The sequence below is a fragment of the Phascolarctos cinereus genome, unplaced genomic scaffold (genome assembly GCF_003287225.1).
Source record: "Phascolarctos cinereus isolate Bilbo 61053 unplaced genomic scaffold, phaCin_HiC Scaffold_2;HRSCAF=192, whole genome shotgun sequence".
Classification (NCBI taxonomy): domain Eukaryota; kingdom Metazoa; phylum Chordata; class Mammalia; order Diprotodontia; family Phascolarctidae; genus Phascolarctos; species Phascolarctos cinereus.
In genome coordinates, this window is record NW_027555625.1 from 129,946,783 (window position 1) to 130,014,272 (window position 67,490).

At 42.3% G+C, this 67,490-nt stretch overlaps 1 protein-coding gene across 1 annotated transcript; it reads left to right on the forward strand.

The window, feature by feature from the left end:
- Positions 1-17,101: 17,101 nt before the first annotated feature.
- Positions 17,102-22,728, forward strand: ZNF703 (zinc finger protein 703). The gene is given in 4 exon segments (XM_020985289.2): positions 17,102-18,517; positions 19,717-19,785; positions 19,787-20,071; positions 20,073-22,728. Coding segments are annotated over 4 exon segments (1,806 nt in total). The 5' UTR covers positions 17,102-18,241; the 3' UTR covers positions 21,249-22,728.
- The last annotated feature ends 44,762 nt before the right edge of the window (positions 22,729-67,490 follow it).

The following is a 67,490-nucleotide window of genomic DNA, read 5'->3' on the forward strand; positions in this document are numbered from 1 at the left end:
GCACAGCCCAGCTCAGCCCAACCCAACCCAACCCAGGTCTGCTATAGGAGTGAGTAACTCTTCAGTGCCAAGCACCAAGGCAGTCTGGGCAGGGCAGAGGGTGCCATGATTGCTTTCTACATCATGGTGACTCCACCCCGGGTGAACCTTCTGCCTTATCTTTCTAGGAAACAGGGTTCCCTGACACTTCCTGAAATCTCCTGCCGATGTCCCCTCCCTCTATCTACTTCCCCCTCTTTTATGCAACCCTTTATGTGTTGTATTCTGCATCAGAATATAAGCTCTTGGAGGGCTGACACTATCTGGTTTGCTTGTATTTGTATTCCCAGCACTTAGTAAGCAATTTCTAAATGTTCATTCTATCTATCTATCTATCTATCTATCTATCTATCTATCTATCTATCTACCTATCTATCTTCCCTTCTTGCATTGCCAGTTAGAACCATTCAGTGTGGTTTTGTGGGAGCCTACACAAGACAGCCTGCCACTCACATAATCTTCCCCCTCTGTACCCACTGGAAACAAGGGGATGGCAAAGTTGCAGAAGACCTTGGTCTGGCAGGAACCAGGGAAAGAATGGCAGTCAAATGCTCATGGGACTTCCCCTGAACTCAGTTACATTGAGGTTCCCAAACCAAGAGAAATTTTCTGTGAGCGTGGAATTAGGGTTCAAATGCTACTAACAGAAAGTCTGAATCAACTCACCATCGGAGAAAGCATACAATATTCTTTTTCTTGTCCCAAGTGTAATTTTTTCTTTTGCCTCCTTGGTCCTCTTTCCTTTTGTTTTTACCTGTTATTTCTCCTCTTTTTTTTCCTCTGTCATCAAAGTAAGCAACCTGGAGAGGTCTCCTTTTCCACCCCCATGATCATTATGGGGTCAAGGGAGAGAAGAAATAGAGATGGTCAGATGCCATTTCAGAACACTGGTATCAGGGGAGGCCTTTCCTTTTGGTCACATTGAAAGAAAATGAGGTTTTTTTTGAGAGTCCACTTAAAGGTAATTCAATGGAAAAACAAACTCCAAGTGCTCTCATTTTAGGGTATAGTCTGTAGCAAAGTCCCCACCCATGTTTTCCAGCTAAACTTATTTATTATTATTTGTTTACTTGAGAGAGAAAGATGAATTCTAACTTTGGGGGGGGGGGAAACTGCTTTCCTTTGCCAGAACTCCACCAATAAAATAAAATAAAATAATCGCACTTCCTTGTCTTTTCCCATCTTATAGCTCGTCAGTTGTTTTAAAACATGTCTCCTGTCATAAATCAGATCATCTTTATGAATTCATCCTGCAATGGTGAGAAAATTACCCAGGATGGAGGGAGGACAGGGACCCAGAAGATGAAAAAGAATTCTTACATGGGAGGGGATTGGGACTCAAGAAAGAAAACCAAATTCAATGGGGGAAATGTATTTTTTAAGGCATTCTGGGGGGAAAGGAGGGGGAGTAGGAGGGAAGACTGACAAAAAGCAACCTGTAAGAAAATTAGAATCCTAGAATCTCCAAGCTAGAAGAGGCCTCAGAGGTGATGCATTCATAGAACAGGAAAAACCCTGGGATGGGATTGGGAGAGTGGATTCAAGTCCTATAGAAATATGAGCAGGAATCTCATCTACAACACCCTGACAAGTGATTATATAGCCACTGCTAGAAGAACTTCAGTGATGAGCAACTCACTAAGTTCCCCATTCCCAAGGTAGAATATTCCATTTCTGGTCAGTTCTAATTTTTAGGAAGTTTTTCCTTAAATGGAGCCAAAAATTGCTTCTCTAGTTCTACCCTCTGGAGACCAAGAAAAAGGAATCTAATGCCTCCCGTGCAGGAGGGTGCTTTCAAAACTTGAAGACAGCTATCATACATTTCCTTATCCTGCTCCCAAGCTTTCTCCAGCATCATTTCTAGTTCCTATACAATCTTACATGCCCTGCTCTCTTCCTTGCTGATTTCATCAATTCACATGGGTTTGATTATCATCTAGATGCAAACATGTCCCAAATCTCTATCTAATTGCTTTCCTAAATTCAGACCCTTAAGTCATCTACCAGCTGGAAATGTCTACCTAAATATCCTATAGGTTCTTCAAACTCAGTCTTCTGCCTTCCAAATCTGTCACTCCTCCAAATTTTCCTCTTTTTGTAGATTATATCATTATTCTTTTAGTTCTCATTACACAAGCCTTCATGGAGCTACCAAAATCTTTCTAAGGTATAGGTTTTTATCATGTCACTCACTCAAAACTCTAATTAAAAACTTTTGTTGACTCTCTACTACCTCTAGGATGAAATAAAAACTCTTTCGGTTAGAATATAGGGGCCTTTTCAACCTATTTTTCCAGGCTTATTACAAAACCTTCCCCCTTAGGAAAATATGTTCCTGCTAAACTGTTCCCTGAACTCAACATGCTATCTCTTACATATATATGTGTGTGTGTGTGTGTGTGTGTGTGTGTGTGTGTGTGTATGTGTATATATATATGTATATAGCCCCACTCAGATCCCCCGTGCCTATGTAATACCACCCCCAGACTCACCCAACTCACACTGGTACTGGCAGGCTGGGCCCCCAGAGTGGTGGATGATATTATTTTCAGAGTTCTAGGAGTAACCTCTGGTTGTGAGCTAACTCACAAGCCCCCACTAGTATGTTTCCTTTTAACAGCCAAAAGACTCAGTTAATTAGCAAAGATACAACTCAAATGACATAGTAAGAACAATTATAAAACACTACTTTGCAAACCAAGGACTCATTCTCACACAGATACCTTCAGAGTAGACTGAAGTAAGAGTGAACACCAACTTAAGCAGGACATTAGGCTGTTCCTATAGACATTCACAGGGCTGCTACTGACCCAGACTGGACAAACCTCACAAGGTAATGTTTACTGAATGAAGATAATGGGCTTCTCTTCTGGACAGTGCTAGACAGATCGATTTGCTAATACCCGGCTTGGCCAGGCATGTCACTTCATTGTTGATCTTTTCTTAGAACATAGTATCTTTGATGAACAGATTAATCTGCTAGACTTCAATGGACAGCTAGATGATACTGTATTCTCTTCAGCTATAGTATTATAGGTCTCTTTTTAGTTAGAACCTTACAGTGCTCTTTAGGATGAACAGAAACATCCTTCTCCTTAACTCCTTCAAAACCTCGGTTTTAAGGTTTGTCACATCCAGATAGGAGGTAAAGAGGTCTAGTCTCTCCAATCCAGAGAATCCTTCTTTGTTCAAAACCCCCCTTCCTTTAGTAAGGCATTCTACCTTGGCTTAAGGTGATCAATCACAATTCAGTCAATTATACTCCTATGCTTTTTTAGGAATCTTACTCAGATAAAGTGAGTTGAGACAAAAGTACTAGCATGCCCTAGAAATTAGTTCTTTGACTCACTGGACTTCATATGCAATTTGAGCTATTCAAGCTTCATCTTACCCTTTCTAAGGTGGGGAATGTCTGTTTTGCATCTGAAGATTTTCCCCTTTAGATTCCTGTGTTTCTTTTAGGTCCTCCAAGCCTTCAGCTTTTGCTGAAGACTCATATGGCTCTCTCATACTTAGGATGCACTCCTTCCTCATCTCTCTCCTTCAGTCTCCCTATTTTCCTTCAAGAGTCAATTAAGGTTCCACCTCCTCAATGAAACCTTCCATGATCTCCCTAGTTTCAGACTTTACATTATTATCTTTATTTTTAGTATATATTATCTTTATTATTATATTATCTAAATTGTTATTCTCTAGATGATGATGATTATCTAGTCAGTGCTTTTTAAATTGTGGGTCACAACCCCATATGGGGTCATGAGGTTTCTGAACGTACAATGACCAAAAAGTAATTAAAAATCAATCACATAATGAATCCGAGGTATTTCTGGCAGCATTTGCCCATGCTGCATCGCATAGCTTCACTGAAGCCTTGGTTCTGAACACAAAGCACACACACTTTGCACTGTGCACGCCATCATGCCATGCAATGCCAATGAACGCTGCTGAAATGCAAAAAGGGGTTGAGAGTGGGAAAAGTTTAAGAAGCCCTGACCTAGATTATCATGTTATCTATATGCTGTATCCTCCCCCATCTGAAGTAGAATGTAAGCTTCTTGTTAATAAGGACTAGGGTTTGGTTTTGTTCTGTTCTGTTTTGGTGTTGTGTTGGGGGTTTTTTGTTTTTTATATTCCTAGCACCTAGCCTAGTGCCTTATATATGGTAGATTTTTAATAAATGTTTGTTGAATTGAGTGGAATTAAATTCCTTATCATGGTATGGAAGTGATCCTGGGTGCCTGAAGGCCATCCATGTAGAGGAAGACATGAATTCAGTCATTTTTTTCAGTCGTGTTTGACTCTTCATGACTCTATTTGGGATTTTCTTGGCAAAGATACTGGAGTGATCTGCCATTTCCTTCTCCAGCTCATTTGACAGGTGAAGAAACTAAGGCAAACAGGCTTAAGTGACTTGCCCAGGGTCACACAGCTAGTAGCTATTTGAGGCCTCATCTGAACTCAGGTCTTCCTGACTTCAGGCCTGGCACTTTAGCCACTGTGACTCCTTGCTGCTCAGAGTGCAACAGGTCCTAACAAGACAGAAAGGATTCAGGTATGAGCCCAACAAGAGATTATACTTCTGTCTCAGGAGCAGCCTAGCTAGATAAGGACAACAGATTTATCACCACAAATGTGACCATGAGGTAATGATTTCTTTTGTCCACAGGAACTCACAAAGACCCTTTACTAAGGATACAGTGAATAATTAAAGGATGACAGATTTAGAGCTGGACGATACCCTAGAGGTCATCTAGACCAACTCCCTCATTTTACTACTGCAACTACTACGACTAATTGTTACTGTTATTTAATCACTAACATTTACATAGCATTTTAAGATTTGCAAAGTGCTTTATATATAGATCACATACTACATATAAGGTATGATACATAATAACTGTTAACATGCATGTTGCACTTTAAGATTTGCAAAGTACTTTATATATAAATATAGGTATCTTTATATCTCTCTAATATGCTTCTTTTATTTATATATAAAGTACTCTAAATCTTAACGTATATGTATTAGCCTTATTATTATTACCATCTATAACATACCTTATCTCATTTAATCCTCACTACAACCTTGAAAGGCAGGTGCTATTATTATCTCTGTTGTTACAGATAAGGAAATGAAGCAGGCCCAGAGAATTTAAAAGACCTGCCCAAGGTCACTCTGATAGTAAAGGAGCAGAGCCAAGATTGAAACCATGATCCTATGAATCCAGATTTAATAATATTTCCATTATGCCTCACAGTGCAATCTGCATTAGTGGTGGGAATACCCACAACAAAGAAATCCCTTGAAATTAGTAAGTTTAACACTGCCCTTGTGGGCTACCATGTCACACTGTCTACACATAGTTATCTTGTAGTTCATTAAGAATCTCCAATATTTTTCTCATTAACTTTTGGTTATTCAATTTCTTCCCAATCCTGTACCTGTACAGTTGAGTTTTTGGACCCACATAGAGGAATTTACATTTATATCTACTAAGTGCCATCTTATTAGATCTGGACCATCATTCTACCTGTCAATTTGAATTCTACCTTTCCAATTTGAATTCTATCAAACAATAAGATAGTCATTTCCCCAAGTTTCAAGTCATCTTAAATTTGATAGGCAATGCCTTCTTTTAAGCAAGAAGTTCTATAAACTTGGAGTCTATAAATTTGGGCTTTTTCAAAACTATTTCAATAACTGTACTTCAACATGATTTGTTTCTTTGTAATACTATGTATTTTATTTTACACATTTAAAAACATGATTCTGAGAAAGCGTTCAAAGGTTTCACTAGACTGCCAAAGGGGTCCATGATACAGAAAAGGTTAAGGACCCCTGATCTAAGCCACTGATATCACCAACAGTATTTTAAACCTACCAATCACAGGCTTTGAGAAAAATCAGGTGGGATTTACTGGGACTTACGGTAAGGTTGTTTCTGAACAGCAATGGTCTTACACAGGCATCCTTTGCAAAGGATGCTTTTTAAAAAATTTTATTTGTCACTACTTTGGCCAACCCAACCAGAGCTTTCAGCTGCACTAATCGCATTTATTGGGAAAGGAAGGGAATAAGTGCTTATTAAGCTCCTACTATATGTCAGGCACTGTGCTAAGAGCTTTACATATATTATCTCATTTTATCCCAGTATCCCCAGGAATGAGGCAACTCTTGACATTTAACAGGATTACTGGACTGGTAGACCAGGGGAATGTTACAACTGTAGTTTATCTAGATTTTAGCAAAGCTTTTGACAAAGTATCTCATCCACTTCTTCTGGAAAAGATGAAGGGATATGAGCTAGAAAATAGTACAATTAGGTAGATTCAGAACTGGTTGAATGGGCTGTACCTCAAGCATAGTCATTAACAATCCTACAACTCAGTCTCTAGAGGAATGTCCCAGGTAATTGTCTATGGGCCTGAGCAGTTTAACATACTTATCAAAGACTAAAATAATGACATAAGTGATAGAGACACCACTTATGACACCAAGAGACACACTGAAAATTTGAGCCCAATTTAATAAAAAGAAAATGAATGGGGATAAATGTAAAGTTTTATGTCTGGGCTCAAAAAATCAATTTCACAAGTCCAGAATATAAAAAGCTTGGTTCACAGCGGAGTAGATGATATCTGGGATACCCTGGCAGCTCTGATATTCTGTTTCCTTCCCTTACAAGACCCTAGTGAGGTAACTGCCTTGTAAATCTTCAGGTGCCACTGAATTGTCCATGGTCATTGTCACTTTTCTTGTGTCCTGTGATACTGTAGATAGTAGCTGAAACCCGCAGGATGGGGGCACCCAGGTGGACTGCATTCAAGCCTGCGAGTGGTGTGTGCTGAATCAGGGAACCTCGCCAAGGTCATAATTGCCAGTTACTGAAAGATATTAAGCAACAGAGAGAATAAAACCAAAGTTCTCTGTGAAGTTGACTTTTCAGAGTTCTTGCAGCTTATATAAAAAAATGTAAATAGTTACCTAGCGAGATATTATTTCACATTGTTGCCATTAGGGTCTGAGTGTTATGCAGAGAGAAGTAATCATTCAGGCAATTCTGTCTCAGCAAGGGCTTGAAACTACACATTAACCCTACACAACAAATCTACCACCTCTACCTCACAACCTGACTCAAGCATTTTTTTCCCCAGGGTGGCAAATTTTATGTAAATAGGAATGGTGAAGAGAAAAAAAATTCATAAATATTCAGAATCTCCTGAAGGTCTTTCCAAATCAGTTTTGTTTTGAGGGGAGGGGACCCAGGCATATTTAAAAACAAACAAACAAAACAAAACAAAGAAAATAACTCATGTTGGCTGGTTGTTATTGTTGCTTTAATTTTCATACTACTTTTGAAGCTCATGCCCTTGCAATACAATGTCTTCTTCAGTAGTAAATGGTTGGCCAGAATGGTTTCAAAAAAGACAATTTCCCACTAGTCTAATTTCATACCAAGTCCAGATGCGTATTTCTCACCTCTTCCTCCCTGATATGATAATACCTGACTGACCTGCTTACTGTTCCCTCTACATGAGATTGTTTCCCATCTGTGTGCCTTTGTACAGACTCTCTCCTATGTCTGCCATGCCCTCTCCTCTCACCTCCACTTCATAGAATCCCTAGTGTCCTCCAGAGCGCAGTTCAGGTATCCCCTCCTATAAGAGGCCTTTCCTCATCCCCCTTCCCAAATTGTGAGTCCTTTCTTCCTCTCACTAAAATCATTTCATGTTTCCTTTCAATATACTTTATGTACCCATGTCTGTATATGCTGTTTCCCCATAGAAGAAGATGAACTCCTTGAGTACAAAGACTACCTTTTACCTTTCCTTGTATCTCTAGTACTTACAACAGTGCCTGGCACATACCAGGCACTTAATAAATGCTTATTAACTGACTGACTACTCAATAAATGCTCTGTGAATTGAATGAATTTCCAAAGACAAGGCAAGCAAGAGTTACCTAGACAGGAGCAGCATGACACCATGATACCAGTGCAAAGTTTGCTAGACTCAGGTGTAAGGGAGCCTGGTTACACATTCCCATTTGGCAGGCAGCTAGTTAGGTGCCCATTGGCAAGTTGCTTAACTCCTAAAAGCCTTAGTTTCTTCATGAATAAAAGGCAACAATTCTTAGCCTACCTCATAGGGTTGTTGCAAGGAGATTGCTTAAATGTTAGAAAATAACTTTTGTAGGGTGACCCAGATAATTGTCTCTCTTTTCCTTAGGTCAAAAAGAACAGGGACTGTGCCTCTGCTGTTTTTCAAACAAGGAGTGTATCTTCTACTACCTTTGTAAAGCCTCATAACTGGCATTCAATAAACATTGGTCAGCTGACCATCCAGCCAGAATCTCCCAGTGACTTTGCCAGTTACTGTCTATGTGACTTTGGATAAGTCAGCTTCGTTCTCTGGGCCTCAGTTTCCTCATTTGTAAAATAAAGGGGTCAGCCTGTGATCTCCAAGGCCTCTTTCAATTCCAGCATTCTATGTTCTAAGTTCTAATGCCTCTTCTAGCTCTGAAATGATATGTTTTATGTTCTAATAATGTGTTTTCCAACTCTGACATACTATGTCCTAAGAAACTGGCAACTGACTGTGTCTGCTTTCCAAGAACCAGCCTAAGTATGGAGAGACTTAATTCTTTGGTCAAGGCAACCTTGGTAGTTAGGTGAGTGGAACTCTGGACCTAGAGTCAGAAAGACCAGAGTTTAATTCCTTCCTCACACACTACTATTGTGTGTCATCCCTAGCAAGTCCTCAGCTTCAGTTTCCTTATATGTAAAAAGAAAAAAAAGGAAAATAATAGCACCTATTTCACAGGGCAGATATTTTGGAGCTCAAATGAGATATGTGAGGAGCCGTACAAATTTTAAAATGCTATACAAACATAAGGTACTATATTATTAAACAACAAAAAATGCAAAATAATCCTCCATTCTGTGTAACCTCTATCCAATTCTGCACCGACGGTGACAAAGAAATAGAAAAGGGAGGCACAGGATAATATATAGGCAAGAAGCGTTCAGGATGGAAAGGCTTAGATACGCTGCAATCTGCATCACTGGAGTGAATACTCCCATGAGTGGGTCAAAGAGCCTTTTGAACATTTGAACATAAGGTCCCCTCTAGCTCTGACCTTGTATGAATCTATAAACTACCCCTTGCACTAAATTAAACCCTTTTGGAAGTTGCATTTATTGTTAGGCCACTAGAGCACTGTTAAGGGTAACACATTTCCAGTTTCAACTAAGTAAATGGCAAATTCTGATTGTAATAATCATTTGGTAAAGTTGTCATTTACAAACTATTATGGCAGAAGGGCCTGGTCCATAGAGGTTCTTAATTTGGGATCTGTGAACTTTTTTTAAAAAAAATCTTTCGATAACTATACTTCTCTGTAATTGATTTCTTTGAAATTCTAAACACTTTATTTTATGCATTTCAAAACATTTTGTCTGAGAAGGGGTCCATAGCCTTCACCAAACTATCAAAGTGGTCCATAACACAAAAAAAGGTTAAAAAATACCTGGCCCTAGTGGATAAAAGTTGACCTCAAAACCAGGAAGACCTTGACTAAATCCTGCCCCTTACACATACTGGCTGAATGACACTGAGCAAGTCACTTTAATTGTGACTTTAATTAAGTCTAGACTTTAATATGCAGTTGTTGTTATTCGGTCATTACAGTTGTGTCCAACTTTTCCTGAGTCTGTTTGGGGTTTTCTTGGCAGAGATACTGGTGTAATTTACCACTTCCTTCTCCAGCTCATTTTACAGATGAGGAAATTGAGGCAGAGTTAAGTGACTTGCCCAGGGTCACACAGCTAGTAAGTGACTGAGGTCAGATTTGAACTCAGGAAGAGGAGTCTTCTGACTCCAGGCCCAGTACTCTATCCACTTCTCCACCTAGCTGCCCTGGCAGTTAGTAGAGGGAATTTTCTCACCTGTGGGTGGGGGGAGTTACTACACCAATAAAATCATGGGTCTAGTCCCTCTCCCAAATATTTTAATTAGGTTTCTGGCCTCCATGCATATGTCTTTCCAGTTTCTATCCAACATTCTGGCTTATTCATTGATGGCAAAGAGCCCAGGGACCCCGAAGGGGAGCTGTACTTATGCTTCCCCTGGATGTTATTGGATGATTCCAGGTGGCTTGCTTCATGGTGGAAAGGAAACAGCCCATGCCCTTGCCACTGCCTGAAAACTGAGAGTGAAAATGAAGTATGCTAGTTATTTCTAAGAATAATAATGAATAAATATTAATATTTATAATAGTTTTTTTAAAAGCTAGTTCATTGTTAGGAGCAAAACCCTTCCCCTCTCTGCAGAAATGACTCTCCTGTCTTGTCTTCTTCTTCCTCTCCATTACTCCCTTTTGTTCCTTCTCTATTTCCTTCCATCTCCATTTTTCCTCTCTTCCTAATTTTCCTCCATCTTCTCTCTCTCTTTCCCAACTCCCCAACCCCAATTTGTTCCCAACTGATTCCCTATTAATCACTCCTAACACACATCTGCTTGGATCCTAGAAGGATTTCTTGGCTCACCCTCGAAGCTGGGCTGGTTGCAATAATCAAGAAATCTTTCATCTTTCACTGTCTCCTAAGGTCTTCCCTCTAGCCAGCGCCTCCTCCTACAGGGCTCCCTTGAGGAGCAGCTCTTTTCGGCTCCGTACTTGATTCCCTCTGGTATTCTTGATCCAGCAGAGCAGGTCTTCCAAAGGCCAGGTGCACATTCTTTGGAGTTTTAGTCCTATTTGGGGTTTTGGAAGGTGGTGATGGTGGGCATATTAAAAGGCAGAGGAGAATGGTATATGCAGAGCTACTTTTAACACTTAGAGACACAGTATATCTCACTTTGGGTTTCCTTTTTTCACTTTCAGTCCTCAGCATACACATTGACTGGGAAGTGACTCAGGCAGGCCAGTACAGCAATAAAATAATAGCTAGTACTTTACAAAAAAACAAAAAACACCCCAGAGGCTCACGGTCCACTAACCACCCAACACAACCCCCCCCAGTCTTTTTCATAGAAACTAATGTCTATCAGTGTCTCCCCCATCTTTAAAACTACTTTTTTAAACCAGTACAGGCCTTTACAATTACTGCAATAAATTTAACCTTCTTTTTCAGCCCACAATACTAGCCTGTCAAAATCTTTTTGCATCTTAATAATGTCTTGAAACTTAGTGCTGATTCCTCCCAGCTTCATGTCATCCAAAAATTAATTAATTATTTTCAATTATCAAACATTTCTTCCCCCTGCCACATTCCTCCCCACCCCCATCAGAAAAAAATAAGATAAAGAAAACCCTTGTAACAAATATGTATTGTCAAGCAAAACAAATTCCCATATTGGTCATGTCCCAAAAAAAATGTGTAACTCATTCTGCATATTTAGTGAATTACTTCTGTTAGGAGTCAGGTAGCATTTCTCATCATTGTTGTCTGGAATCATCACTGCATTGTTCAGAGTTCTTAAGTTTTTCCAAATTGTTTGTTTTACAACACTTTTATAATGCCTATTGTCCTCCTGATTCTTATCCACAAATGTAATAAGGTGACTATACTTCCATGCAAGTCACTGATTTTGAATCGGGGACCCAGGTCCAAATCCCAGCTCTGCCATTTACAACATGGGTGACTCTGGTCAAGTCTGGGCTTCATTCAGTTTCTCAGGATCTGACCAGACAGACAACTAAGATGCCTTCCAGTTTTAAAAATATGATTCCATAAGCATGGCCAAGGCAAAGTTTTGAGGCTCTTCCTCCCCCTCTTCCTTAAAACTGTCTTTTTGTTTCTTTTTTTCCCCCTTCAAGGCTGTTCTTAAGGCTCATTCTAACCTAATTTCTTTTGTATAAGAATCTTGGAGACTTAACATGATAACTTTATTATATATTTTAAAGGAATAGCAAGTTGTATATAATAGATTTGCAGTTTCATGTGCAATCATCTTTTTTATTACAATTTTATGGAAATGCTTGTCTTATTCCATAAATTAAAAATAAAAATTAATAAAAAGAAAGAATGTAGGGGAGGGGGCAAGTAGTTGAACTGGGCACCCCTGGAGATGATCCCAGTTACCAGACACAACCCCTATTAGAAGAGGTTTCCTAACCTCACGATCTTGGTACATACATGTTTTATAGCGCAGTATATCCAGAATGTAGCCATTACACTTCTCTCTCTCTCTCTCTAAACCCTGTTTTTTTGTTTAGCTCATTAGGTCCCATGGGTTCACTTATTATCTCTGTCAGAGATATATACTCTGCTAAACTCCACAGTACCAACTGTCTAATGGAGGTCTCTATCCAGATGTCTCATAGGTATTGTAAATTCAACAAATCCATTGCCCCACCCCAAACATCCCTCTTTCTTCTGAAGCCACTACCATCTTCCAGTCACCCAGGTTACCAATATCAGGGTCAGCCTCCACTTTTTACTTTTCTTCGCCCTCTATATTCAATCAGTTGCCAAATCTTTTTGGCTCTACTTCCATGACTTAATCCATATTCATCCTTTTCTCTCCATTCACATACTCATGACCTTACATCAAGCTCCCATAACTTCTTACCTGAATTACTGCAATAGTTTCCTAATTAATCTCCGTGCTTCTAATCTCTGCTCCTTCCAATCCAATGAAAATATAACCTTCCTTTGCTTAAGAAAGCTTTCTATTGCCTTGAGATTAAAACACACCCGTTAGGTTGGTATTTAAAGCACTTTATAGTGTGTCTACAATCTACTTTTCCAGACCCACTTCACATTATTCTGCATTCTAGTCTGGCTGGCCTACTTGTTGCTCCCTGAATTTCCATCTCCCAACTCCTTGCCTTTGCAATAGGCTGTTCTCTGTGTCCTGGAATATACACCCTCGTCACCTTTATGGAGAAATAGCAGGAGAAGTTAAGGAAATCCTTAACTTACTTCATGATTCAGCTCCAAGGTGCAATCTCCCACCTGGAGCTTCTACTCACCAAATAGGGTGATCCAGTGGGAATAGTTCTGAGTTTAGAGACAGGAGAGCTGAGTTCAAATCCTAGCTCTTATCTTTTCTACCAGTGTAACCTGGAGCAAGTCACTTAACTTCTCTAGGATACAGTTACTTCATTGGTAAAATAAAAAGTTTGAGACTTCTAAGGTCCCTTCTAGCTCTATACCTATGATCCCAAGTTGTATCCTTCAGTTAGAATGAAAGCTCCTTGAAGACAGGGAGTGTTTTCCCTTTTTATTCAAATTCCCCAGGGCCTATCACAGTATGTTTAATAAATGACCATTGAATTGAATTGAATTGAATACAAATAATTTGTATAACAATGTAAGAGAAAGTCTCACCATCCTGCTGATCAAGTACATTATAAATTAATCGTTATCATCCAACTCCAACCGGGCCCTCACTGAAGCAAGGCAGCCCTTTTATTCCTCCTTGAATTGAATCTCTATCTCATTCCCTATTAAAAAAAATTCCAAATCTTCTCTTCCCTCTTCATACCCCCCACTTCTCTTCCTCTGCACTCTCTCTTACTTAAAGACCTTCTTACTTTAATGGAAAAAAAAATTGAGGCCATTCAAAGTGAGCTCTTGTCTTCTTTCCTCATCTCAAAAAGCCTTGACCTCATTTCCAACTCTCTCTTCCTTTCCCCCAGACTCTAAGAGGATGCCCTTCTAAGTCCAACCCCTGTGTATGTGTATTTGATTCCAGCCCGTCCAGTTTTCTCCAGCAGATTGCATCCTAAATCATTCCCCCTCTCTCTTAAAGCTACCACATCTTCCTATTACCTGATTTCCCTCCCTAATCCCTTCAAACATGCCTTCAAGCTATCTCCTGTATCTCTTCTCACTATCTCAGCCAAAAAAAAAAAAGTTGTCTCCATTTGCTGTCTCGGCTTCTTTACCTTTCACTCACTCTTAAACCATTTGCAATCTGGCTTTTGACCTCATTATTCAACTGAGACTACTCCTTCAATGTTATCAAACATCACTTACTGGCTAAATCTCTTGGATTTTTTCAATCTCTCTCAACCAATCTGCTCTATTTGACATTGCAGACCACCCGTTCCTCTTGGACATCTCTTCTCTCTGGATTTTTACTTCCCGGTTTCTTCTCAATCTCGTTTGCTGGCTCATCATCCGTATCATTCCGCTTATATGTTCCCCAAAATTCTGCCCTGGACCTTCTTTTCTTATATGTCTACTCTTACTACATCATTAGCTCAAACTAGTTTAACTAGTATGTCTATGCAGATGACTCATAGATCTATATATCCAGCCCCAGTCTTCCCCTCTGAGTTTCCGTCCCATTCATGGCACATTTTAAAACTGAATACTCCAGAGACATCTTAAATTTCACATATCTACAGCTCAACTCTATCTTTCCTTGTAAACTCTCCCTTCTTCCCAAATTTCCCTTTCTACCAAAGGCACCACAAATCTCCGATTTATAATCTCAGCATTATCCTCAACTCCTCACTCTACATATCCAAAAAACTGCCAGATCCTCCCTTTTCTGCCTTCACAATATCTCTTTAGCACTCTAACACAGTCCCTCATCACCTCTCACCTAGATTACTGAAGCAGCCCCTTAATAGTAGCACCTCCAGGGGAGAGAAAAGAGAGAGAAAAAAAAAGGGGGGGAGAAAAAATTTATATGATAACTTTACTATATATTTAAAAGGAATAACAAGTTGTACGTAACAGATTTGCAGTTTTATGTGCAATCATCTTTTTTATTATGCTATGTTATGGAAATCCTTGTTTTATTCCATAAATTTAAAAATTAATTACTTTTTAAAAAATAGGTCTCCCTGCCTCAGGTCTCTCCCTATTCCAATCCTCCAGACTTCTGGCAAAATAATTTTTGTGCAGATGTGACCATGTGACTCCTTTACTCAACCAACTTCAGTGGCTTTCTATTGCTTATACAATCAAATAGAAATTACTCTATTTAGCTTTTAAATCCTATAAACGTGGCCTCAAACTATCTTTCCAGTCTCACTGGACATTACTTTAACTCCCACATTCTGAGATCCAGCCAAACTGGTTATCTCCCTTCTCCATGCATTTGTACTAACCGTGTACTAGCAAGCTCAAGCACCATCTTCTGCATGAAGCCTTTCTCAAGCCCCCTCAACTGCCAGTGGTATACCTCCCAAATTAACTTTTATTTAACTACTGTGTATGCTGTTTTTGTTCGATTGTTTTTCAGTCATGTCAGACACTTCATGACCCCATTGGGGGGGTTTCTAGCCAAAGATACTGGAGTGGTTTGCCATTTCCTTTTCCAGTTCATTTTACAGATGAGATAACTGAGGCAAACATGGTTAAGTGACTTGCCCAGGGTCACACAGCTAGTAAGTGTCTGAGGCTAAATTTGATCTGAGCCTTCCTGACTCCTGGCCTGGCACTCTATCCACTGTGCCACCTAGCTGGCCCTGTGTGTACGTACATAAGCAGTATAATAATATTTGTGTTTATAAATACAAACATGCTTATTTTCTATTTGTGCTGTAAATTTTATACAGGGTGTCCCAAAAGTCTTAATACAAGTATATTAAGACCTTTGGGACACCTTGTGTGAACTTATTGTCTTCCTCCTTTAGGATGAAAGTTTATTTCAATTAATGATTGTTTCATTCTTTTGTACTTGTATCCCCAATGCCTGGTACATAGTAAGTACTTAATAAATACCTAATTGATTGATTGAAAAATATTTCATTCAGCTTAAAGGACTCCCTTGAAAGGCTTCTCTCCCTTTGTCTTATACCTAGAACTAAGTAATCTTTATTAAAGACTCTTTAAATTCCTCCCAGCTCTAAAATTCTATGATTTCAGAAATATACCTTGGTTGTTTAGAGTGAATAATGTGAACTAAGCCCTACAGAAGGGTTCATTTTGGGCTGGACTGGGATCCCTCACACAATACTGCACAGCCAAAGTGACAGGTCTAGGGGGGAAATGGAGTGGGGGAGGGGGAAGAGAAGGAAAGAAGAAAAAAAGGAAAAAAGAAAGTTACATGATAACTTTATTATATATTCAAAAGGGATAGCAAGTTGTACATAACAGATTTGCGGTTTCATGTACAATCATTTCTTTTTTAAAAATTTTACTATGTTATGGAAATGCCTGTTTTATTTCTTAAGTTCAGAATATGTATATTTATTATTATTTTTTTAAATGGAGTGCCTGATGATGGCTGGTAGAGTACTAGTATTTGAGGTAAGCATGTGATAGAACCTACTCTTCAGTGGCTGAAGGGAGGGCCAAGAAAAGACATCTCTGCGCCTGGAGTTTAGAGGGGTGGTCCTAAGAACTATATCTCGGCAATACCTCTCTCTGTTACATTTCTCTTCAACAACCCTCATTCGAAAAACCCTGACCAAACAACAACAATAACACCTTCCCCCCCAAAAAAAAACCTAACAACAACAACAAAAAAAACAACGAAAACTAAAGCCTTGATTTGGAGAAATGATATAGCACGCTAGGAGATCCAGCCCGCTGTCAAAAAACCACAAAAATTAAAGAGTTTTCCCCGTGAATGACCGAGGTGAATGCTGTCTGCACAGTATGAAAGCATTTCCCCATCTTAGTGATCTTTCGGGTTCCCGACTCTTTGTGGACATATACATGATCGCAGATCAAGAAGGAAGCTCCAATTCACTCTCGCCTCAATTTTACATATGTGGTAACTGGGTCCGAGAAAAGTTATCGAGGCCTAGGTCCCTGGTCACATAGGTAGTAGAGGAGGAGGATTTGAACCCAAGTCTTCTGATTCCACAGCCTGCTCTTTCCATATCATTCCAAAATTTCCATTCTTTCCCTATGCCTGTTTCACATAAGAAAGCACATGCATACGGGCATACATAGTGGGAGAAAGTGTTTATATACATACATACATACATCTATATACACTCAAGTCTCTGTAACTCTGTGGAAGGGGTGAGGGGAGGTAGGAGAGGGTGCCCAGTGAGAAACCTTTTTCCCGGGATTCGGGTCTCACCAGTGATCGGAACTCCATAAGCAGCAGCAAACAGCCGCCAGGCGTGGTAGTGAGGGAAAGAATTTTCTGCCTCTAGAGAGGACATGAAAGGAAACACGAAACACTTCAAATATCCGAGTAATAAATCAGCGTTCGCTCACAGAGCATCAGGCAGGCCAGGGCAAGGGAGAACGAGGTAGGCGAGCTTTACCCACGGGTTAGAAGCCTTGGCTGGGCAGGAGAGGTAATGCCGCGGCGATGACATCACCCAGAGTGGGTCCTCTCCCTAACTTGCCAGCTTGGGACCTGACAGATCATTAGAGAGTACTTCAAGCTGACCGATCAGCACCGCCCGCCCGGGGCCAGGAGGTGCCTCTGAGTCCAGGGCGCCGCGCTCTCTCTTCCCTCCGCTGCCAAAGGAGCTAACACTCCCAGGTCGGCTCCGAACGAAGACGTGGACTCAGAAACGCGCCCCCGGGGGAGCACTGGCACCGTTTCTGACTGACCCTGGGCGTTCTGAAGCCAGCATCCGAGAGAAGCTGGGGACCCGTTACTGTGCCCACCCCAACTTGGGGCGCAGCTGCCCCCCCAGCACCTCTTTTGGCCCGCGTGACACCCCTACTGTGGAAAGAGGGAAAGGGGTGAGAACCCAGAGGGACGAAGCAAGCAGCAGCAGATATCCGCTCTTCTGACTCCTAGAGGTGTCCCGGTGCTTATAGGGACCCCCGAGGCAAGGGACGCCCAGTGGGGAGAGGGTAGGTGGAGGACTGGGGAGTGGGGGGGAAGGGGGAACCACCGCTGAATCCGGGAAGCTGAGGCTTCTGTGGAGGCGGAGCGGGGCTCCTTTAAGGATCTCCCCTCCCACCCGGCGAGGCCGGCCCCCTGCCTGCCAGCTCTCCCCGCCCCGGGGTCCCTGCGAGAGCAGCGATTGGGCGGGCGCGGCTATCCCTTTGAAGTGTGGCTGCCGATCGCGGGTATTTGACGTGTGGCTAGAAGAAGGGGAAGGTTTTTGTGTTCTTCGCCGGGGCCAGCGGCGGCGGTGCTGGCTGTGGCGGCGGCGGTGGCAGCGGAGGAGGGGAGGTGGAGGAGGAGGAGGAGGAGGAGCGGTTGGCTGCTGCACCCCGCTCGGCACTGCGGAGCGAGCCCGCCCGCCCCGGGAGCTCGCCTCCCCGGTGCTCCCCCTCCCCGCCCCCCCCGTCCCCGCCCGTGGCGCTGCCTCCTCCAAATGAGCGATTCGCCCGCTGGATCTAACCCAAGGACACCGGAAAGCAGCAGCAGCGGCGGCGGCGGCGGCAGCGGCAGCGGCAGCAGTCAGAGCAGCGGAGGAGGGAAGAGACCAGCGGTCCCGGCGGCGGTGTCCCTCCTGCCTCCGGCGGACCCCCTGCGGCAGGCGAACCGACTCCCCATCAGGGTACTGAAGATGCTGAGCGCGCACACCGGCCACCTCTTGCACCCGGAATACCTGCAGCCGCTTTCCTCCACTCCAGTCAGCCCCATCGAGGTCAGTCCCTGCTCCGCAACGCCCCCCCCATGCCACCCCCACTCCTCACGACCTATTCCTCGTAGGTTCTGCCTGAAACTGCCGCCCAATTCACCCTGGTCCTTATCCTTATGCCCTGGGACCCCGAGCTCCGCTTAGTAGAACCCGGTCACTCTTGTGCACCAGGGGTGTGGGTGAGGGGTCGGGCCAGTGGTTGATACCGGAGCACTACTCACACCTCCAGGCTTATCCCTCCTGGCAGCAGGTTTTTCTGCCCAGTTTCTTTGCTCCCTGTCTCCTTTACTCTCTCCCTGGCCAACGCCGGGCCCAGATTCTGGGTTCCTAGAGGCGATCTTGCGGTGGGCTCTGTACTCCCCACCCTCACCCCTCCCCAACTTTCACCCCTACTCGAAAGAGGCTTAAATGCAGCACTGACCCCCACTACCGTCCTCCCTTTCCCCTGCAAAAAACACCTCTCCGTCTTCAAGTCCCGTCCAGTCCACTCTCGGGGCCGCGTCCGAAACGCTGAAAATCTTCCCCACTCTGTTCCTGGGGCGCCCTCCCCTGGGGCGCTGCAGTGAGTGCACTAGCCGGCCCTCGCCTGGAATGCTATCATCCACGCCCCCTACTCCAACGCCCCAAGGCGCCTCCAGTGACCTCCACGTTCCGAAGTTCGCTTAACTGGGGGATAAGTTTTCCCCGGGACATGAAGTGTATGGAAGGAAGAGGGGTGGGGGAAGAAAGAAAAAGGAAGAGCCAGATCCTTGCTCTCCTCTTTTAGGAGGCAAAGAAAAGCCGAGTCCCTTTCACAACTGGCTGTTCTCTACCCTTCTATTCCCCCTGCATTCCCACCCTCAGAGGAGAGGTGGTGTTCTCTTTCTCCTGGAACCCAAGGTGCCAGGAACCCATCCCAGGCAATCATGTTTAGGGTAGTCACAAACAGGCCGAGAACGTGACCCGTGAGGTGGCCTTTCCCCTTCTCTTCCTCCGGGGCCTAAGAAATCTTGGTTACTAACTCACGTGGTGGGGAGGGAGAATTCCGGCCGTCTCTTCCACCCTCCTTGTGGGCGCTTCTTGTCCCTAGCTCCCTCCCACCGTCATCCCTATATTCCCAGGGCTCCCTCGCGCTCTATCCGCTTAGTCTCGCTGTCTCACGCTGTCCCTTTACCTCCTTTCTCTCTCCTCCCACCCTCCCCACCCCCCACCGCTGTCTCTCGCAGCTGGACGCCAAGAAAAGCCCGCTGGCGCTGCTGGCCCAAACCTGCTCGCAGATCGGCAAACCTGATCCACCCACCCTCCTCCAAGCTGAACTCGGTGGCGGCGGCGGCCAACGGCCTTGGGCCGGAGAAGGACTCTGGCCGCTCCGCCTCAGCCGCCTCCTCCGCTTCCGCGGCTCTCAAGCAGCTAGGGGACTCACCGACGGAGGACAAGTCCAGCTTCAAACCCTACTCCAAGGGGTCTGGCGGGGATTCCCGCAAAGATGGAGGCTCTTCTTCCACCTCTTCCTCCTCTTCTTCTTCCTCCCCTGGAGACAAGGCAGGGTTTAGGGTACCCAGCGCAGCCTGCCAGCCTTTCCCCCCCGCACGGAGGTGCCGTCTCAGCTTCTTCTTCATCCTCCTCCCCCGGCAACTCCCGGGGCGGCTCACCGCACCATTCGGACTGCAAGGGCAGCGGCGGCGGTGGAGGCGGAGGAGGCGGGGGCGGAGGGGACCTGGACAAGAAAGATCAAGACCCCAAACCCAGCCCGGAGGCAGGAAGCGGGAGCCGAAGCGCCGAGCCCGCGTCACACAGCGGAGAGGCTGGCTCGTCCGGGCGCAAGTCGGAGCCGCCTGCGGCTCTGGTGGGCGCCGGCCACGTGGCGCCGGTGTCTCCGTACAAACCCGGCCACTCCGTGTTCCCTTTGCCACCCTCCAGCATCGGCTATCACGGCTCCATCGTGGGCGCCTACGCCGGCTACCCGTCCCAGTTCGTGCCTGGTCTGGATCCTAGCAAATCCGGGCTGGTGGGGGGTCAGCTGTCCGGGGGGCTGGGCCTGCCTCCCGGCAAGCCTCCTAGCTCCAGTCCACTGACAGGCGCCTCGCCACCCTCATTCTTGCAGGGTTTATGCCGGGACCCCTACTGCCTGGGCGGTTACCACAGCGCCTCCTCACACCTGGGCGGCTCCAGCTGCTCCACTTGCAGTGCGCACGAACCCGCCGGGCCTAGCCTAAAGCCGGGGGCTTACCCGCTGGTCTACCCAGGCCATCCGCTCCAGCCCGCCGCCCTCTCCTCCAGCGCAGCGCAGGCTGCGCTCCCGGGACATCCTCTCTACACCTACGGTTTCATGCTACAGAACGAACCGCTACCACACAGCTGCAACTGGGTAGCGGCCAGCGGGCCGTGTGACAAGCGCTTCGCCACCTCTGAGGAGTTGCTCAGCCACCTACGGACCCACACGGCCCTCCCCGGCGCCGAGAAACTACTAGCCGCTTACCCCGGGGGGTCAGGCCTGAGCAGTGCGGCCGCCGCTGCGGCTGCAGCTTCCTGTCACCTACACCTCCCTCCACCCGCCGCCCCCGGCAGCCCTGGGTCGCTGTCCTTGCGGAGTCCACATACTTTGGGGTTAAGTCGGTACCACCCCTATGGCAAGAGCCACTTACCCACACCTGGGGGCTTAGCTGTGCCATCCCTACCCACAGCCGGACCCTACTACTCGCCATACGCGCTCTACGGACAGAGACTAGCCTCAGCCTCCGCTCTTGGATACCAGTAACTACAGCCTCTTCTCCTCCCCTGCCCTTACCCTCTGCCCAGCCTCCTCTTCCACCTCCTTTCTGGCCACTACCACCACCACCACCACCACCACCACCGCCACCGGCAGCAGCCTCCACTACCACTCCTCCCTCCTAGCATTCCCCTTCCTGACCCCACCCTCCTGGACTGTGTATTTATTTACTGTACTATTAGCTTACAAGCTGGGAATATAAGTGCATTAATGGCCCACGAGTCAATGTTATGCAAAAAGTCTGTGTCCCCCCCCCCACCGCCCAAATAATAATAATAATGATAATTATCAAGTGATCAAAAGATCCCCACACCTCTTCCTTTCTTTTTTTCTCTTAGGTTTGGGTTTTAGAGTTACTTCTTCTCTACCTCCCCCCCTCCCCGGTTTCTTTCTTTCTTTCTTTCTTTTTATTGATTTGTTTTTATTGGGAGGAGGGGGAATTGGGGTTCTTGGATTCTTGGTTTTTTTGTTCCTTTTCTGGGAAGTTTCTTGCATGATTCTTGACACTTGAAACTGCATTGTTCCTTCTGTCCACCTTTTTCCTCTTGTTTCCATTGGCATTTCCTTTTTTTTTTCTTTGTACAGGTAACAGAGGTGATTTAAAAAAATATATACGTAGTTCGAGGAAAGGGGAGTCAGGCAGGCCGAAAGTTGGACGGCAGTGCTGTCTTTTTGTCCCTAGGCTTTGCCTGCCCCTCCCTCCTTTGGCACTGCTTCCCCCTCCCTCCCTCGGGGCTCCATTATGAGGCACTGGGCCTGAAGGCACAGAAACCTTCCTTGACCTGCAGCCAAGGAGCCCCTCTGGGTCTCTAGCAGCAGTTTCCTGATATTGAATCCCAACAGCCCAACTGAACATTTCCGTTCACCCCTATATCCCAAAAATACACGGTCAGGAGTCTCCCTGCCAAAAGGGATGAGTAATACAATACCCTGGGGAACCTAACCATCAGGGCCCACCTTAATTAAAAGTTCTAGATGGGCCTGCCGCGTGAAAGGCCTGGCTCTTTCTAGTCTACCAAGTGCTTTATAATCCTTTCTTTCTTTTAAGTCTCCTATTGGGGCAGCAACCCTTGCTATATAGGAGAGAAAGGGGGACTCTCTCCTCAGACATCTCCAGATCAGACCAGTCCAGCGTTTTAAAATCGAATGAGATCTTAATACAATTGAGAAAACATTTGGAGGGAGGGAGATAGAAACCCCCATCCGAATCTCCACAGGCCTCAAGCTTTCTGTCCCCACCTGGTTCGGAACCCCCGGAGCAGGGGCAGGCAAACGGTCAAGGCTTACTAGGTGACCTATGACACTCCCTCCCGCCTCCCCAGCCTGCTCCCCAACCCCTCCCATTCTTCCCCCTACTCCCCCACAGTCTTGCGCAGCGCGGAGGCTGTGGGGCCAGTTTTGGATGAATAGAGCTCTCTCCGTTGGTAAGACTTATTTTGTTAATAAATGGAATACTTGGCTATATTCACACCGTAGTGTGTTTCTCTCTTGCCTTCCTCATCGTCTTTCTCTCCGCCCCACCCTGCCCCGTTAGATACCCTTCTTTTTTATTGTTTAAATTTTTTTAATGATTACCTCTTTGGATCCTTACAGAGGTGAATTTAATGGAGTCCCCAGGAAGAGGGGCTGGGAAAGGGGGGGAGTCCTTGCCCCAATATGTTACAAATAATAAAACAATATTATTTTTTCATTTATTTATTTAGTTCCCAACCTCACTTCAAAAGCCTTGGTATTTCGGGGGACCTGGGTGGAGGGCGTATGTGAATGTGGACTTTCCTCTGGTCCAAATCCGAGGTGAAAGGGGCTGAGAAAGGAAAAAAAGGGCTCCCCAAACTCCAAGTAGCTACACCTTCCAAGAGCTGGGCGAGGCGCGGCGGTGCCTAGAGACAACAAGCCTTTGGCGCCACCTAGCGGCGTATATAAGTGCAATAAAAAACGGAAAAGGCTGACTCCAGCCCCGACGGCACTTCGAACAATTCGTATTCCTCTAAATCCAGGATGATTATATTTCTTGTTTGGTGTTTGTTTTTCTTGTGCCTCGCCTGCCCCACAATTTCCCCCCAAAATCTCATTACTCGGGTGGAAACGAAAAAGAAAAATACACCTGCTCAGAGCGGCTGCCTAGCAATGCTTCCGCACTACACTAAGCCAAGGCCAGGGTTTTTTTAGCGTTGGGAAATTTGCAAGGCCAGTGATTTTCCAGAGACAGGTGCGCAGCCCTGGTGTTGCTGTGTAGGCGCAGCAGCTAAAACTGAACTTGAAGCTATCTTCAGAAAGGAGAGGGCAGGCTGCTATGTTTTCTTTCTTGCTAGCCTATTTTCTCTAGCTTTCAAGATTGACGTTGGCTTCTCCTGCCTTCTTGACTGGCCGGGGAGATCCATGTTTCAATGTAATACGCAGATTGGGGTATGGGAGCCGAAGGAGATAATACACCTTCAACCTTTCCTTAACCTTTTACTCCAAGAGCTCTGGGGGAAGGCTCTGAGAAACCATGAATAAGGAAAGGAGGCAGGAAGAATTGGAGTTTCCACGCCAGCCCCAAGAAGAGTGACCAAATCTGAGGTTCCATATCTCTGGAGGTCTCTTCTCTGCTTCTTTATACTCTTGTGCCTTTGTTTTCAGTTTTCTGGGCCCAGTCTCCTCCAATTCGTTGAAGCAAGAAGCCCCTCTGCTCAGTGGGAGGACTTAAGTCTTTGATAGTGACTGAGTGCAGGCAGGTTGAACTGATGGGAGTTAGATTCACTAGTTCCTTGACAGGCTCTCCTGATTTTCCGATGTGTTCTTTCCCTCACCTATGAGCTAAGGTCGGTCCTTCTCAGTCTGTCTAGTAAACCTGAATTGGGGTGGAGCCAGTGAGTCGGTGCCAACCCACGGCAGGCCTGTTGTTGGTTTCTAAGTGTAGTGAAAGACTTCCTTCGGCCTTGGAAATGTAGAGCAGAAAATATTGCAGATTCAGCTGGGTAGGATGGAGGACGTGAAGAATGTTAACTCACTGCTTAGTGAAGAGGGGGAGCCTTTCCTTGCTCCCAATAATCTCCAAGTTAGTAGCAATACAATATCAGCTAAATAGACAATTGTGGGCACTTGAAATCCAGTTGGGGCTAAAATATCTAAATATTAAAGAAATGAGGTAGAAGAGACCAAAGGGATATCTGGCTTGTTATGGATAATTGTTTCAATTCCTCACTTAAATTGTAAGTGTAAACATGGCCAAAATGCCTTACTTGTGACTGATGGGAAGGGTCCAACCTAGTCCTGATCCATGAGTGAGGGTAGACTGAAAAGCCAAGGAAATGAAGGGCATAGGGTGTCCTTCTTTGCTCTCATCCACTTTCTCTCTTTCACTCACAGTCCCTGCTTATGGGAGAGAGGAGTCAGGGAAAAACCCAGGCCTGAGGTGAGTCCTGAACCAAGAGTGCCCTTGGGAGACGGAGAAAGGGACATATAGGGTACCAAGTAACCTAGCTTTGACCCCAGTGTGGGTACAAAAAGGACAGAGGTGCATTAAAGATCTGTGCCAGGCAGGAGCCTGTAAAACTGTTTCCTCATTTGAGCCAGATCCAACCCCTTCTTTTTGCAGATGACAAAATTTAAGCCTGGGGTGGGGGAAGTGACTAATATTGAGCACTCAAACAACAAAGGAATTGGAAGCCTACTCAGTTGTCTATAGAACCTCAGGTTCTTTCTACTACTTCCCAAATTCACAGCACTTTGCAAAAATGGTCATTCCAATCCATAATGCTCTCATGATTTCAGGGTAAATTATTTACTCCCTGACCCAGATCCTAGAAACTGGGCAAACTTCAGTCCTGATACCTTCAATAGGACACTGAAGTTTTTCTTCAGAAAAGTCTTCACATTTCTATTAGAAAAGTTAGTTAATTTTGGGAATAGGCTGCTTTACTTCTAAAGGAGTACTTGAACCTAGATTGATGGGAGTTGGTGCTGCCCCATAGAGCAAGGTTCAGAGAATCAAAGGGAGATGACTCAGGGAAAAGGTCCCAAGAGGACACTCAACTCTCATCTCAGGATATTCCTGGGGAAACAGTATTGCCAGATTTCCCAGAGTTTAAATATGTCTATCTAATGGTAGCTGAAATCTAATGCTTCTCTCTGCCCTCCCTCTTCCCAGCCCACTAGGATCCCTTGCTTTTTTCTCTCTTACTGGTTGATTTTCTGAAAAAATCCTCCCTATTCCAGAAGCATATCTATTTTTCTTTCATCAATTTTAAAGTAAGTTCATAGATCGCTAGAGCTGGGAGAGACCTTAGATTATATCTAGTTCCACACTCTCATTTTTTGTCGTTGTGGTTGTTTGGTTAGTTGGTTTGGGATTTTTTTGTTTGGGTAGGGTTTTTTTTATTCTTTGGTGTTTTGGGGTTTTTTTGGTTTGGTTGGGTTTTTGTTTTGTTTTGTTTTGTTTTTTGTTTGTTTATTTGTTTGTTTTGTGAAGAAGAAAATTGAAGCCCATAAAGCTTCTGTGATTTATTCAAGAGCACACAGATCGTTAATGCCAGTTATGCCATACTACATATAAATAGAAAACTCTTTCCCACTTCTTGTATCAAAATGTGTGCCTTTCAGGACAGCTAGCTGGCACAGTGGATAAAGCACCGGCCCTGGAGTCAGGAGGACCTGAGTTCAAATGTGGCCTCAAACTCTTGACACTTACTAGCTCAGTGACCCTGGGCAAGTCATTTAACCCCTTTGCCTAGCCCCCTCCCAAAAAAAAGTGTGCTTTTCTAGGTAGTTTGAAGAGAGGATGGACTCAAAGCCAAAAATTCTTTCATTATCCATGCAGTGAAAGGGTTCCTTTTAAATAGCAACTCTGTTCTAGGTGGGTGTGAATATCAAAGTAAGTTGATCAGTTCCCCTGGGTTTTCTCCATAAGATAGACTGTCCTAGTTAAGCATGGTGCATAGAAAAGATGAGTCCTGGATGGAAGGGGCCATCCTGAAACTCCCATTCTTATATCGAGTGACTGGTGACATTGCCTGGAATGTCTCACTTCAGGATGGGAAATGCCTGTTCTTCCTCCTAGCTAGTGAGCTGGTGATATATGTGAGCTGTTTTAATTAGACAGTGGGGAGTTTGCCACTTGCAGAAAGCTTAACTCTCATTAACAAAGTTGCCACTTAATAGAGATGATCCTCACTACCAACTGCATATCTGAGCTTTACTTCTACAAAGACACTGAATCAACACCAATTACTTCTACCAGAACCCCTTTGGAAGGGAGTTGTCTCCTCCTCCTTCTGTGCTATTTCCTCCTCTTCCTCCTTTCCCCCTCCTTCTTTCTCCTTCCTCTCTTCCTTCTCTTTTCCCCTCCTTCCTTGCCCTTTCTCCCCCTCCGCTGTCCCTGAGCAGAAGCCAGAAAATGGGGCTGATGTTCCCAAGGCACCAGGAAGGATGTTCCTGGCTCCAGGTCATATTCTTACACCTCCTGCCTGGTTATTTTTGTGGCCTTGTGGGCAGCAGTTGGAGAGGCAGTCAGGGGATGAGGAAGAAGGACCTAATAGGACTAATTTAATGAGTTAGGATCCAGATTTTTCATGAACAGCCATCTGTGTCTCTTAAGGAAATCCATGGTCCAACTGGAAAAAAAGGGGTTGCTGAACTCATCATCTTAGCAATGCCAAAGTCAAATGGGTTGGGCCAGTACACTCTGATTTTATGTGGTGGGAATGGTAATATCTCCAAATAGATGAAGTTAACTCCATTCCTGATGTAGAGCTCGGTTACTGTGGAATCTGCCTTACAATAATACCACTGCACTGCACTTTATTAATCATTCTGTAGGGGAAGCTGCTCTCCAGTTTTCTGTTTGATTTGACTTCACCCTGTCTTTCTGCAGAATGGATGGCTGAGCGCATCCGATAATGTATGGTTTAATTTGGAGCACTATGGGTTTGAATTACCATTTTCATAATGTGCTGTGCATTAATGTGTTACATCATTTATAAAGAGAGATGTGCTGGGTTTCAAACTTTCTCCTGAAAGGCAAAGTCACCTAAAAGAAACAAACCCAGTCACAAACAGCCCATCTCCCCAAATTCTACCACCATCATTTAAAAAAAAAAAGCATTTCCCAAAAGAACTTCCTGATCCTCAGTGAGAGTATTTTGGATTCAGATGGTGCTGGTGGGTGTCAAGAAGGGGAGGAGGAGCGAGAGGGAGAGGGGGAGGGGGGGAGAGACACAGAGAGAGAGAGAGAGAGAGAGAGAGAGAGAGAGACATATGACTACATATAAGACCCAAACAGGCAGAGCAAAAGTGCCCTCATTATTGCGTAACAACTGATTTTCCATCCAGCCCCCATAGCAGGAGACCTCCAGTGGTTGACTCTCAGTCGACCCTAATCCCAGCACTCCCTCTCGAATGGCTGTAATAACACCAGCTGTCTGTTACTCAAACTCTGACTGAGGAGGAAAAAGCACTGATTATCCAAATACAGTCATTAAAGGGGAAATGTGTTTTTAGGACTGTCAGAGTGATTAATGAGGGCTAGCCGTCTTTGCAAATGCACTTGTTTAGTCTAACTGGCAGCTTCTATTTTCCTATTGATTTATTGCAGCAGTTGCCGGGGCCTTGGTGTGTGCAAAGTCAGGGCACTTCACAAACTGGGCGCTGTTTAAACAGGAAAAGCATGTACCATTTTGTCCAGGAGGGAAGGGGCAAGCTAAAGGCTCTCCCTTCAGCTCCCTCTCCGGGGGCTCCAACCAACAAAAGCCACATTAAAACCTGGGGCCAGGAGAGGGAAGGAAATTCCCCTCCCCTGAGTCCTCCCTAGTCATCCAAGGTCAATGGGGACACACCACAGCCCTGGACAAAGTCAGCCCTATTGTAAGGACTTGGCATGCCCACATTTTTCCCCCTTGTCCCAAAAAGAGCTAATGAAAACTGAGTCCAAGCAGAGAAAATGGTCCCAGACTAGAAGGGGTGAAATCACAAAGAACAGACGTCATCACTACCAAGTAGTCAAAGAGTAGGGCAAAGTACAGAGGCATCAAGTGAGTTTGGCAGGGAGATCACTCTTCATTTTAGTTTTTTTAATACTAAAAAAAAAAAATCCGGCCTAATGGACAACATTTGCCTCTAGCTCTTTTCACATTTACAATTCATATCCTGACAGTGATGTATCTGGATGTCAAAGAACAGAATTATTAGCTCAAAAATATAGTTCTTTCATTACAGGTTGTGTTTTCAGTTAGTCAATCAACACTCAGTCAGCAAGAATTTATACTCTATTGTGTGTTTCAATGTCCTTGAGGATACACGGAATGAGTGATGGAGAGCCTGGATGCTACATTGGTACCCTGGAGATATTAAAAGGGCTCTAGTGTATTTGCTGGAAACTCTGTGGAGGATTTCTAGAGATAAGATAAGAACTGCATGGGGCAGAAAGTATGGAGCTGCAAATCTGTATCGGAACAGCCACACTTCAGTATCTAGCATCCAGCAAATAATCTCTGACATTCCAAGCAATTTACTCAGGGCTGTGGAGATACAAAACCTTTGCTAATGTCCTTCGATGCTTCATGGTGGCCCGAAGGTGACCCTGTGTTCTTAAAGACTACAGCAGTGGGGCACAAGATCTGACAGGCCCTCTCAAGCTAGAAAGGCTTTAAGTAGAAGGCTTAGACACAGACTTCACGTCCATCATCAGAGGATCAGCCTATCTAAGTATGGAGAGGTTTATTACTAGACAGCTGACCAACAGGGGATGATTTTTTTTGGCCGCAGTAGTTCATAAAAATTTTACATTAAAGAAAAAGGAAGAGGGGATCTTTTGAAGCATTGAACTATGGGATATCAAACAAGAAATGGTCTTTATCCCTAAGTTGACATTTGGATTGAGAAGAAAGTTGTATACTGATGAAACAAGGTAGGATGATATATAAAATCTCATTTTCTGCTGATATCACTAAGTGCTAAATTGCATAGTACAGGCAATTAGAGAACAGAGCAATATATAAAGTGATAATTGTTCTGTTCAGGCAGTAGTGGAAATAACAATGCATTTGGAGTCAGGAGACCTGGCATATAAATGCAAACATCTGAAGATGACACTAAGCTCTATGAGCTTAGTCAAAGTCAATGTAGCTCCCCGAGCCTCAACTTCCTCACTTGTAATTTGGGGTTAATCCTACTTGAATGAATGAATTAATGGAATGCTTTGTTTTTTCCCTATCATTCACACAGATTTGCACTACAACCTCAGTATAGTTGTGGTCAGGAAGTGCCTTAGAAACCTTAAAATTCTGTGTAAATATGTCTTTAATATTATTAATAATTAAAGGCAACATGAGTTATAGTATAGGCTAGTATTGTCAGGAAGGGATTCGCTGAGATCTTTCAGGCTTGGTCTAAAGCAGGGATTCTTTTTTTTAATAATATTTTTTTTCTCCCAATTACATGTAAGGACCATTTTTAACATTTATTTTTTAAAATTTTGAATTCCAGATTCTCTTCTTTCCTCCTTCCCTCCCCTATCCCTGAGATGGCAAGCAGTTTGCTGTAGGTTATACATGTGCAATCATCCAAAATACATTCCAATATTAGTCATGTTTAAAACAGAGATTCTTTATTTTTTTATATTTTTGGTAAGTAGTATTTTATTTTTTTCCAATTACATTTAAAAATAGCTTTCAGAATTGTATTTTATAAGATTTGAGTTTCAAATTTTTTCTCCCTCCCTTCCTCCCACCCCTCTCTCCAAGATGGCAAGCAATCTGATATAGATTATACATGTGCAGTCATGTTAATATATTTCCACATTAGTCATGTTGCGAAAGAAGAAATAGAACAAAAGGGAAAAGCCACACACACAAAAAAGGTGAAAATAGTATGCTTTGATCTGCACTCAGACTCCATAGTTCTTTTTCTGGGTGTGGAGAGCATTTTCTATCATGAGTCTTTGGAATTGTCTTGGATCGTTGTATTACTGAAAAGAGCTAAGTCAATCATAGTTGATCATCACACAATGTTGCCATTACTGTGTACAATGTACTCCTGGTTCTGCCCACTTCATTCAGTATCAGTCCGTGTAAGTCTTTCCAGGCTTTTCTTTTTTCTTTTTTTTAAAATAATTTATTTATTTTTTAGTTTTCAACATTCACTTCCATAACATTTTGAATTTTAAATTTTCTCCTCCTCCTCCCTCCCCAAGACAGCATGCAATCTGATATGGGCTCTACATATATATTCATATTAAGCATATTTTCCCATTAGTCATGATGTAAAGAAAAATTAGAACTGATGGGAGGAACCATGAGAATGAAGCAATAAAACAAAACAACAAAAGAAAAAGAGAGCAAATAGTATGCTTCCATATGCATTCAGACTCCAGAGTTCTTTCTGTGGATGTGGATAGCATTTTCCATCATGAGTCTTTTGGAGTTGTCTTAGATCCTTGCATTGCTGAGAAGAGCCAAGTCTATCAAAGTCAGTCATCCCACAATATGGCTGTTACTGTGTATAATGTTCTCCTGATTTTGCTCATTTTACTCAGCATCCGTTCATATAAGTCTTTCCAGGTTTTTCTGAAATCTACCTGCTCATAATTTCTTATAGCACAATAGCATTCTGTTGCATTCATATACCACAACTTGTTCAGCCATTCCCCAGTTGATGGGCATTCCCTCATTTTCCAATTCTTGGCCACCTCAAAAAGAGCTGCTATTAATATTTTTGTACATGTAGGTATTTTTCTCTTTTTTATGATCTCTTTGGGATACAAACCTAGTAGTGGTATTGCTGGATCAAAGGGTAAGCATAGTTTGATTGCCCTTTAGGCATAGTTCCAAATTGCTCTCCACAATGATTGGCTCAGTTCACAACTCCACCAACAATGCATTAGTGTCCCAATTTTCCCACATCTTCTCCAACATTTATCATTTTCCTTTTCTGTCATATTCATCAATCTGATAGGTGTGAGGTGGTACCTCAGAGTTGTTTTAATTTGCTTTTCTCTAATCACTAGTGATTTAGAGCATTTTTTCATATGGCTGCAGATAGCTTTAATTTCTTCATCTGAAAACTACCTGTTCATATCTTTTGACCATTTATCAACTGGCAAATGACTTGTATTCTTATAAATCTGACTCAGTTCTCTATATATTTATCAGAAACACTTGTTGTAAAAATTGTTTCCCATCTTTCTGCTTTCTGCTGAGACTTGAAGGAAGCCTGAGAAACTAAGAGGTGAGAAGGGAGAGCATTTCCAGCATGGGGGACAGCCAGTGAAAAATGTACAGAGTCAGGAGAGCATGTCTTATGCAAGGAACAGCAAGGAGGCCAGTGTCACTAGTTGGAAGAATATGTCACTTTGTAGGAAGATTAGAAAGGTGGGAGGGGGAAGCGGTTAGGAAGGGTCTTAAATGCCAGAGAATTTCTACTTAGATCCTTGAGGTAATAAGGAATTGCTGGAATTGATTGAATGGAGGTGTGTGTGTGTGTGTGTGGTGGGGGGAGACATAATCAGACATGACAGCTTAGTGGAGGATGGACTGGAGTAGGGAGAGAGTTGTGGCAGAAGAACTAACCAGAAGGCTATTGCTGTGAGGTGATGAGGGCCTGTACCAAGATGGTAGCAGTGAAGAGGAGAGATGGGGGAATAGATGAGAGATGTCCTGAAGGTAGAAACAACAGGACTTTACAATTGATGGGATGGAGGCCAGAGCGGAGAGTGAGGAGTTGAAGATGACACTGAGATTTCAAGCCTGAGTGACTGAGAGGTTAGTGGTATCCTCAACAATAATAGGGGCAGGTAGGTAGTGCAGTGGATAGAGTGCCAGGCCTGGAGTCATGAAGACTCCTCTTCCTGAGTTCAAATCCAGCCTCATACACTTATTAGCTGTGTGACCCTGGGCAAGTCATTTAACCCTGTTTGCCTCAGTTTCCTCATCTGTAAAATGAGCTGGAGAAGGAAATGGCAAACCACTCTGGTATCTTTGCCAGGAAAACTCCAAATGGGCTCACGAAGAGTCAGACATGACTGAATAACAACAGTAATAGAGAAGTTCATCTTAGAGAAGACGGAAGGAACATGATCAGTGTCATCAGGTATTTAAAAGACTATCAGGTGATATAATAATAATAATGACAACTTACATTTTATAGCACTTTAAGGTTTGCAAAGATCTTTCCCCTCAACAACCCTGGGAAGTAGGTAGTATAAGTATTATCCCAAGTTACTAAGGAGGACCATGAGATTCTGAGAAGTTTAATACCTTGCCTAAGGTCATATGGCTAGGTCACCATAGCCACTGAAGCCTCCCTTTCTCCTTCCTCCGCTTCCTAGGACCTCTGCCATGAAAGGTGGACATGGATGCTCACCCATTTGGATGAGCAAGAAGTCACCCATTACAATCCTTCTGATAAGAGGAAGGACCTCCAGGCCTTGCTATTTGCCCTTCTGCTTAGCACTCCAGACCTTCAGCACTGCCATCTCACCTGCCAATGCATCCTAAGTCTTCCTGTCTTCATTGCTGCAGCACCCTTAGGACTTTTGCATCTTTCCATCACTGCAACTGAACCCTCCTACAAATGTTGTCTCTCCCAATTAGAGTGGGAGCTCCTTGAAAGCAAGAAGTGTCTCAATTTCCTCTTTGTATCCCCAGTGCTTAGCACAGTGGTTGCTGCATAGCATATATGCAACTATGGTCAAGACAGATTATAAAGGACAAGCCAAGAAGCTGCTGGAATTAATGGATTTAATAAATACTTTAATATTTAATAAATACATTTCACTTAATAAAGACTTTTTCATTCATTCATTTATAGCCAATAAGTGTTTGAAGTAGGATCTGAACCCTGACTCTAGGTCCAGAAGTTTTTATACTATAACAAGGGAGAAGAGGTATTAGTCCTAGAGGGCAGAAATAGAAGCAAGGAGTAAAAGTTGCAGAGAAGTAAATTTGAACCCCATAAGAGGGGAAACTTCCCCATGGTTAGAACTGCACAGAAGAGGAATGCGCTCACTTGGTAAGTAGTGAATTTTCATCACCAGAGGTCTCCAAATGGAGGTTAGATGATCCCCTTGTTGGGGATGCTATAGAGGGGTTACTTTTCATGTATGGTTCAGACTAGATGTCCTTGGAGACCCCATCCAGTTCTTAGATTTGATTCAATTCAAATCAACAAGCAGTTATTGAGCACGGATTGAGTAACAGTCATCGGAGATATGAAGACCAAAGCAGAGCCTACCTCCAGATAACTTATATTTGAATAGGGAGATAAAATGTGTACCTAGATAGATACATGCAAAATAATTTGAGGAAGAAAATGTTATTAACCGGGCATAGACACCAAGGAAAATTCTCTTGTAGAAGGTGACACCTAGGCTTACCATTGAAGGAAGCTAAGGATTCTAAGAACATGTAGGTGAGGAAGGATGGCATCCCAGGCATGGGACATAGCCTATGCAAAGGCAGGAGATAGAATGCCATAGGGACCAACAAGTAGGTAAGTTTGGTTGGAATGAGGTGCATGGGGAGAGAAACGTATGATTAGTCTACAAAGATACACTGGAACCAAATTGTGGTTTGCACTTGCGGTCATCATTTAAAGGAAGAGATACATGTCTGTCCTATGCCCCTTTTTGGTTCTATGGTGGTACCTATTAGCATGATTTTTTGAAGGCCCTTTTCTATTTCTAGTGGGAAGATTAGCACATCCAAAGTCTGCCACTTTTGTCTCTTTCCATGGCTCATGGGCACCCAATATCTTCCCAGTACCAGCTTTCCAAGGGCCAACAAGCAGCTTTTTTGAATCAAAGGGTTGGGCATACTTAATGTCTACTATTCTAATACAGAAATCAGAAACCTTCAAGAGTCACAGGCCTAATCATGAAAGGACCGTGCAGATCTCCAGACTGAGGTCTAAGTATCACTGCTTTTCAGGCATGGCACAGAGAAAAATTCAGAGTCCCTTGGATATTTTCCATAAGGAGACAGAGAAATTCTCTAAAAGGGTCAATGATGAGCAAAACAAACAGGCATGCTAAATGGCAAAAAATCAATAGTAGAAAACACCAAGTGAAGTCCCAGTCACCTCATCCTGTTGCTCATATTCTAGTTATTTCAACTGTTTGCTCCATGAGGATAGGAGCACTTAAGGAGACACTTTGCACATAAAAGATACTCAATAAATGTTAGGAGGATGGATGGATGGATGGATGGATGGATGGATGGATGGATGGATGGGTGGATGGATGGGTGGATGGATGGATGGATGGGTGGATGGATGGGTGGATGGATGGATGGATGGATGGATGGGTGGGTGGATGGATGGATGGATGGATGGATGGATAGATGAACAACTTCTCTCATCCTAGACCATCTCAAAACTAACAATTGTACATTTCTGTGGTAGTCTATCAAGTGAAACAAGTATTTATCACTCAACAAGCATTTATTAAGTGCCTACTCTGTGCCAAGAATTACATTAAATTTTATGGCACAACACAGAAAGTACCAGATCCCATCCTTCGAGGAGCTTGCAACATAGCTAGGGACATAAGGCATATACTCAAGAAAAGATAACCAATAATAACAGCTGCTTAGGCTAAGGGCCAAATTAATAGTAAAGACAATAAAAGCTATAGGAGAACACCATGGTCTAAAGCGGTAGAGAAAAATTACCCAGAAGAGGTGACATTTAACTGAGTCTAGAATTTAGGAGGGAAGGGGAAGAAATGAGCATATATTAAGCACCTACTATATTCCAGGCAATATGCTAAGCACTGTACAAATATTATCTCATTTGATCCTCACAACAACTGTGTGAGATAGGTACTATTATGATTCCCATTTTGAAGTTGAGGAAACTGAGGCAGGTGGAGGTTAAGTGACTTGCCCAGAGTCAAATACATAATAAGTATCTGAGGGTAGCTTTGAACTTAGACCTTCCTGACTCTAGGCCCAATACTTTTGTCCACTGTACCACCTAGCTACTCTACAGATAATTTAAATAGAATGAAAAGGGAAGAAGACATTTCAGGTAATGGGAACAAGAAAGAGAAAGAACTAGCCTGAATGTGCAAATTACATCAGGGAGATAGTGGTTAGACCAAAGCTAGAGTGGAAGATTTGTTTTTAAGAAGGCCAGTCAAGGTGGGAGGAGTGTTGGGAAGAGCACAGTAGGTTAAGAGGGCAGTACCAAATACCTTAAAGACAGATGGGGAGCATGAACTGGTTGGTACACCTTGTATTGACTTGCTATTCTGAATATCCCCATTGAGTCATGGAATATCAGACCTGGAAAGGACATTATTCCAACCCCCTCATTTTAGTTATTGCCCAACATAATCCAATGTGTATTAGAATTCTCACAATATCTATACAAAAATATTAAGAAATTCAAGAAGGGTTTGGATAAATTCACAGATGACAGATCATAATATGCTGTTAAAGGGAAATCCTAACTGTCATCACAATGTCATCAAGATTATTATTATGCTCTCTCATATACGAACCCAAGGTACATGTCTTTCAGAGAGATAATTCAGATGAACCATGAGTCTCTCCCAGGTGTGCCATTTATACCAGGCTATCTGACTATATCTTTGTTCGTGGCATCATGAAAAAAGCACTTGGTGAAGCACACAGCTTCAGGTATGGTCAATATGTTGATTTGTTTTAAGTGACTATATTTATTTCTTACAAGTGAGAATTTTGGGTTGAGGGGTAGAGGAGTGGTTAGGGAGTGTGATAATTAAAAAATAAAAAAGCACTTGATAAAAACATTTATATTGACAGAAAAAAGAGCAAAAGATATTCTACTTTTAAATTCAATCAACAGCACTTACTAACTTGAGTAAAACACCTCCTTTCTCTAGGCCTCAGTTTCCTTATCTGTAAAATGGGGATAACAGTTGCACTATCTACATCACAGGGCTGTTGTGGGTACCAAATAAGATTATGGCTCTACACTGCAAATATAGGGGCAACTAGGCGGTGCAGTAGATAGAGCATCACAGATCAAGAAGACCTCAAAATCAAATATGATCTCAGACACTCACTTAGCTGTGTGGCCCTGGGCAAGTTACTTAACCTCTGCCTGCCACAATTTCCTCATTTGTAAAATGGTGATGATAATAATAGCACCTACCTTGCAGGGTTGTCATAAGGATCAAATGAAATAATAATTGTAAAGTACTTAGCATAGCGCCTGACACATAGTAGGTGCTATATAAATGTTACCTATTATCATTATATAAGATTATGGTTCTAAGCAGGGATTCTGCTTTAAAAATGTGTTGATAACTGTATTTCAGTATTATTTGCTTCCTTTGTCATCCTACAATTTTATGCATTTAAAATATTATTCTGAGAAATGGTCTATCCATAAGCTTCGCCAGACTGCCAAAGGGGCCTATTTTAAGAACCCTTGATCTACAGTAAACCTTGAAATGCTATGTAAATGCCAATTATTTATCATCATCATCATCATCTTCATCCATGAAGCTCCAATAAAAGTATCATCTGGTGGCTCATCATGGCATCAAGTCGACCTTCAGTTCTCAAAAGCAGTGCCCAGAGAGCCAGAGCACTGCCTCCTGCCCCCAGCTTTAGGTACAGCTCCAATGATTGATTGTATATCTGTCATTCAAAGAGCAACTTAGCTAAACTTGGAGAAAGAAGATTATCAACAGTCTGACTGCAAGGTAACCAACAATTGATTTAGTTATAACAATTCTCTATCAGGGGTTCTTAACCTTAAAAAGGTTAATCTTAAAAGCTAACCTTTTTAAGGTTAAGAATCCCTGTGCTAAATCATAGAGAAGTTGCAGTCTGCATTGATGGAGGGAGTATATTATTGACAAAATCACAAATCCTTGAAGCACTGAGCTATGAATCCATGCTGATGTTTTGTGACCTGCTACTATCATGGGCTGCCAACTTTCACAATTAGCTAATATATACGGTGGACACACACACACACACACACACACAAGTCTGTGGGCATACTCTTTAATGGAGATGATCCAACTGGTCACCAAGGTCACATGCTGTCAAACTAGATGATTATTTGCTACTTCTGGTAATTCATGTTGGCATAAATGATCCTTCCAAAACAAATTTAGAAAGTATTCCTAAAGATTACAGAGTCTTCAGCAGAAAAATGAAGGTCTTACGGGTGTTTCCATTCCTTATAAAAGTCTAGAATGGATTATTAAAAGAATGGTTAGTGAACACCTATAAAAGTAAACAGTGATCACGAGCCCACGTGGCTTCATCAAAAAGAGGTCATGCCAGACTAACCTCATTTCCTTTACTGACAGGATTAGTAGACTGTTAGATCAGGGGGATGCTATAGATACAGGTTAGCAAGATTTTAGCAAAACATTTGACAAAATGTCTTACGATTATTAAGGAAAAGATGAGCTAGATAATAAAGCAGTTAGGTGGATTTCAGTACTAATTGAATATAGTTGAAAACTATAACCCAATATTAATCATTATGGCTCATGTTCATTTGGAATGGGGGTCTAAAGCAGAGTGCCCCAGGGATCTGTCCTTGGCACTGTGCCAATTAACATTTTCATTGATAAGTTGTATAAGCATTAATGTCATGATTATTAAATTTTTAAATGATACAAATCTAGGAAGAATAGATAATAAGTTGGATAACAGGAGAAGTAGTGTGGTACTATGGAAAGAGATATGCCTCTGGAGTCAGAGAACCTGGGCTCAGGTCCCACCTCTGATGATTATTATTTGCATGACCATGGGCAAGTTACTTAACTTTCCTGGGTCCTCAGTTTCCTCATACGTAAGATGAGGGACTTGGACTATATTGGCTTCTGAGGTTACTCCCAGTTCTTGACTTTTGATCATATGACAAATCTTGACAGGCTAGAACATTGAGCTAAATCTAATCAGGTGGAATTTAATAGGGCTAAACATGAAGTCTTATACTTGGGGTCAAAAAATCAACTTCACAAGTAAAATATGGGTGAGGCATGGCAAGACAGCAGTTCCTCTGAAAAAGATTTTGGGGATTTATTAGACCACAAGCTCTATGTGGGTCAAGAGTGGGGGGAAATAACTGCCAAAAAAGCTGAGAGGAATAGCATCCAGAACAAGGGAGATGTGCTATGCTCATCATCTACATCTGAAGTACTGTGTTCTAGAGGCCACATTTTAGGAATAAGATTGGTAAGCTGGAGAACATACAGAGGAGGACGGCTTGTATGGTAAAATGTAATGAGATCACGCCTTATGAGGAGCCACTGAAGGAATTGGTGATAGTCATTCTAGAGACAAGACTTGGGAGACGGGGTGGGGTCAAGATATGATAATGGTTTCCAAATGTTTGAAAGACTTGCCTGAAAGAGGTTAGACTTTTTCCAATGAATGAAAATTGAAAAGAGGAAAATTTAAGCTTGAGCAATTGGACAAGAATTCATTCAGAAGGCAATGAGTCTTCAAGCAAAAACTGGGTAACCCTGTGATTGCATGATCTTATAATTAGTGTAGTTGCTGCCCATATTGGCTTAATGGCATTTCGAATGCTAACCAAGGGGGGGGGATATCTAGGTCAAACAACTAGAGCCTTTCTTGAGGGGGCTTTGGCCTGGGAGACCAGTCCTTCGCAAAGTGTCAGTTGAGGGACTGCAATTTAAACTTCTTCTACACCTGCTGGCTCTGACTTAGCCAGACATAGACCTCCTTTGACCTGTCCACATTCTTAAATAGACTTAGGTGTCAGAACTAGCAGATACCAAATAGAACAGAATGTGGAACAGAGGAAAGGGTCCGATGTGATCCCGCATTTCAGAAGATAGACTAACCCATCTGGCAGCCATAGCCTTCACTCACCCTCACCCTCCTAGACTCCTACTCCCACCCTCACTGATCTCTCTCATATACACACCCCATGTTCCGCCTGCTACTTGCTTAAGAGGTAAATGTAAGATACAAGCATCCCTTCCACATCCCTCTCTTCTAAAGATTGCCCTCCCTCCCTCTGCCTCCTTATCCAGCCCCCCAGTTCCCCCCCACATACACTCACACACACACACACCCCAGTCCCTCTGGCCCCCAACCCCCACCTCTACCCCTTCCCCTCCATTTGTTTCAATGAACAGACCCTTTTATCTATTCTGTAGGTACAAATGAAGCTGTCAAATTTGATCAGGCGCTTGATATGACAGGCTGTGGGAGTCAAGACCCCTTGAACAGAGTGGGCCTTGTCTGTCACAGCCTGGCTGACACTTCCCATAATGCCCAGACTGATGAGATTCTGAGTAGGGCCCAGCACATTTTCAACTCTATTTTGGGTGAAAACCCTTCTTGAAAGATCTTGAAAGGAACTGGCAGTTCAGCCGCCCGGATGATTAATGAGGGTTGGCTTCACTGGATGGATTTCTCCTGGTGCCAACAGCCGTCCTCCCAACAGGCCGGAACGTGTGGCCATTGACTTCCTTCAGCATTTCTCCCCCCACCCCACCACCATCTTTCCCACCATCCCTTCTTTAGCCCCCTCTCCACCTCTAGCCCCACTGCTCCCCTGTCACTACTCTCTTCCACCCACCCCTCCCCTCGACTTCTCCCTCAAGCAAGGGGCTGACCCAGCATATGGAAAAAGTTAAACGTCACAGCTGGGAGAGACCTGGCTTGGCTCAGCAAGGACTGCCGGCTGGATTTGCTGATTGGAGGGGGTGGGGAATAATGTGACTGCAGGGCCCTGAGCCTTCTTAGTTGGAATGGCCTGAATACTGAATTTTGCCTCTTCCTAGGCCTACGCCCCAATCCCAGGGTTTTAGATATGCCAAGGTATTCTCCACTGTCAACTTGGAAAACTCTGGTGATCGGGGTCTCTGGGTTGAGATCTAGCCCCTCGCTAGTTTTATGACCTTGAGAAAGTCATTTACTTTATCTGAGACTGAGTTTCCTCATTTTACAATAGGGGGTTGGATTGAAAGACCACTAACTTTCCCTTACAATTCTAATTCCTAAGATGCTATGTGATCCCTACCATCCATGCCTTCTCACTGGCTGGCTGTGCCTCATTCTTAGAATGTTCTCCTTCCTTATCTCTGCTTCCTGACTCCCTTCTTCCTTCATGACTCAGCTCAAATCTCACCTTCTTCAGAAGGCCTGTCCCACTTTCCCTGTTCTCCTACTTCCTACTACTAGTGCCTTCCTTCTCAGAACTGCCTCCTGGAAAATGGCTGAAGATCAGCTTTCTTAGGTTTAATATCAGGCCTGGGATAAGACTGGTCTTACTCATAAGCAGAAGTCTGATATTCTCCTACATGGTATAATTTGAACATTTCCAGTCAGAGCCTCCCTGCCCCCAAAGTATTTCCCCCACCCTGATGGCACAGTGCCTGAAATTCCACCATTAGTGATTCATTTCTCTGAGTTAAGAAACTGTCCTTCCCTCTTATACCTTGAAAAAAACAGCTTGTGAAATCATTATTCCCTTAGTATGAATAAGTTTATCAAACGTTCTCCTCTAGTGACTGAGGAGAAGGGGGCAGTATAAAAGTCATGGGCACCTGGTGGGGAAGAGGGACAGAAAGGCAAGAAATCAGTGCCAAAGAAGGGAGGTGGAAGAGAGAGCACTAAAAACTAAACTGACTAGTTCACAGCTTTGCCTAGGACCAGCCCTGCAAGGCTCAGCTCTAAGACCTGAACTACTGTCCCCTCATTCCCCTATGTATCCCTTCTCACCTCATTCCTGCTCTGGGATCTCTTTCTTCGGTCCCTGGCAGCCTGAGGCTGACCAGTGCCCTGAGCATAGTCCTGAATCTCAAAACATTTTTGCGTGTTTTTTAATGCCCAGTCCCTCAACTTGGGATTCTTCAGGAAAAGGAAAAACAGGAATAATTGGGAGAAAGCAGTTTGTAGCTCTTTATGAAGGATCCTCCATTTTCTACACTAGCCCAGACTCAGATAGCCTGGGTACTATTGCGTCTATCTATGGCTGTTACCTCAGCACACTGGGAACATTCCCAGAGTATTCTGGGAATGTTCCCATCCTCAAAACATCCCTAGGAAGAGACTTTTAGGGAGGCAGGCCACTACTAATACTCCAACATGTACACTTTTTCTTTCCTACCCTTAACTAAACAAATTTTTTTACCCATCCCCCTGATAGAGAGCAAGTGATCAGCTACCTGTAGCCCACTGCAATGGCTAAGAGTACTGGTTATAGAATCAGAAGATTTGAGTTGAAGTTTCAGTTTATATACTTCCTAGCTATGTGACTTTTCACCTCCCTATACCTCAGTTTCCTCATCTGTAAAATGGGGGGGCAATTTTTATACTATCTATCAGAAATGTGACTAGCATGGTGTTAACTGAGACTTAGTCCCAGGGTTCCAAATGTAGCTATCTTCCAATATTTGAAGGGTTATCTAGTAGGAAAATTGGGCTTGTTCTGCTTGGGACCAGAAGATGAAACTGGGAGTTTAACAAACTTGATAAAGCTGTTCTTGTGGAATATAGAGAAATATAGAGTAGATGAAGTATAATTGGGTAGTTTCAGATCTTGCTGAATGTCTGTATCCAAAGAGTAATCATAAATGGTTAGAAGGAGATCTCCAATGGTGTGCTCCAGGAATATGTCTTTGACACTGTACTATTTAACCTTTTTGTTTTTTTTTTTACTTAACTGAGTGTCTTGGATAAAGGTGTAAGGAGCATCCTTATCAGATCTGTAGAGATACAAAGCTAGGTGGGATAGCTAACACACAGGATGACAGTTGGGTTCTAAAAAGATCTGGATAGGCTAGAAGATTAGACTATAAATGTAATAGGATGGATGTCTCCTTAAACTTGGGTTCAAAAATAGATTTCACAAAGACAATATGGAGGAAAAGTGATTAAACAAAAGTTTGTCTGAAGAGGTTAAACAAAAGTTTATCTGAACATTTTATGGAACTGAAAGCTCAGTAGGAATCAACAGTGTGATATTTAGGGATTTAGGGAGATAGAGCTTCCAGGGAAAAGGAGGTGATAGCATCTCTGTACTCCATCATAGTCAGAGCACTTCTAGAATATTGTGTTCAGTTCTAGGTTTATGTTTTAGAAAGGACATTGATAAGCTGGAAAGAATCCAGAGGAGGGCAACCGAGATGGTGATGGATCAAAAGTTCATGCCAAATAAAAATCAGTTAAAGAAATTGGGCATAGTTAGACTAAAGAACCAAGGACTCAGGGAGCATTCGATATTTGTCTTCAAGTGTCCAAATTCGATGGCTCTAGAATAAAACATAAACTCCTCTGTTTTGCATGAAAGTTTTCCCCAACTTAGCTTCTTCCTACTTTTCCAGCATTCTTAATTCCATTCTGCATCCCAGCCAAACTGGCCTTCTCTGTGTTCTTCCCACAAGACTTTCCATTTCCCATATCCATACCTTTGCATCGTCTGTTGTCCCATGCTTGAAATGCGCTTCTTCCTCATCTCTACCTCTTGGAATGCATAGTTTCTTGCAAGACTCAGCTCAAGTGACACCTTCTTCATGAAACTTTACCTGGTCCCCCAGCTTCCAGGGTAACCCCTCCCCAAGATACCTTATATTCACTTTGTGTGTATTCTATGCATAGTTACATTCTCTATATACTGAGGCAGCTTAGTGGTACAATGGATAGAACATTGGACCTGGAATCAGGAAGATCTGAGCTGAAATACGAATATTCCCAGGCACCATGGGCAAGTCTGTCTACCACAGTTTCTTCATATCTAAAATGGCGATAATAATAGTACTTACCTTCCAGGGAGAAAATGAGATAATATTTATAAAGAACTTTGGAACCTCTATTATTACAATATATGTTCATGTTGTCTCCTCTTTTAGAATTTAAACTTTTTGTCTTTGTACCAGTGGTTAATTAGCACAATGCCTTGCACATAGTAAGCACTCTATAAATGATTGGTTGACTGACTGACTGAAAGAAGGACCAAACTTGGGTTCTGAAAGTTAAAACTAGGAGCATTGGGCAGACTTGCTGTCGGGGGAAATTTTCTAACAATCTCAGTTATCCAAAAGCGAATGGGCTGCCTCAGGAGGTAATGAGATCTTCCTTATTGGAGGTGTTAGAGCAGAGACTCTGTGATGCTATGTCAGATGGGCTGTGGTGGGGATACTTTGGAGGTAAGAGTTAGACTAGAGGGTTTCAGAGGCCCTTTTTAGCCCTGGAATCCTATGATTCTGTGATTCCAATTCTGTCTGGTGCAGACATTCTATGATTCCACGTTCGGTCTGGGTTGCTAGCAGCTTGAAGTGGGGGGGGGGGGGCCTTGCCGACTCATCAGAATGTGCTTCATTCTCTCCTCAGTAGAACAGGACCTCCCCCCCAGTTTCCCCAGGGAGAAGAGGAATTTTGGCAGAGCAGCGAGACCAGAAGTTAAAACAGGGCCACATAAAAAAATGGACACGAGAGAAAAAAGAATGGATGGAGGGCAGTCTAACTCTCCTTGTTTTTGGATGGCAGGACCTGAGCTCTCATCCCCAACGAGAAAGAGGGGAGAGGGGAGAAAAGCATAATGACCCTCTGCCCCCTTGCTGGGACAGAGGCCCTCGTAGGCAGAGAGTCAAAGAAAACTTTTCCTGGAGTGATTACCATGAGGGTAACTAGGTACATAGAGCACATGTGAACAGGCTCCTCGTTTCCAATTCAGCACTGTCAGATGGTGATTAATGACTAACAGCCACAGAGAGGCCTTGATTGCCAGGAGCCGTACTGTTAGCCCTGACATTTAATGAGGCCGGACACAACTCCAGCACAATTCCACACCATCATCTTCAAATAGTGCTCGACGGATTTAATTGGTTAAGTGTGTGTGTGCGTGTGTGTGTGTGTGTGTGTGTGTGTGTGTGTGTGTGTGTGTGTGTGCTCGTGCACATGTAATAGAGAGAGAGAAGAGAGAGAGAGAGAGAAGAGAGAAGGGGTGAGGAGAGAAGAGAAGAGAAGAGAAGAGAAGAGAAGAGAAGAGAAGAGAAGAGAAGAGAAGAGAAGAGAAGAGAAGAGAAGAGAAGAGAAGAGAAGAGAAGAGAAGAGAAGAGAAGAGAAGAGAAGAGAAGAGAGAAAGGGAGCAGAGAGAAGGGGAGCACAGAAAACGTATAGGCAAAAGCTCATAGAGATCACATTCATATAGGGTTTTACAATTTCAAAGCTTTTTGCACACATTATCTCAAAAGGTTTTCCCACCAAGCCTGTGAGATATATGTTCCCATTTTTGCAGGTGAGAAAACTAAAGGGCAGAGAAGGATGTAATTTGCCTAGGCCGGGGTGGGGAAAAGATTCAAACCCAATGCTTCTAGACTTTCCTCTGCACCCAAAGATAAAGGAAAGATTTCTTTCTCTGAATTTGCCTGTATAGATGTATGTATGTACAGTTGTATGATCATGCATATAATAGAGGCAGCGTTCAATAATGGAGACATCACCAGACCTAGAGTCAGGAAAAATGGAGCTGGAATCCTGCCTAGGATACTTACCAGCTGTGTGACAATAGCCAAGTCATTTTATTTCTCAGCCTCCGTTTCCTCATCTGTAAAATAGGGATAATAATATACATAGCACCTAGCCCGTAGGCTTCTCATGAAGAGCAATTGAGATCATGTTTATAAATTATCCTGCAAATTTTAAAGCACTATATGAAGTCAGTTATTTTTGTTGTTGCTATGATGCTAGCAAATATATTTGTGTGTTGGTGTGAGCTACTGAGGGTATCTATGTCTATACGAGCATATAGCTGCACCTCAGCCCCATGCCATATTAGGGGAAAGTTTGGAAATATAGTTAGACTCCCTTTTCCACCTCACTGCTCCTGCTCACTCTTGCTGGCTAGACTAGCTAGCTGACCCTGAGGGGCAGCTGGGAGCCGGAATGTTTGTGAAGCTAAAACACATGGGAGAAAGTAGAAAGAAGAAGTTGTCTAAGAGTGGGCCAGGGGCCAAGGCTCCTGAGAAGCCACTTTGTCACTGCATTCAGATGAATGGCCCTTTGGCAAGGCCTGGAAGACAGCTAGCTTCTCCCTTTCCAAGGAACCACCAACCCTGCAGCCCGGAACTCAACTCACCCTTAGGAGAAAAAACATGGCTAGCCTTATTCTGACACTGGGGAAGGAGAGATGGGCTCCATGTGGACTGCCTGGGACAAGCGGGCCAAGCAACAAAACACTGGGGAAAGGGAAGGTTGGCTGCTGATAAATAGAGAGATTCAGGGAGCAGACAATGACCAAGCACCTACCCTATGCACTCCAGGAGATGCAGAGAAGGATAAGATGAGGCCCTGCCCTGAAAGAGCTAATAGTCTACTCTGGAACACCAAGCAGACACAAGAAATAAGACATGCAATCCAAAGCATGGTTAAGCACAAAATGAGGGATCCATTTAATGTATGCAACAGGACTTCAGAAGCAAAGAGGTCTATGTGTCCTGAGTTAGGCTGAGGCCAGCCCACAAGCATTTATTAAACTTTTATTATGCGGCAGGCCCTGAGCTAAGCTCTGGAAATTTTTTTTTAAGGCAATTGGGGTTAAGTGACTTGCCCAGGGTCACACAGCTAGTGTCAAGTGTTTGGTCTGAGGCCAGATTTGAACTCACGTCCTCCTGACTTCAGGGCCAGTGCTCTATCCACTGTGCCACCTAGCTGCCCCAAAATATTTTTTTAAAAAGCAAATAAATGCTGTCCCTGCCCTGAAGGAGTGTATACTCTAATGGAGGAGATGAATATAAAAATTATACAGAATAGATGAAGGTAGAACATAAGCTGGATCAAAAGACCTGTGCTCAAAACCCTACTCTGTTACCTATCACCTGTGTGAGTTTAGGTAAGTAATTTTCCCTCTCTAGATCTCAGTTCCTTTGCCTTTTAAAAATGAGAAGATTGCACTAGGTCATTTCTAAGAGCCCTTCAAATATTAAGTCTTCTGGTGGAGAAGGAGATCCCAAATGAGTGAAATAGCATGAAAAAAGGCTTAGTTTCTGAAGATCTTTCCAAAACCTTTAGTAACTGTGTAATACATTGTATGTACTTGTGTATTCACATCCCTACCAGTCCAAGTAACAGCCATCTCTCCATTTTATGGTCACGTAATTCACTTTTTCCACGCAATGACTCCTTTTAAACTCTCTGCTCCTCTCTGGGCAAACAAGTACTGTATTATGGGTACAAAATTAGACATACATTTTCAGATATGACCTGCTTAGATGTATCTCCTTGTAATAATATGTTTGTTTCAACAAATGAGAGTGAGGAGCATCATTGGGAAATAACACTGGTGTCAAGAAAAGATTATCCAAGTCTTAGATATCTAAGTCACTCTTTCTGAGTCTGCCTGCAGTCCAGCTGGACCTGGAAAGGAAAAGAGTTTGAAGTGAAGTCCTCCTTTTTAAAACCACTAAATTACTTTCCCCTTCTCCCCAAAAGAATAGCAGCTCCCATTTCTATAGAAATTGAAGGTTTTCACCAGGATTTCCTCATCTCTACCCTGTGATCCCAGGTAGGAAGCACCAATAATATGATTTGGGGCAGGTAGGTGGCACAGAGTATAGAATGCTGGGCTTGGAGTCAGGAAGACCTGAGTTCAAATCCAGCCTCAGATACTTCCTAGCTATGTGACCCTGGGTAAATCACTTAACCTCTATCTGCTTCAGTTTCCTCAGCTGTAAAATAGGGATAATAACAACACTGAATTGTTGTGAGAATCACATGAGAATATTTGTAAAGCACTTAAAATAGTATCTAGCATATAGTAGGTGCTTAATAGATGTTTATTCCCTCCTCTTTATTCCCATATTATAGAGGAGGAAACTGAGGATCAGCAAATTGAAGGGCCACAGAGCTAATGAGCATCTGGACCAAAAGACCAGGCTCAGTCCCTTGCAGAAGATGTAAATCTACAACCTTAGCTATATACATACATACATGCATGCATACATACATACATACATACATACATACACATAGTATGTATATGTATATATGTATGTGTGTATGTGTGTGTGTATGTATGTATAATGGGAGAAATGGCCAGTGAGGATTTTGTCCTTACAACCTCCATGAATTTTCCTTTCCTAGTGTTCATACAGAGCATATATAATATCCTCTTCTTGCCAATTCAACAGATGAAATTTTAAGGAAGCTAGTTTTTTATCACGAGTGAATGACGGTCTAGGTACTCTGTAATGATGAAATGTTTTCTGGATGGCTGAGGAGTTGGAAGAACTAGTAACTCAGTAAAGGGCTGAACCAGAACTAAGCATGCACACAAAAGGTTTGAATGTACAATCTCTTGCTTTCTTTCCTGGTAGTTTCTGAGGGAGAAGGATTGCTCTTAAGTCATCAGATAGGACACTTCTGCTACTTCTGTGCTGATTCTTTCCTGATCTTGGATTCACGAGTAACAGGAGATAGAACAGAAGAGGTTATGATCTTTTAGGTTTTGAAAGGCCAGAATAGCCATCAGAGGTCCCCTTGGCAATCATCATCAGTGGTAGAAACCACTAGAGTTGGCAATCACCATAGATTAGTCTGATGAAGAGCCATTCAGGGTGTTGAACAGTGAAGTCATGTTGACACGTGTATCAATGGATAAGGATGACAGCTGGCCCATTCGAAGGACGAATTGCCATGGGAAGAAACTGGAAAAAGAAAGAAACATTTGGAGGCCACTACAATATTTCATGTTAGTAAAAGTGAGTACTTGTACCAAAACCTACACTTGGTAGGCAAAGTAAGAATTTTAACAAAAGTAGGAGAGATAGAATTAAAAAGCAATGATTACCAGTTGGGTGTGAGAGGTAAGGGAGAGAGAAGATAACATTACAATTTCTAAAGTGGAAAACAAGATGGCTGGTGGTACCACTGACAAAAATGGTGGAGTCAGAAGGAGGAGGAGGTTTCGAGAATAAGTTCCCTTTTAACCATATTGAGTTGGACGTGCCATTAGAACATCCATTCATCTCGTCTCTCCAACTGGGTTGTAAGTTTCTCTAGGACGGAGAAACTGTTGTGCACTACACTCACACCTTCCACCACACACACACAGAATCTGGCGCCGCTCAGGAGCAGGTGCTCAATCAGTATTGACTGCTTGTTTTCTTGCTATATTGAAGTCCATTCTACAAACAGGATGCTTGAAAGCTATCTACATCTGCCCATGAAATCTCTCTAGCTGGTACTATCTGAGCTACTCTCTCATCCTGGAGAAATGTCCCTATAGAATGAGACCCTGATGACTTAGCTAGGAGCCTTTGCTTCTCCCAGACTGGCCAGTAGCCCTGTATGCCTCATCCTATGCCTTCTTTGAACCATCCTTTGCTACAGCCTGTAGGTTCACCTGCTCACCCAACAAGCATTCATTAAATACTTGGCATGTGCCAGGCCCTGTGCTAATGGCTGAGGATATAAATAAGAAGCAAAAACAGTGCCTGCTCTCAAGAAGCTTTCATTCTAATGAGGGAGAAAACATATATAAATGAGAACACACAAGGTAAGTACAGAATAGGGGTCAGGTGATGTTGGAGGTGATATTGCCAACGGCTGGTGGTACAAGCCTTCTGTAAGAGCTGATGCTAACACTGAATCTAAAAGGAAGCCCAGGATCTAAGAGTAGGAAGTTGAAAGGGAAAGCATATCAGACATGGGTAACAGCCAGAACAAAGGCATGGCAGTGGGAGATAGAAGAACAGCAAGTAAACAATTATGGCTGGATCACAGACTACATGGAGGGCAGTAGAATATAAGATTGAAAATATAAGAAGGAGCCAGATTGTGAAGAGCGTTAGATGCAAAACAAAGGACTTCATATTTGATCTTGCATGTTATAGGAAGCCCCTGGATTTTATTGTGTAGAGGAATGGCATGGACGGGCCAGGCTTTAGGAAAATCACCTTGTGGAAGATGTATTGGTGGGGAGAGAGACCTGAGCCAGGGATTCCAATTAAAAGGCTATTGCAATAGTCTAAGTGATATGCCTGTGTTAGGAGAGGAGGGCTTATATGTGAGAGATGTAGGGAAGGAAATGAAATGATTTGGCATGTGATTTTATGTAGGTGGAATGAGTGAGAAAGAGAAGTCAAAGGTGACCCTGAGATTATAAACCTGGGTGCTTGGAAGGATGGGGTGCCCTAAATAGTAAGAGGAAATTCAGAAGAAAGAAGGGTTTGGGGGAAATGCCAATAAGTTCTGTTTTTTTGACATGTCGAGTTTAAGATGCCTACAGGATATCCAGTGCAAAATGTTCAGCAGGTAATATGATGATGGGGAACTGAAACTCAAGGAAGAGACTGGGATTGTATTTATAGATCTGGGAGTCATCTGCATAGAGATGATACAGGAACACATGTTCCTCCTTCCATGAGGAGATCACCAAGGAGAAGGGAACAAACATTTATTAAGCGTCTACTACGCATCGAACACTGTGCCACGTGCTTTACAAATATGATCTCATTTGATCCTCACAATAACCCTAAGAAGTCATCTATTATTATCCCCATTTCACAGTGGAGGAAACTCAGGCAGACAGAGGTTAAGTTACTTGTTAGGGATTCCACAGCTAGTAAGTGTCTGCATCTGGATTTGAACCCAAGTCTTTTTTACTCCAAGGTCAGCACTCTGTCCATCACATTGACTGCTTCTGGGCATCAAATGAGAGAAGAGAGAGAGAAAAGAGAAGAGGATCCAGGATAAAACCTAGGGGGACACCCGTAACTAGTGGTCATGACATGGAAGAAGATCCAGCAAAAGAGATTGAAGAGGGCATTGGTCAGAAAGGTAGGAGAACCAAAAGGTAGCAAAATTACAAAAACCCAGAGGAGAGAGAAAATGCAGGGGGAAAAGGTGGTCAACAGAATCAATCACTTCAGAGAAGTCAGGAAAGGTGAAAATTTAAAAAAAATACACATTAGATTTGTAAATTAAGAAAGCATCAGTTACTTTGGAGAAAGCCATTTAAATTGAAGGATGAATAATTAGCCACATTATATAAAGGTTAGAAATGAGAGGAGAGGGAGTTCTTTTTTGGAAGGTAGGAGAAGATTAGGAACGGGGTCAGAAATGGAGACGCAATAGTTAATACCCAGTGGTTTGATATCACGGAAATTTTCCTGGCTTGCTTTGTGGACATCATTCCTTTCTCTGCCCAACCATACTGTTTTCTGAAGGGTTAGTGTGTCAGAGGGCAAGGGCAGCCTCCCCATGTTGGGGTCCCTGACCCTCAGGCCCCTATCTTTGTTCCAGACCACTGGCTTAGGACTTGAACACCCCATGCTGAGGAGTGCAGCTCATTACCAAGACCTTATGCACTTACCACCCAGCCGGGCAAAATTCCTCAAAGATATTCCAAGCTTCCCTACTGCCAGCTATTGGGGAAGGGGGCTAATGGTGGGAGCGTCAGCCTAGGAAAGTGTTAATTAGGGGTTAGTGTTTCCTTGCATGACTCTGGACCTGGGGATGACCCTACTGTGCCCCAGTTCTCCAACCTTCTCTAAAAATCAGTGTCTCCCAATCACTAGTCCATCAGTCAATAGCAATTTCTTTACTGTCACAAAAGAATAAAAATTTTAAAATTCTTTTAATGATTAATTAATAATTTAAAAAATTTTTAATAAACACTAAATAAAATGAACATTTCCTTATACATAGAGCAAATAATGAGGATTGAATATGAAACAACAAATCTCTATTACATATTCCTTGCTTTTTAAGCAATATATAATAAATTTAATACATTTCTTTCAATGCTGTGTTACTCCTAAGTTCCTTCTGAACTTTCCTCTGTTTGCTTCTGTACATTTTTAAAAATTGCTTCAATGATCCTCTTCCTTTTCTTCTTTTTTTGAAAATACTGTTTCCTAGTTTCCTCTCTCACCATGCCCCTCATTAAAAAAAAAAGTGAAAGCAAAATCCCTATAATATATATTCATAGAAAAGCAAATCTAGACTTTGGCTGTGTCCAAAAATGTCTATCTCATTTTTCACCTTGAGACCTTCAGCTTTCTATGTAGAGGTTGTTAACATGCTTCGTCATTGATTCTCTGGAGTTGTAGTTGGTGCTTTCATTGATCAAAGTTCTTAACTCTTTCAAAGTTTCTTTTCCTTTGCAATGCTGTCATTATATACAGTCTTCTGATTCTGCCCACTTCACTCTGTATCCATTTATATGTCTTCCCAAGGTTCCCAGAAACCATCCTTTTTATCATTTCTTACAACACAATAATATTCCTTTATGTTCATTATCCTAATTTGTTCAGCCATTCCCCAATAAATGGGCACACCCTCTATTTCTAGCTCTTTGCTACAGCTAATAGAGCTGCTATAAATGTTTTGTACATATAAGTCTTTTCCCTCTTTCTTTAATCTCCTTGGGGTATGGGCCTAGAAGTGGTATTACTAGGTAAAAAGGTGTGTGCAATTTAGTGACTTTAGGGGGATAGCTCCAAATAGCTTTTTTGAGAGGCAGTACAAATTCACAGATCCACCAACAGTCCATTAACATATGTGCTTTCTCAAAGCTTCTACAACAATTATCCTTTGCCTTTTTTGTCATCTTTGCTAATCTGAGTGCAAGGTGGAATTTCAGGTTTGCATTTATGTTTATTGGTGATTTGGAGCACTTAAAATTTTTTCTCAATTACATGTAAAAACAATTTTTAACATCATTTAAAAATTTTTTTAGTTCTGAGGCAGCTAGGTGGCACAGAGCACCGGCCCTAGAGTCAGGAGGACCTGACTTCAAATCCGGCCTCAGACACATAACATTCACTAGCTGTGTGACTCTGGTTAAGTCACTAAACCCCAGTTGCCTCACATTAAAAAAAAAAATTTTTTTCAGTTCCAAATTCTCTCTCTCCTTCCTTCACCTCTCCCTTTCTTCAGAAGACAAATAATTTGCTATAGATCATATGTGTCCAGTGATTAAAAAAATATATATATATATATATATATAATATATATATATATATATTTCCATATTAGCCATGTTGCAAAATAAAACACAAAATAAAGAAAGTATGTTTTGAAGTGCTTTCAGACTCCATTCTTTCTCTGGAGATAGATAACAGCATTTTTTCATCATAGGTCCTTCAGAATTGTCTTGGATCATTGTATTGCTGAAAATAACTAAGTTATTCACAGTTGATCATCATATAATATTGTTGTTACTTTGTCCAATTTTCTTCTGGTTCTGCCCACTTCAGTTTGCATCAGCTCATGTAAGTCTTTGGAGCATTTTTATAGGATAGTAGATAGGCTTTATTTCTTCTTTTGAGAACTTCTTGTTCATTTATTTGGTTCATTTGACCATTTATCTTTTGAGAAATGGCTCTTGTTTTATATTTGAATCAGTATGGTGTATTTCTTAAAGACAAGATCTTTATCAGAGAAATGTACTACAAAGATTTTTCCTCCAGTTAGCTTTTCAGTTTTAACTGAATTGGTTTTGTTTGTGCAAAACTTCAATTTTATGTCATCAAAACTGTCTTTTTAATCTTATCTTCTTTAATACTCTCTGATCATAAATTCTTTCCTAATCATAGCTTCAAGAGGCATTTCCTTCCACGTTCTTTTAACTTCTTTATGATGATATCTTTTATACTAAATCATGTATCCACATAGAGCTTATCTTAGTATATAGTGGGAGAAATTGGTTTAAATCTAATTTCTATCATGTTACTTTCCAGTTATCTTAGCAGTGTTTGTTCAACAGCAAGCCCTTACCTTAGTAGTCAAAGTATTTGTGTTATATTCAAGACCCTGTAACTTCTGTATGTTATATACCTCATTTGTTCCACTGACTGACTTTTCAGTCAGTGTTAGCCAACACTAAATAGTTTTGATGACTGCTGCTTTGCAGAATAGTTTGGATTCTAGTACTGTGAGGCCCCTTTCTTTCCCAGTTTTTTTTCATTATTTTCCATGAGCACCATAACCTTTTGTTCCACTAGATAAATTGTGTAACTGGTTTTGTTTTGTGTTTTTTTTTCTAGCTCTCTAAAATAATTCTTCAGTAGATTGCTTCATTTAATACTGAATAAGCAAACTTAATTTAGGTAGCATTGTCATTTTTATTATATTGGCATGGCCCAACAATGAGCAATTGATATCTTCACAATTATTTAGATCTATTTTTATTTCTGAAAAGAATGCTTTGTAGCAGTTTCTGTTTTGTGTCTTCATTGGTGAACTCCCAAATATTTTATGTGTTTTTGTAATTATTTTGAATGGAGGGGAATTTCACTTTATATATTTTCCTATAGGATTTTGTTGGTATTGTACAGAAAAGCTAATGATTTATATGGATTGATTTTATATCTCACTTCTATATCAACTAATATAACAATGGATATCCTTACTTTGCCCCTGTTCTTATTGGAAAGGCCTCTAGCATTTCTCCCTTACATAAAAAGTTGGACTTTGATTTTCGATACTGCTTTGCTTTTTAGTTTATCTATTTTCTTAGTATCCTCTCCCCCCCAAAAAACCCCCCTTAGTTTTATTTATCATTTCAATGCTAATTTTGTTTTCAATTCTGTTAATCCCCTTCTTCGTTTTTCAAAATTTCTGTGCTGGTGTTTTCAGGATTTTGCAATGTGTTGCTTTTTCTAGTTGTTGTTGTTTTTTTTAATCATGTGCCAAATTAATTGATTTGTTCTTTTTCTCTTTTGTTGATAAATTTATATAAATACATATTTTTCCCTAAGTACTGCTTTGTCTGCACTCTAAAGTTTTCATATATTATCTCATTGTTTCATTTTCTCTTGATAAAATTATATATTATTTCTATGATTTGTTCTTTGACCTATCAATTCTTTATGATTAAATTATTTCATCTCTAATTAATTTTTAACTTTTTCTTCAATAGACTTATACTGAATATAATTTTATTGTGTTATAGTCAATAAAGGATATGCTTAATATTTCTGCTTTTCTGTATTCATTTGTGAGACTTTTATGCCCCAAAACACGGTCAATTTTTGTAAAGGTATCATGAGCTGATGAGAACTCCCAGTGAAGTAATGCCCTTCATCATTGCAAATAAGGCAACTGCTCTAAAACTTATATTCTTCAAGAGTTGTCTGGCAGCACCAAGAATTTAAGTTAATTTACCCAGGGATATACAGCCAGTCTATATCAGAGGCAAGATTTAAACTCAGATCTTCCTGACACCAAAGTTATCTCTCTTTATCTGCTATGTAGCACTGCCTCTAGCCCAAAGCTAGGTGGCACAGTGCATAGAGCTCCTCGTCTGGAGTCATGAAGATCTGGGTTCATATGTGACCTCAGATACGTAGTAGCTGTGTGACCCAGAACAAGTCACTTAACCTTGTTTACCTCAGTTTTCTCATCTGTAAAATGAGCTGGAGAAGGAAATGGCAAACCACTCTAGTATCTTTGCCAAGAAAACTTCAAAGGTGGTTACAAAAAGTCAGACACAACTAAAAAGTAACTGAACAACAACAAAAGGCCAACATTCAAACTTGGGTCTTCTAATATTAAATCTGGTAGAGTCTTACTTGTAGTAAAGGACTTACTTGCCCCTGTTCATGCAACTATTACGTGTCAGAAGTGGTATACAACTCAAATATTCCAATTCCAAATCGATCATAAGAGGGCCGATTACCTCCCTAGATCTTGACACTGTTCCTTCCCTAATGTAGCCAAAGAATGCACTACCTTTTTTGGATGTATTTTCATACTGATCATTCATATTGGACCAGTATTCCTCTAAAACACCTTGATCTTTTTAAGATCAACTGCGTCTAGCCTCACCTTTCCATTTTGTACTTGTGAAGTTCATTCTTTGAACTCATATAACACTTTACATTCATCTTTAATACATTTATTATGTTCCATGAATTGGAATCAGAAGATTTGAGATTTATTCCCAACACCACTATTTGTATGGCTTTGGGGGAAGTGATTTCATCTTTCCAAGCCTCAGTTTCTTCATTTTTCAGATAGGACAACAATGTTTGCACTACCTACCTCACAGAGTAATTAAGAAAGTGCTGTTTAATCTCAAAACACCATGAATATGGGCAGCTAGGTAACCCTGTTTGCCTCAGTTTCTTCATCTGTAAAATGAGGTGGAGAAGGAAATGGCAAACCACTCTAGTATCTTTGCCAAGAAAACCCCAAATGGAGTCACAGAGAGACATGACTGAAAAACAACTGAACAACAAAAAACATGAAGATAGGAACAATTTTTACTAAAATCATGCTTTATGTGGGTCAGCTATTATATCTCAAGCAAGTAAAAGCTCTGAACCACCCTACCCTGTGCAACCTTAGCCATACTTCTCCAAGGGTTAGGAGGTAACCAGAAGTTTAGACCCTTGGTCCTGTGAAGGGCTGTGCCTGCAGGCTTCTCATTGTTGATTCAATTCATCTTTGTCTGGGGAGGGGGGAAGTGTGTTCAGTCAAGAAATTCTTGGGGAGATGGTGAGGGGCAGACAGAATTTTAAGGTGAAAAAGTCAAAAGTCAAGAATAAAGGGTCGGGATGAATGAGTCAGAGGTTGAAGGCAGAATCTGAATGAGCTATAAGATCAGAATCCAGAATAATTAGAAGATCTGAGTTGTCTCTGATGAGCCAGGATTCAGGAGACAAGACCTAGCACCAAGCAGGTAAGTGGATGGAGCTAGAGAAAAAGTCATCATAATTTGTCTACTGTTTGTCTCTGGTCACAAGTGTGTTGCCTATCTGTTTTCTAAATTCTTCTGCAGCCCCTTCATCTGAAGGACATGGACAGCGGTAGGAGGAATAGAACAGTTGGAAGAGGAGGAAACAGTTTTGCAAACGTATGGATTTTAAGAAGTAAGCCCCAAGACTTCTGTCAAGATAGTTGAGTGAATAGGAGCTGAACAGCCTAATTCCCACACATGGATTCCAGAAGAGCTAATACAAAAAAAAAATGCCAGAGAAAATAATGATTAAGAAATAAAGAGAGAAACTGCAGTGAGTGCCTTCATCATTTGAAGTCTGTCCGGCTCCCATAGGCTCAGAGTACTCTAGCCTCTAAGCCCCAGGGTAGTTAAACACCCAGGTTCATGAGGACAGGAGCTGGCAAAACTGCAAAGAACCTATAGAGAAGGCAGTGATAGTTCTGCCTGACTTAAGGATTCTGAAAGTTTGTAGCAGCTGACCTGAGCCATCCCTGACAGCTTTAAAGACCTCAGCTAGGACACAGGTGTAACTGAGATCTGCAAGCACTTCATACACAGCAGACACCAACAGAAAGGAGGGCCGGTAACAAGACCTCAGACAATGTTATGTCAAGACCAAAAAGTGGTCCACCCATGCATATTAGTATGAAAGATCCAGAAAACTTTGTGGATAGAAGAATGTTCAAAACACAAGCCTAGAGGAATTGAGGAACTACACAAAGATTATGAGCAGAGCTTCAGATAAAGGTATTGTTTGACCACAAAGTCTATTAGGATTCCTGGAAGAGATAAAACAAGAGATTAAAAAGCATATTATAAGTGAAATGGGAGCTCTAGAAGAAATAACTGGGTGGACAATGAGGACTATATAAGTGTGACCTACTACAAAGATGATGATGATGATGATGATGATTACTGGCAGCTAGGTAGCACAATGGATAGAATTAGACCTAAATTCAAATCTGGTCTCAGATACTCACTAGCTATATGATTCTGGGCAAGTCACTTAACCTGTTTGCCTCAATTTCTTCATTTGGAAAATGGGGATAACAATACCACTTACCTCCCAGAGTTGTTGTGAGGATAAAATGAGTTAATAATTATAAAGCTCTTAGTGCTTGGCACATAGTAAGTGCTATAGAAATGTTACTATTATTATTATTATTATATAGCTCTTTAAGATTTACAAAGCATTTTATGTATATTATTTCACTAGAAGCTTACAACAACCTGGTGAAGTTTTATTTTGGTCTGGACCCCAAGTTTTCATTGATATGGGGGTGATGTGGAAACTACTTCCACTGAAGTAGATGGGAAATCCCTTTGTAACTTTTAACTTATAGTCTCAGTGTGTTGCCCAGAGCACTGAAGTCAAATGACTTGCTTGTGTGAAGTCAAATCACACAGTTAGCACGCATCAAAGGCAGGACTTAAACTCAGGTCTTTCAACACCAAGGCAGGCCCTCAATCTAGCTATTCCATGCTGCTGTTCATAGCACACAGTACATAGTACAAATGTTACTATGTCCATATCACAGATAAGACCTGGAAAAGTTAAGTGACTTGCCCAAGGTGCAGAGTTAATAAGTAGTAGAGCCAAGACTTAAATCTGGGTTTCCCATATTCTTTCCAGGAAGCTGATCCTGTGCTAAATTATTCCGCACAAGCTATGATTCTATAGCACTTATTTCTTGTGCCAAATAATTTAGCATTTAATTAGATATTTCAGGATATTGCTCACTATTGTTTCATGCTTGTTCAAAGTGCCCAGACTAGCACAATGCTAAGCAGATAACAACATTAGGATAGTTAATACATACTTGTTAATAGACTAATCAGTAGCTCTCTAGGGGGAAAACATATACACAACAAACTTATAGGTTTAATCTGCATTGTTAATATTTTCTCGAACACTCTCTTAAGTCTAGCCAATCACCAAAACTATAAATCAAGCCCTGATTTGTAGTGTTTGCTGATTTCCGAGGGGGAACTGCTCACACTGAAAGTTTAACAATCAGCTCTCTGTAGCTTTGACTACAAAACACTATTGCAATAAGTAGAGAGGAAAGACGGCCTGGTATAGTATGAGGCAGTAGAAAGAGTGATACACTTAAAGTCAAATGATCTGAGTTCAAATTCCAGCTCTGCCACTTCCTACCTCTTTTGACCATGCACAGATCACTGAACCTTCAATGTCCTCAATCTGTAAAAGGTAGATGGTCTTACTTCTAACTCTATAATCAATGATCCTGTGAGAGCATTCTAGGTTTTCAAGGGGAGGAAAGTCATTGACAAACTGGGATGGGTGCAAAAGAGGATCAATGGAGCTGGGAGTATTTAACCAGGAGAAGAGAAAACTCTGGGGAAGGAAAGGAGGGGAGGACAAGATAGAAAATTCCTGCCATCTTTATGTATTTGAGGAAATATCACGTAGAAGGAAGATGAGGTTTGTTCTGTTTGTCCCTGGAAATCTAAACTAGGAGAAATGAGTAAAAATTGCAGAGAGGTAGATTTATACTTGATATAAGGAAGTGCTACGTACATAGAACAAGCTGCCACAGGAGATAATGAGCTCTCCATCACTGGAGGTCTTCAAGTGAAGACTGGACAACTGCTTGCTCAAGATGTTATATGGAGGACTCCTTGTCAAGCACAAGTAGGTCTTGACGGAAAAGCCCCTTCCAACTCTGAGGTTTTAAAAATCAACAGATTGTGTTAAGGGATATTAGTGAGATACCAAGGTCTAAAGGAATCAAGAAGCAGATCTTGGGGGTGGGGGTAACTATTCAAGTATTTTGTTGTTATTCAGTTGTTTCAGACTTTTGGTGACCTCATTTGGGGTTTTCTTAGCAAAGATACTGGAGTGGTTTGCCATTTCTTTCTCATTTTACACATGAAAAAACTGAGGCAAACAGAGTTAAGTGACTTGTCCAGAGTCACACAGCTAGTAAGTATCTGAGGCCAGATTTGGTCTCAGGAAGATGAGTCTTCCTGACTCTAAGCCAGGTACTCCATCCACTGCCCCAGCTAGCTGCCCATTCAAGTAGGCATTCAAGGAAGTCCTCCCCCTTTATTTTCTTTCAATTTGATTCCCGAAGGAGTTTGTGACTTTGAAGATCCAATGCTGTCAGATGCTTGTGTTTGTTTCCCTAATCATATGGTGCACTGGGGCAGCCAGATGGCACGGTGACTTGAAGTCAGGAAGACACATCTCCCTGAGTTCAAATCTGGCCTCGGACGCTCATTAGCTATGTGACCCTGGACAAGTCACTTAACCTTGTTTGCCTTAGTTTCCTCATCTGTGAAATGTGCTGGAGAATAAAATGGCAAGCCACTCCTGTATCTTTGCCAAGAAAACCTCAAATGAGGTCACTGAAGAGTCAGACATGACTGAAAAACGACTGAACAAAATTCATATAAAGAATATGAAGATGAGAACATCACCAAGACTAGAGAGAACAGAGATACCCTTGGTAAATGCAGATGAAGCCAAAGCCAATTTTTCATGGGTTGGAGAGCAGATTTTTTTTTCCTTTCTGGATATTTCCTGCAAGGTTGTATTAAGATTTTCTTCCCTCCCAATCCATCAGCATGCCATCCACTCTCCAATTCTTCCCACCATATGGACAACTGTCTGAGCAAAGGGGGCACCATGTGAATACCACCTGCAGGACTGATTCAGAAATTCCTGGCTGAGTTTCGCCTGCCCTTCCTCTCTTCGTCTCCTACAAAATGAGACAAAAGTAGATCCTTTCTTTCTAGGAGGTATACTGGCTCCAGGAGGCTCAAGCAACTAAATGAAAAATGGAAGGACTATGAATTCTCATTCTCTTTCCATCTGTGGCTTGCTCAGAAGTCCACACCATCTACCTTCTCTGGTCTCTTAACTATAAAGTAGAAAGATAGACACCAACTAGCTAGGGTCATAGCCTGGGGTCACTGCAATTAAACTCATTGGTGAAGCCATTTGTATCTGTATGTGCCATCGAGGACATGATCAACAACAATAATAGAGAAGAAAAGTTTAATCACAGTGCCCCAAGGAGGCATTAAGGAAGAAGAGACTTGAAGATAGTCTGTAGATACCACTCACAAAACAATAGGCATATTATCTGTATTATAAGGTGGTTGTGTTAGTCTTGTATGTTATATAAACAGGAATTATTATTATTATTATTATTATTATTATTATTATTATTATTATTAGTCCTATCCCTATCCTCCCTGACACATATCAGCCAAGTAACCTTGGGTAAGTGATAACCTCTCTGAACCTCCATTTTCTTATTTGTAAAATAGGGATAATGATGGGCAATTGTGAAGGAATCACTTCATTAATCCTAAAATGTTATAGAAATCTGAGTTGTTGTTATGCCCCAGATTACCTTCCCCGAGGCCCGATAGTATGATTTCATGGATATCAAAAAGAATTCTTCTCACCCACCCAAAATCACCTCCCTACCCTGAAATCCTACCACTGAGGATAAAGCTTAAAGTTTCCTTAGGGGATGGAATTCTTTGGTTTAAATTCATACTATCAGGTAAGTGACTGATATTCAGTCCTTTCCCTTGAGTAATTCTGATAGGGAGGTTTCTCTTTGCAGAAAGCAGGAAAGGGTAATCTGTAGCTGAAGAGGAAAAAAGGAAAGAAGTGAATGGAGAATAGGTGTAGAAAAGAAAAGAAAGGCAGGAAACTCTGAAAATAAACTCTGCCTGCTTGGAAACTCTGCCATGGGCTGGACCTAGCAAAGAAATCCAGAAAAGTTGAAATCTGGGGTCACTGTTTGACTCATCTCCTACTTAGGGAAATTGGTGGGGAAAGAAGGGTAGGAGATAATTTAAGGAACAATCATAATGTCATAGAATTGGAAAAGAGCTTAGAAAACATCTTATCCAACCTTTCCCATTTTACAGATAAGGACATTGAGGCCAAAAGGGGATAAGATTGTCACTTGCCTATAGGCACATAGGTAGCAAGTAGATGTCACTAGGTAAACCCAGGTATTGTCTGACTCCAAAACCAGTCTCTGGACACTGATCAAGGTAGCCCTACACTATAGCTGTCGATCTTGAGAACAGGAAAATAAGTGGAATGTGAATCAGACTAACTGGGATCCAAACAATATGCCCTGGGGGGAAAGTACTCATTCCAAGTTTTCTAGCTAATCTAGCTATTGAATTCAATAACTGTTTATTAGAATCACAGGATTTAAAGCAGGAAGGGCCCTTTGAGATCTCCTAGTTCACGATCTTTGTTTTACAGATGAGGAAACTGAGACCCAGGAAGATGATTCAGAGTTTATGTGTCAAGGCACTGTGAGCTAGTCACTGGGGAGGAAAAAGATGAGAAATGACAAGTGTCTGGCTCCCGAGAAGCTCCTGATCTGGCAGGGAGACCAGACCTCTCTCCCCCAAAGTGGCCAGATCAATGCCACAAGGAAAGTGCAGTTCCTAGTTCTCAGCTCCTGCCCCTACAAAGTTCCTCTATTTACTGCCAAGCTCTGGGCCACCAGCAGAGCCCTCCCAGGCTGGGTACACCACCCCCACCCCCTGCCCCCATCACTCTCAGGCACATGGGGGAGGGGTGGCCCAGGGGAACAGGACAACAACACATAAACCCACACGAACCGCATATACGCATGGAGGTAACTCTAAACGTTAGCGCCTGGGCAGGAGAAGGAGGTGGGGGTGGTGGAAAGGGATGAGGTTTTTCCAGCGCCATTCGAAACTGTCAGGCGGGTGATTAATGACCAACAGGTTTGGAATCGCCTTTATTGCCAGATCAGTATTGTTGCCCGTGACAGCTAATGAGGTTGGACAGGCTTCTCCACAGTGAGCTTTATGGGCCCCCGCTCCCTCCCCTGCAGAGCTCATGAGCCCTGCCAGCTTTTGTGCACAAGAATGCTGGAGCCCCCCAACCCCCAACTGACGACCCAAGGCCACCTCCCCAGCGCCACAGGCCGCAGTTGCCCAAGGCAGTCGCACCTGGGAACAAAGGCCCGGGAGCAAAGGTCTCTCCGCCCTGGACCACCTCATCCAACCTGGAGGCATTGCCCCAACCCGGGGCCAGGGAGCTTGACCAGGAGGCCAGGCAAGGTGGGAGGGAGAGGGGACTGGGAGATGTATTCAGAAACTGTGAGGAGAGGGGCAAGACCAAAGGGAACCCCCTTTTCCTTGGATTTAAAAGCAATGAAAGGCTCCTGGACTCCCCTTCTGGCCAGTCTGACTGATTACAGGCAAACTGCCTTAATAAGTCCATTCCAAACGGAACCAGTAAAAGTCAAAAAGGATTTTTATACACTCACCACTTCAATCAGGCAGGGGTGTTTTTTTGGGGGGGGAGGGTAAGAAAGGGTGGAGGGAGTACTTCAGAATTGAGGGGAGGTGGGAGGAAATTTAGGGAAGAGGGAGGATAATCAAGATTAATAAATAAATGATAATAATAACTTTTTCCATTAAAAAAATAAGCAAAAACAAACCCTTCCACGTTCAGCAGTGTTAAATCGCATCCAGAAGGTTTCTGTGCAGAAATGCTGTCTGGCTCCAGTTGAAAACTTTGCAAAGCACAGGCCTTGTTTTCCCGGCTCTTACAAATAATATTTACCCTTGTGCAGCTTCACATCTTTATACGGTTAAGCACGTGTTTGCCCGTGGTTTAATATTTGAAGGAACCGGGGCAGTGTAATAAGCAAACGACTCAGAAAGCCCCAGAAAGACCCCACTGCTTAAAAATCTATTACTTTTCAATGTGATATAAATGTATTTTGCTTCTGCTCAGAGCAATTTCCTAGTTTACTCTTATTAAACTCGGAGACGGCTTCGCAGCGTTCCTTGATTTATGAAACACATACTAGATTCATTAAAACCTTAAAAGATTTAATACATTTTATCAGGACATTAAATCTGTGCCGGCTTTTTAAATCAAATACCTGCCATATTTCATCTCCCACACCCTGCACACTTATTTAAGAACAGTAAAATGTGGCCTGACAAACATTATGGCTGTTTCAGGTCTGATTTTTTTAAGTGGCATGAAAGTCCTCCTCAGTTGGATTTACAACAGCGTCCCCTCCCTAAATCTGTCCTTCCAGAGAATAAGTGATTCCCTTCTTTGTGAGCCAATCCATTAGGATGAGTTCATGGTCCCCAAACTTTTTCTATTAAGGATAGTATAACATGGTAAAAGAGGCATCTAGAAGAATTCCTTCATTTTTTCAGACAAGGAAACTGAGGTGGAGGAGGGTGAATGGTTTGCCTCAGGCCACATAGCTAATTAAAGTCAGAGCCTCCACTCAAAACCAACTTTCCTGACTTTCAGCCCAATGTTCTTTGTATTACACCATACTACACATCTTTCCATTAAATGGAAATGAAACCATCTAGCCCCTCAGGGAATGAAATAAAAAGTCTGCTCTTTCTGAGGTTTCTGACAGCTTTATTTCTGCAGACCCAAGTACCAGATTACAATGTATAAAGAATGAGTAAGAATTATGGGTATCTCTAATTTAACCACTTCATGACATGACATTCACTCTAAGGATCATAGACTCTCAATCTTAGATTTGGAGTTGGAAGGGACCTCAGAAGCCATCAGGTGGTGAAACGGATTGAGTGCTGGGCCTGGAGTCAAGAAGACCCATCTTCCTGAGTTCAAATCTGGCCTAAGACACTAGCTATGTGACCCTGGGCAAGTCACTTAACCCTATTTGCCTCAGTTCCCTCATCTATAAATAAGCTGGAGAAGGAAATGGCAAACCACTCCAGTGTCTTTGCCAAGAAAACCCTAAATGTGGTCACAAAGAGTTGGACAGGACTCAACAACAAAATCCTTCTTAACCTCTCCAGCTCTTAGGCTTTGTGGGACACCCTCCTCTTCCTGAATGTTCCCTCTTCTCTTGGCTTTTGTAGAACTTCTGGTTCCTCCTACTTGTCTTACTGATCCTTCTCAGTCTTCTCTGTCCAGGTCATCTGCCTCCGATTTCTCCCCCCAGGATAAATGAGAGTTTCCCCTATGGCTCTGACCTAGGCTCACTCCTCATCCTTTGAGACCCTCTTTCTAGGCATCCACAGACATGGCATTTTTTTCCATTTTTCTTCTCCTCTCCAATTTTTTACCTTGGACATAACAAAAATATTTACAAAAACCAAAGACTTTAAGACTCTTCTTCCCAATTGCAGCCACTTTGCCTCAACTGAGAATGAAGGAAGTGATGGTACACTTCCCCATCAGACCACACCTGGATCGCTATGTTGAGTTCTGGACTAAAAACTGTAGGAAAAAAATTGACAGGCTAAAGAACAAGGGAAAGGGAGCTGAATAGAGAATGGACAGCCAGAAAGATACATCGTGTGAGGATCTGTTCAAGTAAGTGGGGATGCTGAGTCTAGAGGAGATTTAGGGGAGACAATGACATCTGTAGAGCTGTCATGTGGAAGAGAGATTAGGCTGGTGTAGCTAGGCACCAGGGGAAAGAACTAGGCATAATGACTAGATAGATAGATAGATAGATAGATAGATAGATAGATAGATAGATAGATAGATAGATAGATAGATAGATGGAATACTAGACATAGGTTCACAGGTAAACAATAGACACAGAGTATTTATTAAATGCTATGCACTGGAGATATAAATAAAAACATGCTAGAGAGTCTCTGCCCTCAAGGGTCCTCTGTTCTAATGGGGAATGGAATCCGTGAAGAAGATCTGCAAAAGGTAAGAGTGTAGAGAGGGGAGGGGCATACACTTGTGATGGAGGTATCTGGGAATGCCATAAAGACCTAGAATTGAGCAAAACAAGGCCAATGTTGGCCAAAAGCCAAGGGAAGAGAGTGGAGATGATGGCCAGAGTAAAGACAGCCAATGGCTGGAGGTAATTGCACTGAGGCAGATTTCAGTTCCACATGAGGAACAGCCCCTTCTTAATAATTAGGACTGCCCAATGGTACAAGAAGCTTACCTTGACGCTCATCATTGGAGATCTTCAAGTGGAGGCTGGAGGACCACTTGTTGAGAACAGCATGATAGAGTAGAAAATTCACTAAACCAGGAGGAAGGAAAGACCTATATTTGAAATCCATCTCTTTTTTTATTTTTTTTTTTAATTTTTAGGCAATTGGGGTTAAGTTAGGCAAAAGGGTCACACAGCTAGTAAGTGTCAAGTGTTTGGTCTGAGGTCGGATTTGAACTCAGCTACTCCTGACTTCAGGGCCGGTGCTCTATCCACTGTGCCACCTAGCTGCCCCTGAAATCCATCTCTGACACTAGCTATGTGACCTTGGGCAAGACACAACTTCTGTTTGCGTATTTCCTCATTGTAAAATGGGGATAATAATAGCACCCACCTCCCAGGGTTGGTGTAAGGATCAAATGAAATAATATTTGTAAAGCGTTTAGCACAGTGCCTGGCACATGGTAAGCATCATATAAATGCTAGCTATTTTTACTTAACCTTCTTCAGCCTTGGTTTCCACTTGCATGTCAACAAGTCAAGTCAACAAGCATTTATTAAGCTATTACTCTGATCCATAAAATGGGGACAATAATACCTCCTATTGTCATCAGTATAACTAATGTTGATATTAACAATCATTAATATTATTAATAAATATTAATATTGCTATTAATAATATTTTAATAACAGGGTTGATGTGAGGATCAAATGAGATAATATATGTAAGTCACTTTACAAACCCCTAAAGCAGTATGTACACGTCAGCTATAATTATGTTATAGAAGGCATTCTTGCTCAACAATCTGTCAGAATAGATGACCTCTGAGGTGCCTTCCATTTTGGTGGTTCTATGATTCTGAGAAGTAAGTCTTCACAATGCTCTCACCTATTCTTACTAGATATTGATACCCTTCTCTCTACCCCAGCATGACACTCTGACGAAGCTACCTAGTTATTCATCCTCAGGAGGTTTGAGGAGCATACACATGGCAGAGATGCCTAGTGACAAATTTCTGTAAATGGAAAACCACTGGTCTAGATTTCTTTGGCTTTCATCCTTACTAGCCTCCATAGCTGCAATATGGGAATGGGTAAGATTCCAGTAAGGCAACATCCCACTAATAGTCTTGTCATTCATTTCTACCACTGTCCAATTGGCAAACTTGCCCACAGTCTAAATGGAGACCTGGGTTCAATCTTACCTCTGATGCTTACTATCAGTATGGCTTTCTGTAAACTATTTTACTTCCCTGGGCCTCAGTTTCCTTATCTGTAAAAAGAAGGGTCCAGGACTCCAAAGATCATTTAGGCCAACCCAGGTCCTCTGACTCCAGAACTAGTATTCTTTCCAGAGGCAGCTAGGTGGTACAGTGGATAGAGCCCTAGGACTAGAGTCAAGAACACCTGATTTCAAATCCTACCTCAAACAGTACCTCTGAGACTCTGGGCAAGTCACTTCCCTTCTGTCTGCCTCAGTTTCCTCAATTGTGAATGAAGCACGTAGCACCTACTTCCTGAGGTTGTTGTGAAGTTTGAATGAGGTAATATTGTAAAGCTCTTAGCTCAGTGCCTGGCACATTGTAGACACTTAATGCTTAATCTCTTTCCTTTCCACTCTTCCATCTATCATTTGTCACAGTTGGGATTTGAACTCTTCCTAACACGAAGGTGAACCCTCTATGACCCTTGCTCATCTCTAGAGAGGAGGAAACTGAATCTCAGAAAGGGAAAGTGACTTGTCTAAAATGGCACAGCTGATGTCATCCCCAGATTTTCCAGTTTTAAGACTGGCAATTGTGGAAAGTGCCCTTTCTGCTGTGATGTCTCTTCAAACTTCTCCTTGCTCGTTAACAGAACATATTGGTGGAACAGTCTACCCAATGTGAGATCTGCACATTTGCATCATGCCAAACCATTGGGCAGAGTACGCTAGTCAAAGGACCCTAAGGTTGAGAAGGGAAGAATCCTTTGTAAAACAAACCGAACCACAGCCTAATTCATGGCTTTTGCCATTTTGCATTCTGAATTCCTAGAGACACACCACTGGAAAGGCCCTAAAGAAATCTTAAAGATGGGACCTGAAGAAATAATAATTTGTCTTATGATAACATTATAGATTCACCTCTCTTCCCATCCCACAGCGACTGAAAAAGCATTGGATTGAAGTCAGAAGGACTGGGTTCAAATCCTGATTCTACAACTTTCTTTGTGGGTTTCCCCCCTCAATTCAACAGACATTTTGCTAGGTGCCAGGCACCTTCTGTACCTTAGCTTGCATTCCTGAACAAGTCACTTAATCTCTCTGAGCCTCAGTTTCCTTATCTATAAAATGAGCTGGTTATACTAGATGGCCTCTAACGTCCCTTCCAGTTCTAAATCCTATGATCCTATGAACCCAGCAGGGCTCAGGCTGCCTCTCCAATCCAACTGACACAATATTTACCATGCCTTGCCTGCTTCCTTTCTAGGGCCCTTTGTTATTCTCTCTCTGGAAATGTAAGGGTAGGATGATTAATATCTTAAAAATCTAATTAGACTGGACCTCAGTTTCCCTGTCTGTGAAATGGGGAGACTTGATCCTTGCATCCTTGGCTAGGGCAGGAGGGAAAGGCTGACATCCTCCTCCTTTTCCCTCATCTTCACA